This window comes from Chelmon rostratus, chromosome 16, assembly GCF_017976325.1.
Source record: "Chelmon rostratus isolate fCheRos1 chromosome 16, fCheRos1.pri, whole genome shotgun sequence".
Classification (NCBI taxonomy): domain Eukaryota; kingdom Metazoa; phylum Chordata; class Actinopteri; order Chaetodontiformes; family Chaetodontidae; genus Chelmon; species Chelmon rostratus.
In genome coordinates, this window is record NC_055673.1 from 13967712 (window position 1) to 14039800 (window position 72089).

At 44.2% G+C, this 72089-nt stretch overlaps 1 protein-coding gene across 1 annotated transcript; it reads right to left on the bottom strand.

Annotated features, from left to right (window-relative positions):
• Positions 1 to 578: 578 nt before the first annotated feature.
• On the bottom strand, positions 579 to 55312 carry runx1t1 (RUNX1 partner transcriptional co-repressor 1). The gene is made up of 11 exons (XM_041955084.1): positions 55144 to 55312; positions 21043 to 21180; positions 18945 to 19186; positions 16201 to 16290; positions 12009 to 12190; positions 8253 to 8515; positions 7407 to 7495; positions 6527 to 6722; positions 5436 to 5504; positions 2421 to 2611; positions 579 to 1260 (listed from the first exon to the last, which is right to left on the bottom strand). Exons 1-11 carry the CDS (start codon positions 55169 to 55171, stop codon positions 940 to 942), a joined length of 1809 nt encoding a protein of 602 aa, XP_041811018.1. The 5' UTR covers positions 55172 to 55312; the 3' UTR covers positions 579 to 939.
• Positions 55313 to 72089: the final 16777 nt, after the last annotated feature.

The following is a 72089-nucleotide window of genomic DNA, read 5'->3' on the forward strand; positions in this document are numbered from 1 at the left end:
TGGTGGGATGATGACTTCGCTTCCTGTTTGAGAGCTTTGTAGAATCGCAGTCAGTACATCCTCCACATGTGCAGTGGGCAAAGTTTGTATCTTGTCCAAGAATTCTTCCTTTTACATCCTTCAGGGAGACAGATTTGTATTTCCCGGCCCACTGACCTGGATATTATTACAAGTGAGAGGGAAATAACATTGGTCGAACAGCTGGCTCTGCTTGCAATCTGCTGCACATCTGCCCATTTCATGGCGGTCTGTGGGCCAGAGATTCAGTCCGTCCCTCTCCTCTCTCCAGGCAGCGAACTTGTTTATCTATCCGTCCGTCTGTGTGTCTTTTAGGGTATTTAAATCTAATATCTTTCTCTACAAAGAATATTGATGTCAGTTGTTCTGCGAGCTAGATATGTTCCCTTGGTATGCTGTTTGGTGAAATGAGGTTGACTAGTCTCATGTCCCAGGTACAGGAAGGAAATAAGCATTAATTCAAGGATGGAAAATAAAACCATTTAAAAAAAAAAGGGGAGGTCAAATATACTTGTCTCGAGTTCACGGCTATCTCTGCTCAGTCTCTTAATATTTACAGGAAAAAATAAGATAAGCTACAATGACAACAACGTTAACAACAACAGGCACGACGACAAACGGACAACGAGAATAGCAAGTGTAACGATAAAAGGATGTCAATATTTAAATTCATTCATTCAAAACAAAGAATATCTTTGCGTTTCCTTAAAGTCATGGCAAGTCAATATGACCTGATTATGGACCTCCTCCTCCTCCTTCTATGACTATGCTGCAAGATAGACACAAGCATTGCCATCTCTTTCTGTTAGCCACGTTAGCTTAGCATCTTTGCAAGGCAATGTAGACAGTCATGCTGTTGTGTGGTTGAGGGCCAGCTGTTTCACCCCGGAGGCTTTTGCCTCCGTCCTCTGTATCAGTCTCTTAGCGCGGTGTGCCATCCAGGGCGGAGGAGGACGGGGTGCTGGGGGTGGAGGAGCGAGGGGTAGCAGCAGGCGGGGTAGCAGCCGGACTCCCAGTTCCGCTGCTCGGGGTGCAGGCGGAGGAGCTGATGGGAGCAGGGGTCTCTGACCCTGGGACGCTACCCTGCTGCTGGCTGGCCTGCTGCTGCTGGGCCTGGAGGGTCTGACCGCAGACATGATGGTGCTTCTCCCAGTCCTTATGCTGGCAGAAGGAGCCGCAGTAGCGCGCCGTGTTGCAGCCGCTGCACGTCTCACTGGCTTTGCGGCCGCAGTTCCAGCAGCTCTGACAGACAGAGAGAGACAAAGTTAACTAAGACAAAAAATAATCAACCTGTTCTCATTTAGGTCTTCAAATACCGACAATGTTTTGTCACGCCCTGAAGGCGCCCATCAGTTACTGTATGAGACGCCTGCCGGAAAACATACGACACGAAAAAAAAACACAGCAGAAGGATTTACAATCAAAACAACTGGGCAGTTCAGTTGATAACAGTTTGATAATCGCTAAGAGTGTTGTTCACACCCTTTGTTTTATTTTATGCCTTCATTCACTGAAATACTGACAAAAACTGCCGCATGAAACAGAGAACATGACGTGAAGATCAGCAACAGTTATCAGTGCACCAGTCTGCACATTAACAGAGCTAGCCTCTGTTTTTACAACACTTAAGCTTAAAACTAACCACAGACAGATCAAAAACCCATCTATGATTACGCTCAGGGCCTCTTATATATCTCAGAAACCGCAGGGAGAGCATGTCAGGGCGGCTGCGTATCCACAGGAAACAGGAGAACAAGGTTACAAACTGCTTCTGAAAGTTCTCCTCTGGGGCGCCTCTCTCTCATAAACATCACTCCTGCAATTAATGACAGATGTGAGCCATATTTCCCTCTCACTTAACTGATTAAACGCCAAGGTCTCCAATGGTGATTAGCAAATGAAAGCTCCTTCCCTTATTTCCTCTCAGCTGAATTGATAACACCTTTCTAAGCATGCTAGCTGCTCTGTCGGAAAAATAAAGAGGAAGGAGGAACGCGAGGTAAATACATACTTGATTGACCTTGCTTTGCTTTATTTCACTCTCCCTCCCACTATCCCCTGACTATAAAATGACTTCTATTTGCGGGAACACTTTTAAAGCCCCGAATAATCAGCAACCTCTTTTGATATTTGAAAGATAATGTACAATGATTTGCTTTTACGCTGCACTGCACTGATAAAATACAATAGAAACGTCTTTTTAAGAGAGAGTCCTATCATCTGTGTCATTTGGGAGTCACTAGAACACCTGGCAACTAAAGTACAAAGTACGAAGTGACAACAAAGAAAGATGCAATACCATAACTATCAAACAAGAGCTGGGCGATGTCAGCTTCCGTGATGTGTTTGAAAGATTGAGGGTACACCCCTTGATGTTCTGAGTTGGCTGTGCACGCTCCTACCTCACTGGAGTCCTCCTGCTGGTTGATTATGGAGAGAGCATCCTCGGCCGCCTGCCGCTTGGCCTCGGCTACCGTGCGCTCCATCTTGGCCCGCTCGCTGCTGATCATCTCGTGAGCCTTGCGCTCGGCCTCTGACACGGCCTTCTGCAGCTCTGACATGGCCTGTCGCTTCACCTCATTCACCGCCTCTTCTGGAAAGAGTGTGGAGACAGAGGAAGTCAAGCCTCCCGTACCTGCAATATAATGCGTATTATATCACCCTGTCGTTGGAAGTTTATTTTCAGAGAGTATAAATAAAGAATTCACAGACGTTTTTGCTTTTGTTTAGAATATAACAGTCACAATGCCGGAATATAAATGCCTCTCACACGAAACAAATCTGATTTCCTTATGGGATCTCTTGTGCAGAATGGTGTACATGGGAGTAAGCATAAAGTCTTTGAAATGCATTCAAAACTAACGTGGCATTTAGAAACTGTGCGTCTGCCAGTCTAAACACAACAATAAAGTGGTATCTAAAGTTAGTGGAATGGTAAAAGCTGTTTCATCTGCTTAATCTGCAACACATCTGCAAGTCAGAAACCGTAACCATGCTGCAACTGATTTCACTCATTCATATGTGATGAGAAAAACCAGAGACGATGAGTGGCAGTAGTGGACTGTAACTAACTACATTTACTCAAGTACTGTACTTTAGTTCAAGTTTGAGATACTGCAACTTTATACTCCAACTCCACTACAACTTTTCATACCCTTCATGTCCAGTGAAAATCATGTATGTCCACACGTGCTGACTTTGAATGGGAATGTTTTTGATAGACTTTATGGGTTCAGAAGACTCTCCGACCAAAACCATCTTGGATGAACTGGAAAATGAATGATAGGAGCCATTTAACTGCAGAATGAGTACCTTTTCTTTCGATACTTTAAGTGCATTTTGCTCATAATACTTGTATACTTTTACTGAAGTAAGGTTTAAAATGCAGTACTTTTACTTGTAATGGAGTATTCTCATAGTGTGGTATTAGTACTTTTACTTCAGTAAAGGATACTTTGTCCACCACTTGATAGTCAGTATATGAACACATTACGCATTGATTGATTTCATTTAGTTATTAATTACTACATCCTTATGAGACCTTGGCACGTAATCAGTTACAGTAGATCCTCAAATGCATCAGTGTGCAGTGTCTTAGTTTAAAAAGTTGAAATGATCTCATTTGAAGATGAGAAACATTTTTTTTTTCCTTTTAATGTGAAAAATATCCTGGAGGCAACAGCACGAGCCAATTAATCCCAGGTAATCACTCAGAAAAGCTGCTTTAGCTGGAGTAACGTGTTATTTCATACTTTTTTTGTGGAATGAATAACCTTGCCGCACGGGTGTTAAGCGGTGGAATTCCAACTAAACGTCAAAGCAAAAGGAGGGCTTTTTGTTTGCTCCCATCAAGCCTGTAACTTGACTAATTGTGTATGCAAATCAGGCAATTTATATTTAAATTATGCATTTCCATTGTGATCCCAGAGGCCCATGTGGTGAGGGGAAGTGGGAAACCGGTAGGACACCGTGCAAGGTGCTTGAATATTTATCGCCAACTGTAAACATTTTGCCCATTTCAAACAGATGTATTCACCACTGCACTCCATTGTGTTAAAATCCTATTTTGCAAGTCTCCCTGGGTAATATTTATATCAGTCTGTCTTCAGCCAGAATATAATACAACTGAAGTGAAAAGGATGCTGGAAATACTGAGAAGAACGCAGAGAGAATGAAAAACAGTGGGCGCAATTTATCATACAGACAAACGATAGAAACTGCTTCATGTCTGACAAACATGCTTCACTTTACTTCATTCCCTTTGTACACATTACAGGTATCACAAATGTAAAATCTGTTTTCAGTGTCAGACAGAATGTGTGCTTTTATAAAGACAGAGACATTTTCTCTCCATCGCGATTGAGCTACATTTTTAATGGGGTGGTTTTGTCTTTAACCCACTGTGCTGCCTGAAGTCATGGAAATTGCCCTGGTGCCGTGTGATACATGCCTTGTGCATGGAATCGTGATTACACACCAAATGCCTTAGATGGAAGATCGATCAAAGCTGGTGAGGGGAGGAGAGTACTGGAGAGCAGGCTGAGTCCCGATGGTGATACTCAATTCAATTTAAATGCATATTACTTGTTCTGAGTATCTCACACATCATGCTTGGTCAAGCAAGGGGACAATTTCTTTTCTCCAAGGGGTTTAAAAAGCAGATATACTGTATCACTGACAGTGAATACAAAGTGGATTCCTCCAGCACTGAACCTTCAGCGGAAAATTCTTTCAGTTTTTCAAGACGAGCGATAATGGTGATTGCAGCTGCGCTCATGAGTTCCGAGAATGCTGTTTGTGTACTCTAAAAATTTAATGGCAACTAATGAAAGCTGTTAAAGCAACAAATTAGTTTCAATACTTGATCTTATGTGGCTCTACAAATTTCCCAGTTTTGTATCACTTTGGGTTAGTAGAATAGCTGCAATGTCTGTCGCTAAGGGGATTACAAAAGAGCCAAAAGCAAAAAGATACCAAGTCTTACTACAGTACTTTTAACAGCTGAGCCACTGGACCAGCTATAAAAGCTACTTATGTCCCTTATTTGACTGGCGCAGTAAAATCGTTTTATGACCTGACATCATAGTTGGAGTGTGCAGAGTGTTGTGGTAAAACTCTTATTTTTTAACTTCCCACTGTATCGAATATAAATGATTTTCTAAGAGCAGCCTGACACATTAATTCATGTCTAGCAGGGGAGGAAGTTGCAGACAGCAGACTACACTGGAATGAGAGGAGCGCCTCTCATCCACTCCCAGCCCAGAGTCATCTGGGTGAAAAAGACGGCCTTGATTTTTACAGAGCAAAAAGTCTTAAAAACTGCAGAGAGAGATAAAGACAAAGGGAAAGAAAGTGTGTGTGTGTGTGTGTGTGTGTGTGTGTGTGTGTGTGTGTGCGCGCAATCATGGAAGGCTCACCAGCTTTCTTCCAGATCTCTTCAGGAACGTATCCAGACACAGGCCGGTGCAGCAGCTCCCTGTGAATTTCTGGGGAGACATAAACACACAGCCATGGTGATGAGAGATCAGCCAGTGTTCTGCATTAAGTAGCACAAAAGACTATAGGACAAATCAGTTGTTGTGTTGTAGAGACCTGTGGACTGCTTGTTTTTTTTCCTGCAAAAAGGCACCAAAGAAATAAAGCGAAACATTTTTTTTTTTTACTGATGCAAAAAACTAGCGTGGTGTAAGAGCGCTCAGATAGATAGATAGATAGATAGATAGATAGATAGATAGATAGATAGATATACTTTATTTATCCCAAGCTGGGAAATTGCAGTGCAGCAGCAGCATTACACACAGTGAAATAAGTGAAAAATTGTGAAATAGGACTATAAAGAACAAACTATACATAATAAAAATATCAAAATAGCAATCAGTAAAACGATTATATACATAATAATAAAATAGCAAAATAGAAAACAGTAGTACTGAAAAATATTGCACAAAAAAGAATATCTACAGCAAATGGCAGTGCGTAGAAAATAAAGTGTACCGTGACTGTAAGCAGGAATATGTTCAACTAGCTAACACCAGCATATTTATAATCATGATAATACAGATGATGTGGCCTGGTGGCAGCATTTACAAACATAACAGCAGAGGGCCTGGAATTGAACCCTGGGGAACTCCACATTCAGTATGAAGCTTTCTGGACATAAAAGTGCTGAAGAATATGAAAAATAAATCCCATCACTTTCATGTAAGGTGCAAATCAAAGTAAGTACCAATGGATTTTAGATCAGCTTAAAATGATTAATTATAAGGATCATATGGATTTGGGCTTCTTTAATAGTGGCTTGTTTATTACATAAACATAAAGAGATACCAGTGGAGACATGATATCTTTCAATAAAAACATCACTAAGAGCCTTGAAATGGAAGCATTGACATAACTCATTAAACTTACAGGAACATGGCTTGAGGCAGCCTTGTAAACATACCTGTACTAACTGCTTTGCCACTACAGTTTGCCCTTTAATACCTCTTATACATTGTGATTTCCCCACCTGATGTTGCATTTTCCTGTGCCGCCGGGCTCTGCTGCCTCGACTGCCCACTGGCAGCGCCCTTCTTCAGCTCTTCGGCGTCGCTGTATCGCCGGATCCAGTAGTTGAGCTCCTCGCGGTCGGCCTCCTGGCACCGCCGCAGTACTGTCAGGGAGCGCCTTGTCTTCTCCACCATGTCCATGATACAGTTCAGCAGCTGGGGGTGACAGGGAGTGGGCAAGGCGCTGAGTTTACACATAGACATGGATGGATTGGTTTAAATTCAGGAAAGGTGCAGTGACGGAGGGTGAGGTTCTAAATTAAGGGCGTCATCTGTCATGTTGTTGTAGTCAGGGCGTCGTTAATATGAAACACAGGTGAGACACACTTTCACCTTTGAAATATTGATCAGGATTGTCACACCTTACATCTTGCTTAATCACTTCAGTCAATAACACATTTGCCCTCATGTTACTTGACTGGGTGACTAAACTTTCACTGCATACGAACAACAGTGAGGTGAAACACAAATGTGACACTAGATGTTCAGTCATGTAGTTTGAACACGCAGAAAGTTACAAACTACAGCTTTAAAAAGGATTAAAGGGTTACTGCAGGTGAGCACGCAAACAACAATTTATCAGTAATTACACTCTATGTTTGTTACATTGCATGCAAACGTGTGCATGCGTGCATACACATGCACATCTCTGTATATAAAAAAGCTTGACTATCAGTCTTCTTATGCATGCCAAGGTCATTCTTACTTTGTGTAACAAAGACTTACAGTACAATGTGATTCAAAACAATTTAATATGACTAAAATGAAGACTTAGCTAGACTTACTTACAGAGACAGAACTGTTAAGTATAGTAATAAAAAATGTTATTACTTTTCTTACATGGTCAAGGTGCTTCCACTCCTCAGCCCACTCTCTGTCTGTCAGCCTGTGGTCAATCACTTCCTCCTGCCGGGTCCCTGTATGCATACCTGGAAGACAGACAGACAGACAGACAGACAGACAGACGGATAGATAGAAAGATAAATAAATCGCACGTCAGTATGACACAGAGGATCAGTAACAGTACTCCATCATTCCCTTACTCTCCCTTTGATTTATCCTTTATTTGGTCCCTGGTTGAAACTCCCTCTCCATCCATTTCTTCTCCTCCTCCCTCACTCCCCCTTTTTTTTGCTGTCTCCATATCTCTCTCCCACCCCGAGGGCAGGACTCAAATGTATGAGCTTCCAGTCCAATAAACATCCATCACAAGGCGAGACATGGTAAATGTCTCTCCTATTTTTAGAACTGAGCCAAAGTCGTCATTACAGCTTCATCAAGGCTCGGTCTACGCAGAAAAATGTCTCTAATACGACGACGCTGCGTCTAAATGTGCTTATGTTGTGCACTCATGCAGCTCACAGTGCATAACTTCAGTCAGCTGTCAGTTTGCAGTGGCCTCCGCTTCGGTCTGTGCTCTCTGAGGCAGCAGGATGGCTTTGTGGTCTGAGAGATTGTTCTGTTAGTCTACTGGACCAACAAGCATTCATCAGGATCAAGTGGACACTGACTGATTATCATTATTATTAAAATTATGGATCTCACTGATCCAACTGAGAAGCCTGAGAAATGATGGAAAAGATGCAACTGTTTTAACTGTTGACCTTCGTATAGAAAATCAATTATTACTGGATAAAAACACATACGTCACTTATATACACCCTCCATCCTCCCACATGTCCTCACCAATAGGCCTGGCTCTCTCCCGGATCTCCCGGTGGTTGGAGGCGGGGTGTCTGTAGGTGTCGCGGTAGTGATGGGCGATGGCCATGTCATCCAGCCTGTAGTGCTGCGGAGGGAGCGGGCCCGGGTGGGGCAGGCCGTTGGGTTGGTAGGAGATCCCATTGGATGGGCTGAAGCGCTGGGCGGGGCTTATGGTGCAGGGCCGCTTGCTAGGGTGAACATCTGGATGCAGGGCACCATCTCGCTCGAAGCCATTCTCTTTGGTTCTTGGTGGAGAAAGAAAGAAAGAGAGGGAGAGACATATTTTCAGTTTGTTGTTTTGTTTGTTTTCTTCTAGCTGTTAAGACAACTGATAGAAGGGACAGCATAAGGAAAATGCAGAATTATTTCAACCTGCTGGCAACAGTTTGAACTTGTTCCAATGTGGCTGAAATGCTCGCTGTTGTTACCAGACTTGCACACATTCTTGTTGCAGTGAAAGCCTGGCAAATAACAAAAGACCCTTGAGGCAAAGTGGCTGAGCAGAAAAGGAAAGGGAAATAACAGAGGGAGAGAGGAGCGGACACAGGCACAAATCAGCATGGTGGTGATATCACACCTACTTTGTAAAACTGTCTGATTCCAAATTTAGTTTGTCACTGTTGTTCCATGCAAAAGCCGAAACATATCATCACAACAACTGTTCCCCCCCTTTGTGCTACAGTAAAGGCTTGACCTGCTAACAGACTAACAGGCTGCAGTAAAAGACTGTTTTTCCAGGAATCATCCAGGAATTCTTCCATTGAAAACACGTCCATTCATACGCACGCACGCAAGCACAAACACACAAACACATAAACGCGTGCGCTTGTGCAAATTACAGACACACACATACATACGTACTCGCTCAAGTAGCTTCCAGGGGATCAGGTGGATTTTCGTTAGCCTGCTTCCAAAGATTAATGTGGCCAGGTGTGTTTGTGTGTGCGCACCTTTGCACGTGTGTGTGTGTTCTCAGCTTTGTCAGTTCACAGTTAAATCTCGCCAGCCTCCCCCCTCTATCTGCAGTCCTCCACATTCCTCTCTCTCTCTCTTCCTCCCCATCTCTCTCTCTCTCCGATGAACAGATTGAACTTCTTAATGAGCTGTTTTTATGGGCTCCTAATGCTCATCCACAGCTCTCCATATGCTCTTTCCCTCTATCCGTCCGTCTCTCGCTGCCTCCCTCGACTCATCCATCCACCCCCCCACCACCTCCAAACCACACTGTTATCTCCCGAGCCTTCCTGCTGCAACAATGTTTATATCTACAGGCGCCACACACACATGCACACATGCACACATGTTCACAGTCACCTATACAATGCACTGATTTGTGCACACATAATTTGCTACCTACTCTAGATGCATGCCTGCCCAATTTGCGCGCCAATGTCAAGATTTCAGATTTCAGAAATTGGATTAAAAAAAAAACAAAACTGTGTCATAATGAGAAACACTCACACACAAATATTGGAAATTGTCAGATAAATAACAAACAAAGGCCCATGCCTTAATTTGAGACTGGCAGTTATGAGAGAAAGGGCTTTTATATCTAAATTCCCGTGTTTAATAGGCACATTTGATTCTATTATAGTAAATATACATTGTACATACATGCAGAATTCTTTCACCTGCCTGGAAGACTTTTATTGTGAAACACCTGCGGTAAGTGTTGACTTACATGAACAAAAGCAGAATGGATCAGAGTTAATCAGCCAGTGAGTATTTCTCTCAGCAAGAGTTGAGTATGGTTTAATGATGTGTGTGCCATTGATGGAATTCATGCTGTGAAAATATGCTGAATTATACTGAGTTTACCATGCAAGCCATTATAATACAGGCGCTGGTACATTTGCACTCCCAGCAATTATTTAAATATCTGCTTTGTTAGAGAATTTATGGTATCTACTGTACACCATATGCATATATGTTTTTTCTCATATGCATATATTCTTGCTTTGGTTCCTGCAGATGATGGTATTAATCAGCATGCGTTGGTAGTGCATTGTCGTCTGTAATTAAGGATTCCCATTCAAATTCCAATATTCCGACATGAGGCTCCAATAAGCGGGAATGCAGAGCAGAGGTAAGCAGAAACCAGAGGTGCTTAGCCAGCCATATTGGTGCTGGAGCCTCATCTGTATGTGTTATCAGCCCATCTCCCTAGGCAGGCACACACACACACACACACACACACACACACACACACACAGACCCAAACACGTACAGAGGTGCACATGTATGAACCATACTCGCGCTTTCACACTCCATAGAGAATCATGCACACACACGTTCACACAAACAGACCACATTTTTTCACTGAATACAGATGCCTTCTTACTTTTTCTCTCTCTCCATATATTCTCTCTCTCACACATTTACATGCACGCCTTTTCCCCTAAGCTCACTCCCCTATGCACCAGACGGCCTGCAAATATGCAGGTATTACAGAAAAAGTCTGCCTATCTGACTGTTGGGGGAAAAGAGAGGTGAGAATTATTAATATCGCGTTTGGCATTTTTGTCCCTCAGCAAATATAAAAAGTACATTTTCCTTTCCCCTGCCTGCATTAAAATTTCTAGACCCCCGGGAATTACTCTTTATTTCAAAAGGCCGTGCACACCTTGTACTCACAGCATAGGCGCAAACTCACAACAAAACACAAATGCTCACAAACTTCTGCCCAAGAAGTTAAAAATGCTTAATAATGTTTAATGAAGGAATGTTTGGGTGCGTCGCTGCATATCTAATTGTATTTATTAAACGCTTGTTAGTCTCAGTCATTACTCTGATTAGTAAAATCCCTTTCTAAGGCCACTTTGGGAGAAAACACATCAAATCTATATATAGATGGTGATGTTATTTTTGTAGTCATATTGCAGCTCTACCACATAAAATTGATTTTATTGGGCTGGGAGGGCTCCACAGTCTTAAACATGAACACACACTCGCCATTGGTCTGGACGGGTTTTGTGCTTATTTCCGTTTGGGCTGCTGTGGGGGAAGATTGCTGGAGAGAGGGCTCCAGGTTTTTACAGTGCTGTGTGTTCCCGGATGTCACGTCTCAATGCTTGTCCATTAGAGCAGGGAACATTGAGTCATTACCAAAGTCCGTGACAACAAATGGATGTAATGATTTGGCCGAGGGGGTTGAACTGATGCAGACACATGCACACACACAGGCACACACACACACAGGCACACATCCAATCAAGCATGGAAGTAAATGATAACTTAGGTATCACAAACATGCATCGAACACTTATTCACACACATTCACTGACACATTCACACTTTTCATTTAGCCACAGCTGTCTTCCTTAGTTTTTCTATCTTCAGGGTGTATGTGTGTGTGTGTAGCCAAGTCTACTTTTCCCATCTCTTCCTCTCCTCAGTTCTGGCCCATTAAGAGCAGGAGCCAGGAGCTGAGATGTCCAACGGAGCACGTCATGAGGCCCGGTGGCGCACTGACAGACACTTCCCATACATACATTAACACATCACGCTCTTGCCTTGCGTTGGCTCAGCTCGTGTCTGCCGAGCGATGTTTGCGTTCACGGGGATGTAGGCAGACTCAAAGGGATTTATGCATGAGATCAAATAATAGAGGAGTAAAAAAAAAAGCCTCAGCTGCTACAGTGTTTGGAGCTGCTGCATTTATAAACTTTAACGTGTATTTCTGATATGATTCTAACCCCAATTATTCTCATACCGGCAAAAATAATGACTCTGGCTCACCTGTCTGGCGTCCTTCTCTTGCCGTTCTCGTTGACGTCCAGCAGGAGTTCGGAGGAGTCCACCGGCGAGGTGGTGCTGGTGTCCAGGAGCAGCTGCTCATGCTGGGCCAGGTACTGAGCCGGGTTCTGCTTGGCCAGCCTGGCACAGTGCAGCAGCTCCCTCTGAAGAAGCGGCAGGTTGGCCTACAGAAGGAAACAGCACCGCATCACCTGAGGAGCCTGAACAACTGTGCAGTGTGTTTTAGACAACACTCACAAGAACAGAAATATCACATCTGCATTTTTTCCTTTGAGAAAATGTCTAAAAAGTCACACACTCCTCTTTCTTAGAGGCTCTCTGTTTTTTTTTTTTGACTTATTAAGGAAAATAACAATAATCTGTATACTACAATATCTTACACATATACTGTATCTTGTAGTGAAAACTTGATAATGATTTGTAATTGCATAAAACGGTAAAATGCAAATACTCTCATCTGTGTTGCTTTAAGGGTGATCAAAGTCAGCTTCAGCTCTTAAAAGAGAAAATGTGCATTTGGAATAAACAAATTCTACTCGTGGCCTTGTGCAAAATATAATATGCTGTTGATGATTCATATTCAACAGAGATAAATTCAACCACACTCTTTGATCTGATGACACGCTTGTTTTTCAAGAAATAATGCACATTTCACAGAAAACCCTCAATTTAAACATAAGAAGTCTTTCCATTCCAAAAACACCTATTTGAGGCAACAAAAGATCCATTCCTTCCATGTCATCTAACCCCTGTTTGCTCATTACCACTGAACCACCACCACTTCCTGTGACCCAGAGTGCATTAACACCCAAAGACTTTCTCTATGGCGTACACTTTTTAAAAAAAGAAAAAGCAGATATTTCCAATCTCTTTGACATAACAAGGGGGTCTGCTTTCTTGTGTGGAGTTACAGGGTCATGCAGGTATGCGCGCATTGACTTCAAAGACATCTGATGGGGTGCGTTTTGAAGCAAGAAGATGAAAGTGTTGCGTAAGGCAGGTTCAGAATGAGAGTGGGGGCTATTTTGGCGAGGTACATCACAAGAGCTTTTGGAGGGGCCATCTTTGTAAGTTTTAGGTCTGTTAATCTTTGTTTTGTCCTTAAGAACATAATCTCTATCTAAGTCCCTTCCTTTGTTTTTTTCTTCCCTGATTTTTTCCAGTTTTATTATCTATAAGCTTTTATTCAGTCACCCAGTCTCTCCTTCCCGTCCTACGTTAGCTGACGAATTTGCTTTCATTTCTCTGACCGCTCCATCTTGTCCCAGCTGCATACAGAAATAATACTTGCAAAACACAACCCTGATTTGTTTCGTGGTCTTTATGTTTCATAATCATACGAAAATCCCTCTCCAGTAATTGGCTGTAGTAAAAGAAATGCCAAGCGCTGGCCTTCGCTTTACCTGCTCGAGTTAATGGTCCGTTAATAGTTTATGATCGTAATTACCCTCTGAAAAAAGAGCATAAAATAGATTGCTTTGACCTCGGTGAACTCATCTTTCATTAATTAGAGGTCATCCTGGCTGCCTGCGATGTGGGATGCATTAACAAAAAGACTGAGTCAAGAAATGCAGACCGCTGAAGAGACTGCATCATTTTTCATATGATAATATATGGAGCTTTGCTTCTGTGCAGTTATGGTAACCAACATCTGCACTTGCATTAAAGGAAAATTTCAAGCAGTGTTCAACAGCCACAGCTCAAATCCTCCCAGGATGATTTATTGTGAAAATATTGGATCTGTCATTTTGTCAAACGGTGCCAAAAAACAATTCAGAATATGCCATGTTCAGGATGTGCTGCACTTTCTGTTTCTGTGTAATTTGCAGTTGGAGGAGAATCTAGGTGACTTAGTTCCTGCACGTCTATATTGTCCTATTTCAATTATTTCCTGTCACGACTCCCTCTCTTTCTTTCTCTTCAGCTAAATGTGTTTATTCCTCCGTCTCACAGCACTCCTCTCATTTCAGCACGACACAGGAAAAACAAAACACTTGACAGCTCAGATGAGAGCAAACTTTAAAAAAAGCGCAACTTTAACTTGAAACCAGAGAAACGTTGTTACTTTGTAAGTCCGTTGTCTCGTGTGGCGGGCGTCCCGCCAACACATCACGTCACTGGCGCTGTGTGGTTTATGATTGCCTCCTTCCAGTAAAGACTCCCAACCAATTTGTGGTTCGGTATTAAGAGAAGGGGAAAGGAGTTGAGTGGGATGGGGTGCGGGTGGGGGTTGGAAGGGTCGGCAGAGTCTAACATTAGCGTAATGAAAAACTCTGAGCCCTGACGCGCATTGTTGCAGCTGTGCTTCGACGCACCTATAAAAGCTCCCCTACACCTCCAACTGCTCTCTGCTACCATATGGTAGCTGGCATTAAGGGCCCCGCAGTGGGAAGACACTAAAATTAGACTGGGGAGAGAGAGAGGCAGAGAAGGAGCGACGGAGGGGGGGAAAAAAGAGTTGCATCTTTGATTCCGCAGCCATCCCAGTGATACACTAACCATCTGGCGAGGAGAGGAGAGGGGAAGGAGGGATTGGAGGATGGATAGATGGGGAACAGTAAACAGAGACAGGAAAGGGATAAAGATATGGAGGGAGAACAAATGAGGAGGTGAGTCAAAGAAGAAAAAGATGAAGGAAACTGAAGAATAAGGGAGTGGTGTAAGGAAGGAGACAGGGAGGACACAAAGTCCCTGTTTGTGTCGTTAAGAGCCAGTAACGGCGATTCTAGTGGGACCAATTTCTGCTGCCCACATCCACACAGGACCTCTGTGGATAATACAGGCTTGTGAATGTCAGTGCACACATCTGCAAATGCACACACACACACACACACACACACACACATGCACAGACTGAAGTGAGCCGTGCTCAGGGAGAAGCAACTGTCTTGTTTTCATAAATAACATTTACCTCATGCCTGTCACTCAGACACAGACAGATAGAGCAGGGGAGGGAGGGATAGATAAGGGACAGGGAATAGATAAAGAGGAAGAGGTAGACAGAGAAATCAAGATGGATTGAGGTGGGGGGAGGACTGAAAAAAATGAGTAAAAAGAAAGTGAGAAAACAAAACACAGCGTTTTCAGATGTGTGTAATAGAAACAAATGAGCTCTGTAGTAAATGTTATGTCCGTCCCTGCTCTCCATCTCTCAGCACTACACTGATATCGATCTCAGCGTCACCTGAACCCGATAACATGAGCTGAACTGCTGCTGCACAGTACATCCCTCCATAAACACCCCAGTCCGCTTTGCCTACCAAAACAAATCATACCACCAGTCTCACCTCCAGACTGCTTCAGCTGCTCAAACCCCGCAGACTTTCAGACAGCGCCTATCTGACACAACCAGCCCTAATGCACATAAATGGCCGCTATTTCAGCTGTAGATACAAACAGAAAAAACGCTGTCCCTCTTCATTTTTATCCCCCAGACTGAAATAAAGAGATGTGAGCGAAACAAGGCGACCGGTGACAAATGGGCTGAAGCAAGGGCACAGCCGGATACTCAAATGAGTGCTCCTTTCTCTGGTAATATACCATGCTAATGGCTGAAAATGGGAAATGCTCATTGAAAATGTGGCTTTGTGGGATGAAGAATCGATGACCAACAAACAAGCCTGAGAGAAAGAGACGTAGGCTGAATGGAGCACATGAAAGAGGTCGTTGTCCTTGGCCCAGAACCACACTCACTGTGCTCTGTTCCAGCACATGTTAAGCAAAAAACAACAACATTTTCTTTCCGCTTCAAATATTGCAGGTGAAAATAACAACCGGAAGAAAGTTGCTCGCTTTGGGTTATACACAGTGATCCTAAAGGAGTGAGCCTTGGTATTGAAATTACTCATCCGCCGTTTAATTTGGAGGAGAGAGATCGAGCGAAGAGACAGAAAGAAAGAGACGAAGTGAGAAACAGAATGAGAGCGACTGTTTCTTGTGAAGCTGCCGAGAGTGAGAAGAGAGAGAGAGAGAGAGAGAGCGAGAGACAGGTTCGGGGTAGATATGAGAGAGAGATTAAGATGCAAAGAGGAGAGAGGCTCCGAAAATAGGGAGAAAAATCACGAACATAAGTATGCACATCTGGATCTGGGCTGGCTAAATGTTTTCCAGACTCGGTCGATCAGGCGGAGCGGCAGGCAAGCCCTCTGCAGTAAATGCATGTTGGAATATCTACCTTCAGAAAGGGAATGACGAAAGGTCGCAGAGGGAAGTTGGTGGCTTCTTGGAGCTTGGAGTGAAATTCTTCGATGGTTAGCGTGGAATTCTGTGGAGAGAGGGAGAAAACACATGAGCCCATGTGGAAGGCATTAAGCGATAATATTACTTATTGGAAGCTAAACGATATCCTGGCCTGGAGTGAATGTTTCGGGTTTTGTAATGGGGAGCATATGGGGCCAGCCACAGAGAAAAGAGCCGCAGAAAACAAAGACACACATCTCCTGCAATTAACAAAACAAATACACATGCAGGAGTCACATCATCAACAATAATGCTGCAAATATGCTTTTGTTTTTTTTAAAGGGCTTCAATATGAGTTTTGATCATTATTGGCTCATTTAAAGCGCACAACACAGGCACAACATTTAGGTGCAGCTGAACTGCTCTTGCATTTCAGTGCATTTTCACATTAGCTCAGTTCTGCTTGTTTGTTATTATGAGTAGAAGCTGAAAAAAACATGCACATATTGCATATGTATTATATTTCACTTATATTGTATCTATATATTTTAAGGCACCTGTGCCATAAATCAAGATGTGCTCATTTTTGGACTGCTTTCCGTTATTTATGTCCGGTAAGATAATACATTTGTTGTTTAGACGCTCGCACACGTTTTCTGTTGTATAGGCGCACATGCATGGCACCCACATCCTTATCAACACGGTACACGAGTCTATCACACTTGTGCCATAATGCTCCACACCAGTGCTGCCTCTCTCTCACCATCGCTGCCAGCTGAATAACGGTCTGTCTCTTTTCACAGAGCAGATAAGACCAAGGTGACCAAAATACATTAGAGTTGCATGGACCATTCAAATGTGCCATAGACAGGAGAGGGGGTGTATATTTAGACTGAGGGGGTATCTGTGTGTCGAAAGTGGGTTATGCATCTCAGTTTGTCAGCCCTCCACACCCAAACAAACTCCACCTTCTCATCTCTTCTCCTGTGGTTGCTTGTAACTCACATTAATGGCTGACAAGGCAGCGGTGACACTATTTTTAATATTCAACATGAACTATTCCCACGGTGCGGAGCAGAGAGAGAGAGGTGAGCGTGCACATGAGAGAGGAGTCTGCTCCATAACAAGCAAAAATACAAACAAGGAAAGAAAAAAAAAATCAAGCAAGACGAAGAACATAAAAAAAAAAGCAGCAGATATTATTTTTCCTCCCCACACTGTCGGCGTTATTTCCCAGACCTGAATTTTGTTACATTCAGCCTTACATCTGTTCGCCCAGATTGCGTAGGGGCTGTTCTTGACAGCTAGTGAAACCTCCTGAGTCTCCCTCTCTCCCTCTCCCCGGCACACAACTAGCTAATTAACGGTGTCACTCTTTTCAATAAGGCAGGGGGAGGGACAGAGAGACAACGAGGAGAGAGGAAGAGAGAGAGAGAGAGAGTAATGGAGGAGAGGGGGGCGGCGTGCAAGCCAAAACGACACAGGAGAGACATGTGCATATGCAGACGGTGAGAAAAATAAACATAGTGAAGCCAAAAGGAGGCTATGCTCTGTGTGGCTAATTAAAAAAATTCCTCCCTCCATCTCCTCCGCCTCCTCCTTTCTGCACAACGTTCAATCACTATTTCTGTATTCCCCTGCTCGCTATGCTCAGATTTTCTCAGATCATGTAGACGTGTGTTATATCTTTAGATTTGCACATGTATTTTATATAGCCCTCATACAACCATGTCAGATAAGCTGCAGAAACACAACACATCTGTCTCATTAAATCTCCGCTGGATAAATGTATTTCGATGTTTGCAGGCTTGATTTGTTTTTCGCTGTGTTACCAAGGCAGAAACCTCTGGTGATTAAAGCACTTGGATAGCTTCACTTTTGTTAGATTTGCGCATATGTTTATATGCAGTATTATTCGTAAATTCAGGCAAATTCTAATTTAGGTTTTGAATATAGCACCCTGTTTTTATTCAGTTCATGCACTAGATCTTAATTTGGATTAGGGGTGTGATAATCAGTAGTGCTTCCTCTTAAAGCTGCAATCATCATTTCTTTTGCAATTATATGCATTTCTTAGCTAAATAAATAAGGTTTTAATATTGCGACTTGCAGACGCTGTCAGACACCTGCACAGCCTTAGTAGGTTTGATGTTAATCTAAATCACCCGGCACCTCTGGTTTTCCATGTTGTTGCATGTTGTGTTTGAATTTAAATAAATGTAACGCAGTCGTTATCTGCAAGTGGATCAGGTGCACAAAGACGGTCGTCTCCTGGTTTGATGTTGTTCTATTTCCCAGAGGACAACATGCTGCCATTGTTTTGCAGGGCATTGTGTTACACTGAATACTCTGAATGTGCTGCAAAGCACTGATGGATTTCAACCCTGAAGGCACGGATCTGCAAATCTCTCTAAGTATTTATTTTACACTTATTGCTGGAGGAGCAGATGGGTGAGGCATCTGACATGAGGAAATAAAAAAAATATCCCTCAGGTTTTTATAATCAGCAATAAGTATTTCAAAGAGTTTGAAGTATTCATCTCTGTGACTGACAACTACCTGACACTATTTAAACTTTTTGATTCAGTGAACCCCTTCCATCTGGTACTTCAGGCAGGCTGAACAAATGCTAAGAATTACTCTAATAGAGTCACTTATTCCTGCTAACTCAAGGCCTGGTGTCAGCTTTCACTCTGCGAGCCCTTTGAACTCAAGCTCACATCCATGGTAGCCACTCACCACTAGTCCTAGCACTAATGTGCGGACCCGCTCGCCGATTTCAGGTGAGATGTCGTTGCCAAACTGCTGCAGAGTCGTGAGGAAGCGCTTGAGCTTGCTGAGCTGCCGCGCGCCGCAGGCCGGCGGCAGCTGCTGGTTGGCCAGCGAAGAGGAGGAGGAGGAGCTAGGGCCGTTGCTGTAGCCGTTCGGAGGAGATGGAGCGCCGTTGAGCGCCGTAGGAGAGTGGCTGCTGCCGTTGGTTACTGCGTGAGACAAGCACATAAGAACACAATGTTAAGAGAAATGAGAGTTGGGGTAAAAGTTACACTGCATTCGCTCTCGGTATGTACGAAGCACCAAAAATGGCCTAAAATCCCCGACTGTGCCTTTAACAAACACCAACAAAGAACATACGTCAGCTTCATCGGGACCTAACCACTGATTTGAAGTGATTTACATTCCCCTGAAAACATTCACAATCCTCAACATTTGTTTCCAATCATAGAGGCTCGTTTGATCCTTTGTGGCATCCTCTCATAAAAAACATATTTCTGAGACATGTTGCCTCCCTGCACCTCCTTCTCCCTCTGCCTCCTTCCGTGCAGTCTAAACAAGCAGGGACAGCGTGACCCCCCGCCGTGCTGGAGCATGGGAGCAGTGTCTGTGTGTGTGTGTGTGTGTGTCTATGTGGGGGAGTCGGTGTACAAAGAGATACAAGGCGGCATAAAGCTTTCTCTCTAATGAGATTAGGTTTTGACTAGTGATCCACTCACTCCCCCTCTGGCCGTCGTCCAAAGCCGCCACTGTAAAGTGAGGAGAGACGAGATACTCAAACTGCATCTGGTAACAATTACGTCGGGTGGAAATCAAAGCATACTGCTTTGTTGAAACCTTCGGCATGCGTAATGAGAGAGCTGGGCCTTTCCTCCCTCATCGCACGGAAGCCCCGATGTTAATTGTGGAGTGTGAGCGCTTGCAACGGGCACAGAGAGACATCCAGATACAAAGAGAGAGGCAGAAAGTAAATACTAGAGATGAAGAAAAGGAGAGAAATTGAAAGAGAACAAAATATTGCCTCTGTTGCAGAGGACCGGCACTACTAATGCAGACTTGAGTGCTCTGAGCACTTTGAACCGCAGGGCCTTCCATTCTTTGATTCTAGTGCTCTTCATGCAAGTGGTTAAGTATGCACTTCTAAGTGAATACCAGGGTGTAATTTCCTTGTCACAGGCTATGTTCACGTCATGGCAAAGCTCCAACAGTTTGTAAGCGTGGGCTTTAATGAACTTGTTGGGTGAGTTGTTTGGAGTGACTGCTATTTGGAAAGGCTCAATGCAACTTGTTAAGAGGATCTTGTGATCCTTTTCTTTTCAATTTTTTCTTTTTTCACCAACACATTTTGTCTTCCCATGCGTGGCCGCATTTCTATCTGCTAGGCTATTACACTTCTGTGGTCTGACGGACAGAATGTACAGATTTACTGTACAGTTCAGCATCACATTACACCTGTTGATCCACCCACCACTGAACTACACGCAGGGGGGCACCATTCCAACTTTTCCCACTACTCGATGTATCTGCTTCGGCTGAGAACCAATCCGGTGCCATGTCTGAACATTAAGCCGCGGACTCTGTGACACTGAAAACTGCTGTTATATCACAGCTGATGTTAGATCTGCTTTATAACGTCAGCATAAGCACAGTATTGGTGCATCCCTAATTACATGGATGTGTAGTTCAATATCAGTCCATATCGTTCTTTAATTATACACCACACATTAATCGTGTCGACATTATTTCAATCACTTGGTGCTATAGAGCACTAATGGGAATGTCTGTCCTCCTTCCTGCTCAATAGGAGACTATTGCCGTGCGGTCATTAATAGGGGAAGTAATTGTCTTTACATTCTTTCATTCACTTTGTAGCAGAGAGCAGTGATTGCAGAGAGGAGACGGGTTGTAATTGGAACAGCTTCTCTAGATATGTTACTGACAAGGGGAAGATTGCTAAGCCTTTCTTCACCTCGCTCATTACTGCTGCCATGATCCACAATCACACACAAGTGATGTTAGGCCTTCGAAGAGTTAAGCTGCAGACGTAAACCTGGCTTTTACTCACATGTGGTGGGGGTGTAGGAGCTGTTGCGGGGTGCTCCTTGCGTGCTGGGTGGGGGCGGCATGGTAGGGGGGGTCAACCTGGACTGTGTCTTGACGTCCGCAGGTGAGTCGGGCATGGTGGAGTGCTTCCCAGTGCGATCTGAAGGAAAAGAAAGGTGACAAGGAAATAAAAAAAGACTGTAATAACGGCGCAACGCAGGAAATAAACAACAGCTCAGGGCAACGCATTCCACATCTGTGTGCCTCGAAAGGAACCACAGCATCTTTTTGCACATAATTTGATAACAAAGCGCCTGTGAGGTGCACCAGACAGATAGCTCTGGAAATAGACGGCTCGCCGCGTCATATGTCTGCGTGTCTTGCCGCAACGACACTGATGCATATGCTCAGACTGTCAAATGAGGAATGAGAGGGACTCACAGACACACAGACAGACACCCGAGAGAGGAGCGTAAATCTGCAGCGAGCACGGGTCTCATTCCACCACCATCTGTGCTTCCTGCATGCCCGCTGTACAGAACGGCGACACAGCAACCCCCCCCACCCACCCGCCCACCCTCTGCTAACGACTGCAGTGCTCATTACACACACACACACACACGCACACACACACACAAGGCCCAAATGCTTGTATCTCTGGATGCTACATTCACATCTGTTCAGGACTCGGAAACCAACCATTCAGTGAACTAACTTTAAGGTGGCAACAACACACACAAGCTAACTATGAACCTCCATCTTTGCCATCATACTACTATTCTTTAAGAATAAAACACTAATCAAAATCAAACATTCTCTCTGACGACCTGCCTACTATCACCTAATTCAGTTGCTTTGTGCTCCCCAGATAAACTGACCATATCAAATGCCTGAGAACAACAACAAGACATTATCAGAGTCCTGCACCGGCACGAGGGCTGAGTCCGCGCTGTGCAGGAAGAGATACACGATTTCCTTCAGCAGCAGCAGTAAGAAGCCTATCGCAGAGTTAACAGACTGTTATCAACCGTCTTTGTGGCACATTGTGAAAGGGAGATTATAAGAAGAAGGAAGAGAGAGGAGCGAGAGAGAGGAGGGAAGGGAGGAGCTGCAAGAGAAACAAAAGTAGTGTGACACTGGGAACATTGCTGTAATCACGTAATCATCATCAACACACACACATGCATGATAAAGGCACACACTGTGTAATCAGGGTGGCAAGGGTGCATGTTCAAGAAGAAGGGTGTTCCCTGTCACATTTTTCTGAAGATCCCAGAGTGTGTTTGTGCATGAATATGCTTATGTAGTCTTATATTTTGCATGTGACCATGTTCATTTGCACATATTCCCATCAGTGTTTGTGGGTTCAAGTGTATAGACTGCCTATACTAGTGTTCCTCCGTTTGGATGCACAACGTTAAGTTTAGGTGAAATGAAAGAGAAATGGTGATGTGAGAGAGACAGGACAGCCTAAGCCTGTTAGCCAGGCCCGAGCCTCAGTAGCACTCTGGCTCTGTGCTGCCGAGGTGCACTGAGACTAAGCATTTTAGTCACGCTAGCTCGGCTTTAGCAGGCAGGCAAGTGAGAGATGGAGATGTCACTGAAAGTCTAAATAGAGAGGGCTCCACAGCTCCATTTCTGGCCTGAACTTCAGGGTTCTTTTATTCCAAATGTTGACCCTTTGAGAAAAAAGGGAGCGTGACGTAGATGAACGAAAGAAACACAAGAAATAAACATCATAAACGAGCTTCAGCGTGTTCAGGGACATTAATGATTAGCCTCTTTAAGCTTTAAAGGCTTACTGAGAAGAACTGTGACACACAGGAAAGTAAAGATGAATTTAAAAAACACAAGCAAGAGTAAAATGATCTGAACTTCGTGACACTCCCATGGTGACATATGCAGGCAGCTATCAGGATATTCCCTTGTTGTTAAATGGTTAGAAAATGTGAATTTTATGAGTCTTCAGGAGCTTCCAAAGATCCTCGAGGCAGTTCCCAAACCATTTAGTGGGACATTATCAAACGGCTGACCATCTCCTAGGAGGGGTCAGCTGATAAAGTCACTGGGAAGGTTGGATTTACCAGGCTCCCAGCACACTGGCACAAAGTCTGGGGCGAACAGGGAGATCCAGACCAGGACTGCGAAGCAGACCACAACAGATCATTAAGCCTTAAATCTTTTGGGTTACTGGGAGAGGTCCAGTTAGGGCTGAATCACTCAGATTTTAAGGTTTGGGTTGGGTTTGACTCCAAATCAATTACACTGTCAAAATGAAAGCATTAATGCAAGTTAATCGCGGACTTAATATACGATAACACAAGTTTTAGCTCGGCAAACGCGGGGAAAAAAGCGATCAATTGCAGAGAGCGCGTGAATGGGTGCAGAGCAGAGATTAGTGGAAAAAAGCCGAGTGATTAGGAAAGCAGAGAATAGAGGAACGGAGGTGAAAGAAGAGTCAATGTGAAGAGAAGACAGAGAGAACAGAGCGACTGTCCAAACCTTTAACTGCTATTCAGTGAGCTGCATTTCTAGTGTCTCACACACACACACACACACACACACACACACACACACACACACACACACACACACACACACACACACACACACACTTTCTCTCCATCCTCCTGACCTGGCCAGAACAAGAAAGGTTTACTGCTCTAATTTCACCACAGTAAAAAAAATAAGGCTGGACCTGACTGTTTATTTTATAAACTCAGGATATAGCAGAACAGCTCGTGGAAACATATAGTCTTACCTCTGGCTGCCAACTATCATATCCTGTATGCCTGCCTAAAATATGATCTATGAAAATACAGGGTCATTAAAGAAGACGGCCGGGCGACAGGACCCAAGGTAATTCATCATTTTCCAGTCAAACACAAAGACCCTACATGTATGTGCCTAACAAGCCCAAGTTAAATAGAGAGAAGTTACCCTATCACACATGGCTCTACTTATCCTGTTTCACTGGATCTCTGAGCTCATGCTTTCATGTGTATTGGCTTTTCTAATTGGGTGGTCACTTTCGGCCCAGTTCACTTGATCTATTGTTAGATAGTAGGACATCAAATTAGGATCCAAATCACCTTAAAATTACTTTAATCTTTGTGACTAGACAGGGGGAAGGGATCATGTAAGTGACACGATCACCTCCAGCAGTCCCCAGAGTGCAAAGCATATAATATAATCCTTTTTTTTAAAAATCAATTTACATTAAAGTGGGGTGTTTTAAAGGAGGATTGGGGCATTATTCCTTGCAGTATTGCTAATTTAAAAGGAACAGAAAAAGGATTTTCCTAAAATTTAACATTTGTTCACTGTGAAAACCTCGAAAAGTCAATCTGAAGCACAACGTGTACTACATGAAGGGGGGAAAAAAGCGCAAAAGCCTGGACTTGAGATCCACCTGAACTCCAGCGCGGCACCGCGAGCCCTGCGGCAGCATGAAAAGATGGGTTTGGTTACGGGCTTGTAATTGGAGATTAACACCTGGGTCAGTGTTGTGATTGGACGGCAGTCGCCGGGTGGAGATGAGAGAAACATAAACCCTGAAAGCGTTTGAAACTCCGCAGTCCCTCGGGGGAAGAAGATGAAGGATAAAGAATGAATTAGTGTGAAATCCATGTACACAGCAAATACATGCACATGCATTCAGGCAATAACATACATCTCTCTCTCTCCCTCGCTCTCTCTCTATCTCAAACACACACACACGCACACACACTTTTGTGATTTATAAGCAGCATCTTCTCTTCTTCTGATTTGATTGAGAGCACTGCAAAGCATATAAGCAGAAAAAAATCAATGGCTTCATACTAACCAACAAGGGCTGCACCCAGCCATTCACTCAGCAGTTACTATGCCACTTGAATCGATAGCAACACTCCCCTCACAAGGTAATTTACCCAGTCTTTGGGAAAAATAAAAATGCATCTTATAACTGAAGCACATTATTGAAAACAGCTCCTGGTATAAATGTGTGCTATCCATTATCATGGGCAAATACAGCATGCATGTTTTAGAATAAAAAAAATAAATGTGCAGATGACAGACAAGCCCTCATTTTATTACAGACATAGAGAGAGGCAGAACAATAGCAAGTGCTCGCTACCTCATGTATAATTCAATTCAAAAAGCACCACCTCAAGTAGCAACCTTAAACAACCTTGAAAACAAAGTGGGGCGTCTCCTCCAGTCTAATACGTCTGTTAAAAGTTAATGGCTGAACTTAATGCACATCTATTGTCCATTTATTAGGCCTGTTACTGTCCTGCCAGTTGCACATTGGAGGGAAAGCAGCAGATCTGCGGCCGGCGCACTGGATGGTATTCCAAGACTGGACAGGTATCGATGTGCGGAGCTTTAATGGAAAGGGGCGATGAGTGCTTTGACTTTGCCTAACTCGCTTTACGACTTCTCCGAAGTGCTGTTGTCCAGGAATTAATGGATTGAAGAGGGCGAGGACGGTTGTTGAAGAGGCAGCAATTAGCTATAAAGGAACAGAAGAGCCCTGTCAAATGCGTGTTGATTCGCTCGTGCACTCCATGCAGGCGGAGGTGCCAAAGCTATTGACGATCATGCCTACGGATGACAGTGATTAATGTCTCGAAACAGCCGCTCGGTGTGTACTTTTATCTATAGCATCATAAAGAAGCTCTTAGCGCAAATATTTGTAGTGTGAGTGGCCTGAATGAGACTCAAACCCATGAGAATATCGGGGCTGCAGTGATGCCTCATTGAATATATTCAGTACGTTGTTACCCAGCTATCATATTGTGTGTGTCAAAGGTAATTACACTGATATTTGACTGAATTATAAGCTCCCAGGAGGGATGAGGTTGTATTTGCTTTGTGCAGTTAAAGCAGGGTTTCTAGCAGAAGTGATGTGTAGTGAGCAAGTTTTCAGTACAAACCACTGGTTCGCAACATTTTTGGCTTGTGACCCTTAATAGCCAAAGAATGCCCGCTTGCATGGTCACAGATTGCTTGTGTTTGGACTGTGAGCATTTCAATCACAGAGTGATGTTCCCATGTTTCAGTTTAACAGCCTTTAGATTAGAGGAAAGCAAAGATTTGAGAAAAGGAAAAATTATTTGCAACTCCTCAGATTAATCTTTTGAATGATTGTAAGTATGTGCAAGCCACTGTATTTTAGGCCTTACTGTGCTCTTTGTTATCATTTGAGTCTTAAATATGAGAGTTTTCATATGCTAACCGCCCTCACATCCCTCCAAACATGCTCTCACAGGCTCCCCCGTTAAGATAACAAAGCAAAAGTTGATTTGCTCTTGCTTGTTACTTCTTAAATCTCTTTACAATATCCCTCTGACGCACAAGCCAATCCTAGAAATGAGGCAGAACCCTGGACAACCACCTGCCACTCACAGGGATGTCTTCACACTTACATCACCCGTTCGCATCGTCCGTGATTACGTGATCCTCAATGTTTGCAAAATCTCTCTTTCTTTCTTCGCCTTTCTCTCCCTCTCGCTTATTCTCTCTTTCAGCCGAGCTCAAAGAAAGGAGATTTTATCCCCCCGCTGACTTGTGATACACGCCTTTTCTAAGGTTACATGCAAGTTACATCACTCGCCTAAAACAAGGTTGTTGCAATGAACGATATCTAGAAGGAACTCGGTCCCAGAGAAACAGTTCAATATGGTACAGAGAGGACTTTGCTAACCCACAACTCAAGGCAAAACTACAGGGTTTTATCAAAACCCTATACATTTCATCATGACACACAAAGCATCGGGGTCATTTTGCATTCAAATCACCTTGCGAAACGAGGACAACGCGGCCTAACCTTGATATTTTAGATTATTCATGGAGGCTACACTGACTTCAAAGTCTGTCATCAAGAGATGGAGTCAAACAATCTCAATTACACACTTCATAAGCTAGAACCGCCGCTGCGCGTGTGCATGTGTGTGTCATCACGAGCGTATGTGTGCGCCGTGATCGTACAGTTGGAGACCCAGAAAATGATGTGATAACAGTGGCAGTAATATGCCACTCGAGAGTACTTCACACAGGCAAATCCCATTCTTCAAAACGACAATGGATTTCAATCACGCTGGGTGAATTTTTCGAGAGTTGGCGGCTGTGACATAAACAATTTACGGCGCGGTGGCGCCTGTGCGAGCGCAAGATTGTATTAGTCAGACATAAGATATCATCATTATGGAGTTAAATGGAAAAATGCATATAGAGTGACCTGCTTATGCCCTGCACACACGCAGGCAAACACATAATCGAGACATGCATAATAGCCTCAGCGCGCACATCGATGTGTAGGCGTTGAAGTGAAAACCATGACGCACTGAGGCTGCAGGAAGCCTGTGAATGGAGCACTAATGTCCACAACATGCCAATGTCTGTGCAAAATGGTGCCTATGGGTGTGTTATACCAACACACACACACACACACACACTAAACCTCACCTAAACCCAAGTCTTCACCCTAAAATGTAATGATTTATGTTGTATTTTATCCCCATAAGGAAGGCGAGTCCCCACAATGTGACTGTGTAAACAGGTTTATGTCCCCACAACAGGAGTAATACTCATACACACACACACACACACACACACACACACACACACACACACACACACACACACACACACACACAAACACACAGAACACCATAATGTGTGAAGAGAGGGAGCGGGACAGATAGGTAATGGAATAGATGAAGCGATACAGAGATGGTGTGATAGTGGCTTGTGGTGATTGCCGTGTGTGCTGGGTACAGATGTGGAGAGAGGGAGCAGGGGACAAACACAAGAGAGAGATAAAAACGGAGAGAGCGAGAGGACGGATGTGTTAAAGAACACAGCTGAGGGACGGGGACGGGGAGGGGGGCGATTGAGATTCAGACAGAGTACACAGAGAAACAAGAGAAATCTATCGGTATGCAAGTGTAGTAACCCCTCTTCTCTTTCCATCATCCCTCACTCCTCGAGACCACGCACACACACACACACACATACAGAGTCATTGGCAGCCAGATGGAGCAGTATGCAGAGCATGTCCCATCAAACTCCACCCGCTTGTCAAGAAGATATATGGATGCAACGCCCTACCACAAGCCCACAAACACACAAATACATACACACACAAGTGCATACACAGCTGCAGGGATGCATGCACAAAGTGCAAACAAAACAACACAACTCTCTCTTTCATGCACACACACACACACACACGCAGATCTCATTCCCATCATCTTATTTATTTCCCCGCCCATCAGATGCAGGATGCAGAGGAGAGCAGCACCACCATCAGTGTGTCCCTTTGGACCTCTCTCTCTCTTTTTTCTCTTTTCTCCTTCTCATTCTCGGTCTCCCTCACTTTTTTCCTACCATCTCTCTCTCTCTCTCTCTCTCTCTGTCATTTTCTCCATGTCAGTCCCCGACCTTGTCTTCCTCCTCTTGCCCCCCGCCCCCCCTGCTGTGAACACACATTCCTCCTGAAGGTTCCTGTTGACTGGCGGCTGCTTCTTCGCCTCATATAGTTTCCCCTCGCCAGTAGTGGCCCTGTTATTCAAGAAGTCAGCATATTAGCTTTTACTCATCATGTAGTCAGTGCTACTATAATCCCTTCACACATTACACCACGGGATCAGTACTTTGCTGGTAGATTTAGTCTGTATCACACCTCAATCACTGGTGCTCTCTTTCCTTTTAAACTCACTTAGCTCTCTTCTTTGTGATGTTCAAAATACACGTTCTCTTGCAAAAAAGGCGTGTTTGCCATTTTTTAAAGTTATCAGGGAGCCCTTAATAATTGTAATTATTTTTGTTAGAAGTTGCTGTCATTATTCTGATATCGATAAAGTCATTCATCACACAGAACATGACTAGAAAAAAATACATTTCTCTGATCTTTTACCACCTACTGTTGTCCTGACTGGCCAGCTGGTGCAGCAGTTTAATCATTTAATGGAATCCACTCACCTGCATATCATTATATTTTTCTTCTCAAACCACCAGTCACATTGTAGAAATATGCTACATCTGGCAGTCTGGTCATCTGAAAAATGGCTCGCTAGCAAGGTCGGCGTTTAGGCCAACTAATACTGGAGGAATGTTGGGGTTAAAGGTTAAGGAATTTTTGTACCATGAGAAAACAGGACCATAGCGGGCGCATCATGATTGCTATGTTTTGGATTAAACAAAACTGTATAACTACTAATAATATAAGAATACAACTCACAAGATGCAGAAATATATTCAGAGAAACCGCAGTTTTAAGTGTGATTTTAATGTTTTCAGTTTCATGTGTACGTTGTCAGCTAGTTGTAACACAGTCTTGCCCTGATATCATACATAGCAGACCATACGTACAGTATAAAGTGAGTGAAAGAGTGACAGATTGATGGTAAAATACAGCACTAAGGCACTGCAAACAGATCTGCTCCTGATCAGCTTTCACAGTCCTTTGCATCTCCTACCATATCTGTGTTTTTCTGTTTTACACTTTGTCAAGCCAGCGAAGACATAAGGAGATTTCTCAGTCGCACACAAAGGTCTGAGCGCCATCTGTTCCATCACACAAACATTAACATGCACACGCATGCACACGAGCACAAAAATACATAAACTAAACACACAAATCCTGCAAAACACCCCGGACTACACACACTCGCACACACCCGCGCTGGACAATAAAACATATGTGGCGTATAACATTAGAAGCCCTGTAGTCTTTTTCAAAAAATAGATTTATAGTTATCTCTGTTTTACCCATCTGTTGAAATAAAGCCTCTCTTGCAGAGCGAGAGAGGAAGCAAGTGTTAAGAAACAATAACAATGATTCACAGGGACCGTTCCGCATCCTCTCAAATCGAACCGATTCCTGCCACATCTCGTTGCCAGGCCAAATTGAACTACAGGGTCTTGTAAAATAAAGACAGCTGATGGGAATGGGTGGTGGGAAAAAACATACAGAAAGAGGGTGGAGGAGGGAAAGAAGTGGGTCAGGCAGAGGTAAAGGTAAAGAAAACATGAGGATATGTACGGTGTGACAGAGAGCCAGACAGCAAGAGGGAGAGTGTACCATTATTGTAGGAATCACAGAACAAGAAGCGTATTCCCAGAAGACATTTTTCCACAGCAGGGCCAAGCCGGGCTCAACATATTTAGAAAGCTCTATCAAAAGCATTGTTTATGTGTAGAAAGCTGGCCTGTCATTGCCATTAACAACATGATGTCAAAATAATGATATGAATGTTGCTTTTTGGGAAAAATAGAGCAATCCAAATCAGATGTAAGCCTTGGTGAGCCTTGTTTGGCCATCTGATGGAAGCCAGCCTACTGAAAATTGCTTTCTGTATACAGTTTGGTTCATTTCTGATGCCATACTGACACAGAGCCAAGTGAACCCAAATGGATCTGGGTGTTTTCCCAGGCTCGACTCCACGCCAGCAGAGAAGGCCTCGCACAAAACACTCACCACACATCCTAATGCTGACGACACATGGCTTTATTTCCCTAAGCTTCACGCGCAGGCAGTGGGTTACCTTTCTTGCCACTGTGGTGTAGTAAATATCTGTTGCATGACTACAGATTTACATTGCTGCAGCATATATAAGATAATACTCATACAGCACACAACTATAAAGCACTTTGAGCTGCAAGTTTTGTACGAGGGGTGCAATACAAATAAAGGTCTTATTATTATTATTATTATAACAACAGCAGCTTCACTTTGTGAATCTCATTGTAGGCCATGTGCTTTTGCATTTGTGGGTCTATAAATACAAAGCACAAAGCCACACACACACACACACACACACAAACCCTCCATGAACTGCTGGACCCTTGTTGAGCAAGCACAATTTAAAATCACTGATGCATCCACTCCATCTCTAAACACAAACACGCCAATACCTGACACACACACGCCCAAGTGGCAATTTGCATCCCTTTCTCCGGTATATCTCCTCTCATCTGCACATGTGTGTGTGTCCAAGCTTAAAGGAATCATATAACTGTCTTCGGGGGAAAATTGAGCAAAATCAATTTTCAACAGACAGCGAAGCCCCTCGTGTTTTACATGACAGTTACCGTTTGTGGAGAGAGGCCGAGGCACAGAGCGAGGCTGGATGGAGGCTGATGGGTAGGGAAACAGACAGGGATGAAAGGGTGAAACAGATGTGGAGATGTAGAAAGAGGGAAGAGGTAGGAGAAGGGAGGTGAGGATGCTGAAGACTGAAAAGGAGAGATAGCATTAAGCGCCTATGAAAGACAGATGGGGAAATCAAACGCGAGAGGCAGAGGACGAGCACAGAAAAAAGAGGGCAGAGGCTAACAGTAAGTGAGGCAGTGTTCCTGGTGGGGGGAGGGGGAGGGGGCCAGTCCGTCTGCCTGGTGATTTCAAAATATCACATGACGGCTGCCATGTGTTGGAAATTACTGCCGGTTAACTATCTTCCCCAAAACCGCTCCGAAAAAATATGTCTGCAATTTCTGAAATGTGTTCCAGGGCTCTGCTAAGTAGAACCAGATTTGCAAAACAGAAAAAAAAAAAAACCTTTACCCCTCACCGCCCCTTCTCCGAAAACCGCTACTCTCTTTTCTTTTTACGCTCTCCCCGTCCCGTGTCTCCTTTCCCCTGCAGGAGAAGATGTTTTAAAACGGGGTCTTAGTCACATCTGGTGAGCAGGGAGCCGGAGAGTGGTTGCTGGTGTGACCTCGCACGAGGGCGCGAGTGTGTGTACCTGTGTGTTTGAGTGTGATATGGTGACCATGGTTTACTAATGGCTCTGAGTGGCTGGGAGGAGAGTATGGCTGGAGGCGAAGGCGGCAGAGGGGTGGCCTCTGCACACACACACACACACACACACACACACACACACACACACACACACACTCACACTCACACAAACACGCAGCACTACCACGACCAGTACAGGTCAGCAGTGCGTCTTTGTCTCCTTTCATCTAACCATTATGCAGTTTTTCCTCGGCTCTTTCTTCCCCATCGTTTCACCTTTCGCTGTCTCACCTCCGTGTCAGCCGACAGCCATCTGAGTCCACGGACAAACAAGAAGAGAGGAGCTCAAAATGGACGAGAATACCAGTCCACAACAAAGCTTTGACATACACTGACCTGTGAAACATCAGTGACAGGGACGAGTCGAGCCTGGATTCAAAAGTTCTTTAGATTTTTAATTCTTAAAACAAAATCCAAAAATGTATGTGCATTGATTTAGAAAATAAACAAACTTCAGACGGACATCAGATAAAAACAAGAATAATACAAAAAAAAAAAGGGTTTTAGAAAAAACATTTTCTGGCCATTTATTCTGTCTTTCTGTTGCTTTGAGGCCATCGTAATCACTAGTTTATACAAGGCGTCTATTCGTTCTTCTCTTAGTTTTTCTCTGAGCTGAAGCACTTTTTGAGTCATCCTCACTGCAACAGGACCCCCATTACTGTAAAGTGCATTGAAATGTATCCTCCTTTAGCATTAAACAGAGCAAGTATTGGAACATAAAATCCACAGTTCAAACCTTAAATCCAGCTAAAAACAGACCTGCTCCTGTTTTTTTTTTGTGGAATTTGGTAAAATATGGAGTATTTGGTGTTTACAATTTAATGACAAATGTTGCTTCTTAAAATCAGTGACAATGCATTCATTTATCTGAAATGCATCAGTAGTATCTGTTTCTGCCTGCTGTTCGCCCTAACTAACCAGAATCCTCGGTACAGAACAGTCAAACTTTGTTCAGGCTTCATGAAAGCTAAGTCCTCACTGTGGGACACATGTTGCACTCTTTGTTCTGCAGGAGGCGCCTCGGATCACTGTCCTCCCCACATCCACCTCCCGCTGTCCATCAAACAACAGCAGCTTTTTAACCGCCACAGCTCTGAACTCCGTGCGCATACCCGCCACCAATGCTACTAATAGCATCATCACGACAATCCCATTGTTTTGTTTTTCTGCGGCGCACACACACACACACACACACACACACACACACACACACACAGGCTCAGACACAGCCTAACCGCTCTCCAGTGCTACAGATGGATGCCACCACTCTCTCTGGAGCGTTGCCAGCGCCAGCTAGTGAACAGCTTGCCTGGCACAGTGCTCTGTGTGTGTGTGTGTGTGTGTGTGTGTGTGTGTGTGTGCGCCTGCAGAAACAGTAGCGAAATAGCCTAGCGCAGATGGGTGGCCAAAATACCCCTCCCCACCACCACCACCACCACCACCTCCCCTGCATACACACAAACACAGAAGAAAACACACACATGCACATACACACACACACACATATGCTCCAGAATGGAGACGCACATTCGGACACACACACACACACACAGTGTCTCGGTTCTGCTTAAGTGTTCCCGACCTGGCACATGCTGCCGCTTGCACAGCTGCTTCCTCAGAGGCACACACACTTATAGACTCACTCACACACACACAGTGTACACACAGCGGAGGACTGCAGTTACACACACACATACATCTGTGCTTCGTTTACACTTCCTGTTTAAGGCATGAGAAGTATAAAGTCCACACTCCCTTCCCACACACACACACACACACACACACTGCCACCACCACTCCCACGCCACCAAAGCCCACACACAGACAGACATATGCATTCCCGCCACACGCACATCCACACACAAACACACACTAATGCAGTGCTTTATCCTCAGTAGCTATTCAACCTTGTATGTATCTGCTTGTTTTCTCAACACACAGAGAGAAAACATCAAGGCACTCAGTTGGAAAGCCTCCAGTGCTGGAAGCCTGCCAGCAGAGGCCTATAGATCAGCATGATCATAGGAGTGTGTTAAAACACATCACTGTTTAATAATCTGACAATGAAATTAAGACACGAAAGCTCTCGCTGTAACAATAGAATCAGCATAATGTAATTACAATGCAGCTGTGTTCGCATGAAACCGTTTTAATGCTCGAGGTGTGATGTGAATCCTCGCGACAGGCAATCTGACGTTGCTTTGGGTTTTGTCATTATGTGCAGCTGTATGGTACACGATTCACGAAGGGCTGCTTCCGAGCAATGAATCCTTGAAAGCAGTAGGGGTTTGATATCGATTTAGGCTGAGAGGGCGCTCTCTTAGGACGTAACAGACAGAGAAACTTTAACAACTGAATGAGTCAGTTGGTAGACAGCCTGCCAGTCAGTCAATGAGCTTAGGCGGCTGGCAGCAGGTACCCTCGCCCCGGTACATAGGGGAGAGCGTGGTGGCTGGCAGTGCCAACTGTGCACTGGGTGGCTGTGCCAACTCTGCCAGCCTTGCAGTGTCTGTTTGCCAGTGCCATCTGGGAAGAGCAGCACTGCGCACATACAGTACCTCTCCTCAGCTCAGAGGGCACCGACACACGCGCAGACTCACATGCATGGATGCACACAAGAAAGCAAGGGCAGAGATGCACTCCACATACATGCAGCATGCGCACATGTGCACGGCCTGCACACACACAGAAAGGCGCGCGCTCACACGCACAGCCGGCCGCTGACAGCTCACCATCTGTGCGCTGCCTCTGACTTTTCCCTCTGCTTCGTTCCCTGCCCTTGTTTTCGCTTTCACAAACTCTCGGTCCCTCTCCTCCTTTCCTCGCGTTCTCTCGTCGTGCCTCATCTTATCGGCATAGTTTCCAACCGCAGATTCCCGCGTTACGTCACGACCACCTGTGTATTGACACTTTACAAGCTTTTTTTATACCGTTGCGTTTGAGATTAAGATGCATCATTGCTTGACAGGCCTTTTTCTGATTACCTGGAATTGAACAAGACACACAGAGTCCACAGAGGCTCTCGTGTAAATGCCCCGTCCTCTGTTTGCTCTGTCTCTCCCTGTCAGACGCACAGATGAGATAAGATGTGTCCTTAAGTGATTTACTCCCACTGTAATACACATGTGCATGCAGTTAATATAGACTCACACATATAAAACCACTGTCCTTTTACACTGAATACATCACACAAGACTTACGAAAACCAGAAAAGAAGATGAAAAACATCGGAACAAAAGGAGTGAATGTAACGTATTGAGACGAGGAGAGAAAAAAAACATCCCTCCATCTCAGTCATATTACAGTGCTCCTCTTCAGAGAGGAGTGAGTGAGAATGAGAACAAAAGAGCGAAAAGCCAATACAGGGAGAGAAATAGAGTGACAACAGCAGTTTAAATGAGAGGAGAGGAGAGGAGATAGGAAAATAAAAAGGAGGAGGAGAAGAGAAGTGGGAAGGTAATACGAGTTCAGAACCGTGGAATTCACATCAAAGAAAAGCTAAAACAGGTCACTGTCTTTACCAGAGTTTTGCCTTGGGTGAAGCTCTCGCTCATATGTTTCTCATTTAATCCCTCTGAACCACTGTTTGAAAGTGAAGGCCAAGGAGAGACACAAGCACTACGCACGTAGCCCATGTCCTTTTCCTCCTCAGCTGGAGCGTGTTCACGCGTGATTTCGCTCGTTTGCTGAACGCAGCACTGACAAAACTGCTACTTTCCAAGACGCCGTTCCATTTATCTTAATATTTGTATCCCTGCATCACAGTTTAACAGCTTGAGTTTTGAAATACCACCAAGCTATTATGTTTCTCCTCTGCAACACAACAGCTGTAATATTTTCAATCACAAATCTCCCCTCTCTTCCTATTCCTCGCTCCATTTATTTCCTTCCCTCTCACTGGCCACCACTACCTGCAATAACTGATTGTTTCTCCCACCATCTATCCTTTCCTCCCCCCTCCCACTCCCTCTGGCAACTGCATCCTTCTCTCTCTTTCCCACTCCATTTTCACCACTCATCCTCCTCTATCTCCGTACGCCTCTCCATTCTTCTCTCCATCCAACCCCCCGAAAAAACACCACATGCTCTGGCAGCGGCAGAAGAAGCAGCCTCATTACAAACAAGGAAAATCCATTTGGAGCAGCCGTCTGCTGCTTCTCTGCCCCCCTCTGAACTCTCCTGAGAAGAAATGCCCCACATCTCTCCTCTTTCCAGTTCTCTTCTTCCCTTCTCTCCCTCTTGGATTCCCCCTCTTTCTAATTATTTCTTTTTCTCTGTCTTATCTGTTTCTTTAGCCACTTACTTCCTTGCATTTGCAAGACGTTCAGACTTGCTCTCTGTACTGGTGCAAAATGATCAAGTTATGATTTGATATTGGAAATTTATGCAGCATGGTGTCATATTATAATGTAAAATAATCATGATACATAATACTGCAGATTTTCCTGCTGTTACATTTGACAAAACTCTTCACGCATATTGAACAAAAAGTTTAAAATCTGAGTTTTTTAGGCTGTAGCTACATTGCAGAATTTAACACAGCATTCACAATAACATAATATGATCTCATCTTAATAAACTATTTACATTGAAAGTCACTAAACATTAAATTGCATGATGTAATTTTTTCGGCCACTTGGGGGCAGCAAAAACTTTGAAACTGTGAACACGACAGTGATATCTTGTCACTTTGTAAAGGGAATATGGCACACTTTCTAGCAACATTAGCATTTGTTAAGAGTTGTGTTTGTGTCCACCTGATGAATGTAAGCCCCCTCTCCTCTTTGCTCTGTTTTGTTCGCCACCATCTGGCTACTTAGCAGCTAAATGGCCCTGCTAGCTAGCCTGTCTGTCGTGTTGCTCTGGGCTAATAGTATTCAGCGTATGAAGCCATTTTCACTGAAAGCAGCTGCCCTCTCCAGCTGGACACAACACTGATGAGAGTGAACCAAAACAGTTAGGCTGCGGCCCATAAAACCACAACAATGTGCTGAAAGATGCTAAAAAGATCTGTAGTGCTCACCCCGTTCACACTGCATGTCCTTTCATTCAGTGTTAAAATAAGAATGATGACTGTAGCAGCTTCAGTATTAGATTATTGCCCACTACTCTGCACTAGCTTCACTCATATGATACAGATAACAGATGTTGCTACCAGGCTGCAACAAGGCAGCCACGCCGAACAAGAATCTGGAAAAAGAAAAGAAAAATCACCTTGTGTGTGGATAATGTATCCAGCGCAGGAAGCATTGATCATTTTTGTTTAGTGACCACAAACTTATAGCATAGGTCCATTCAGTTAAACTAATGGATCGGATCGATTCTCAGCAATGGCTCTTGCAGTTGGAAAATGGATCATTGCGCCACTTCCTGTCATTTTCTCGATTCTCCTCGTCATTCCTTCCCTCCACGTCCCTCTCCTCGGCTCCCTTTTTCTGTTCCTTCTCCCGCTCCCTCTTTTAAAACCCCTGCGTTTCTTTTCATCCCTCATTCCTCCCTCCAGTGCTCTCCTCTCCCTCTCTTGCTCTCTCCTTCTGCTCTGCCATCATCACAACATCTGATTAACATATGTCTGGGCTTTCACTCCCTGTCAGCTTGCAGGCATCTGCACACATGCACACCCACACAAGCACACGCATTCGCACAAAGTCATGCACCGTGTCTCATGTTCAGGAAGGTAGAAGACAAGAAAAAAAAAAAAAAAAAAAAAAAAAAACGGCACCAAAATTCCCCTGAACCTCCTTTTAACTGCATTTACCTCCATCTGTGTGTGCGCTTGCCCACAACAGTGAGGATGAGAGACAAAGCATCTGAACGTTATTGCCAACAAGCCTCATGCTCCCTGGTGAGCTGCTTAAAATGCCAGTAATGGAGGAGAGAGAAAGCGATAAAGTAATACAATAAGACACAGAGAGAGACGAGATAGAGACAGATGAGAGTGAAAATGTGTGTGCGTGCGTGTGTGTGCGCTCATAAACAACAGCAAAAGCTCCACCAGTTCCCTTGAGACTCGTGGCCCCCGAAAATTGCTCACATTCACATACACGCAGTCTCTCTTTAAGCTCATATTTCCTTTCATAAGCAGACACTGATACGACGGATTTAGTTTATTCAATAAACAGCAGTCGGGAGCTTAACTTCATCTCCCACCTTCCAGTTATTGTAATCAGAGATCTGCTATTGATTATTTTCAACACTGGTGCCAGGAAGGCCAGCCATGCTACCCAGGACCAGGCCATGCCAGTCAAAGTGCGTGATCAGTCGGGGCAGAGGAAGCTTTTACCTGATAAGGATTTATTGGCTCACAACGCCGATGAAATAATTTTTTTCCCCCCGTGTGTGTGGAAGCTCGGTGTTGCAGGATGCTGAAGCCACTTTTCAAGTAATTTGTTCTCACTCCTCTGTCCCAGATTGCCTGGAATCAGTCCCACTTTCACCATCTCATCCGCAACAAAAACATGTAATAACAGCTACAGACGTAGGCAACCAAACAAATACTTTAGTGAGAGGCTTGCCAAAACACGTAATCCAGCTGACGGCAACAAAAGCTTAGCAAAACTATGCGTCCAAACAGTGATGATTGTTTGCATTGGTCTATCTTTTGTAATGCCTATAATTTCACCTGTTTGTTATAATGGCATTCCCTGCCGTTTCAACACTTTTGTTAAAAAGGGACAAATACATTCGAGGCACTCGAATTACCACAGGCACATTGCAAATACCGCATTTTCAATTGCATGGGATATGAGCCGTGCTGTGTTAAATTACTCTCTGTGTGTGCGAGTGTGTCTGAATGAGCATCGAGGGCTTATTTTATTCAAGTCTTAAACAAGTCAACTTGTCAAGAAGCTGCGAGACTGTGACTTTAAGCAAGCTCGCTGCATCCAAAACATAATCTCCCCCTTCCCTTCGTCTCCTCGCCTACCTCCTAACACCTCCCTCCCCCCTGCCCTTCACCTCCTATTCAGGCTATTAAAGAGTCATTCTCAATATATGGGTTAATATATGTGCTTAAATTCAAAACAGGCAAATAAAAGGCTTTCTTCATACAGGCGCATTAACAAACTGAATAGTCACACAATGCTGATGAGGAGAAAACGTTTTGCTAAGGGGATTTCAATGGAGCGGCGAGGCTGTTTTGTGTGGGACGGAGCCATCCTGTGTGTGTCAGCCAGTGTGTGTGTGTGTGTGTGTGTGTGTGGTTTCAATAAGAAAGGATGGGAGTGACTTTTTTGTGGAAGACTTGATAAACTCAATAGAGCTTTGGAGGGCCCACTCAATGATGAGTCAATGAGGGGGACTTGAATAGTGGGGGTGATGGAGTGAGACACACACACACGAAATGCCCTCTTTCACACACACACACACACACACACACACACTGAAATCCCATGAGACAGCCTCTGGCCACTCGGCATGTGTAGGTTTAACGGCACAGAGCGATGTGTGCGAGAGAAAAGAGGAAGCTTGCTCCATGCAAAAAGAGAGGAGATGCAAAAGGATGTAAATACAGGGATGTGTTTGAACTGACACAGCAGTGCACCACATCACCACACACCCAGACATGTCTGCCTCCTTCCCTCTATTCCCTTTCCTGTCTTCTTTGCCCACTAACCCCTGCCTGTGTGCTGTCTAAAATTGATGTGTGGGTATCTGTGTGTGCACAGCCTACAGAATACACAGACCCCCACACAGTTTACACCCCAGTGGAGACCATTAGTGATTCTCCACCAGACACTCAGGGAAAGACATAGTCTGAGAGAGGCACAGGAAAAGAGGCAAAAGTGTCGAGGAGAGGGGGAGGGAGGGATGGGGAGACAGAATCAAGAGAAGAAGGATGAGAGGAAGAGAACGTCAGTGACAGACTGGCAGAGTGATACACACACACACAGATGGGAAGATAAATGAACAGATATTCTGGCAGAGCTACACAATACTGAGAGAAAAGGAAAGGGAACATCAGGGCAAACGTCAGTACTCTTCCTCTCTGTGACTCCCTCTCTCCTCTTTCGCAGTCAAAGGATCGACCAAAGATGGCCTCAGCTTTAGTGCAATCTGATGTAACTCGCCAGAAACAGACTCTCAATACTGCATATCAAACATAGTCATACCCCCGTCATCAAACTGAAGAGGGACGCTTTGTGAAATCTGTCCAAAATGTGTCAGACTTTATGCTGGATGGTTAGTGTATCTAACAAACTCCAGTCCATGTAAGTCATTAATTAAGGGTATATTAACAACCATGTAGCCCTCCAGTAAATGAAGGGAGGAGAAGAGAAGAGGAGGAAAGCAGGACTTAAAGGAGACACCTATAGAAGGAAGGTCAAACAACAAGGTGGAGGGTAGAAAGATGGATGGGGAAGGAGGAGGAGGAGGTTGAAAGAGACATGAAGGAGGAGACGAGGAGAGAAGGAGACCAGTTTGTGTTGGAGTGCAATGGGCCACAACAGGCGCTCCACTGGGCTGCACTCAACTGCACTCTGCCTTCTGGTCACATATTGGCTGTGAGAGTATATACTGTATTATATGTGTGTGTGTGTGTGTGTGTGTGTGTGTGTGTGTGTGCGCGCATGATGGCTGCATGTGAACAACAACTCCGGAGGAAGGAAGGTCACATATGGGCTCGGCCTTTGTGTGTGTGTGTGTGTGTGTGTGTGTGCGTGTGTGTTGATGGAAGTGCGAAAAAAAAAAAGGTTGCAGAAGGAGAGCAAGTGAAAGCCAGTGTAGTCGAAACGGTGCAATCAGCGGAGTAAAAAAGCGAGCGAGAGACTCCCTGTGTGTGCGGCAGGTCCCCAGCCATCTGGACACTCTCCTCCCTCCCTCCATCCCTCCCTCCCCCGTGCCCCCCCCACCCCCCTTTCCTCTCCTCTCCTCTGCCGACTGGTGTGCTATTCATGGCGGACCCATTTCACCTTTCAGTGTGTTACGCCCGCTCGCCACAATACATGCTAATGAGGTAGAACAAATGACTTTTTTGCTGTGGGTGCATGCATGTGTGCGGGCTTGCGTATACGTGTGTGTGTGTGTGTGTGTGTGTGTGTGTGTGTGTGTGTGTGAGTGGGTGGATGGATGGGTTGCTGAATTCTTCCAATCTCAGCTGCTCGCTACCAAACCACTCGTTTAACTGCCGCAAGAGTTGTTAATGGTTATGCAGAAGCCATTTTTGTTTTCTCACCTGAAGGCACAAAATAGCTGCAGATTACTGACACACGATCTGATGGCTTTTTGCACAGATGCCTGATTTCTAGGGTCCAAGCCAATAACCTTCTTCACACAGGAGCTGTAATTTGAATGCACTCCTCGCTGTGCCTTGAGGAGCTATAGCAAATAAACCACATGATCACAATAGGGAACTGGGCCACTTCCTTTCAGCTTGGACAACCTCGACCAGTCCTATAAATCCTCACTCACGGCCACCTTCCATTTATCCACCTCTGAGTTACTTGGCCCAGTTCCGATCTGATCTGCTCGGCGATGATGAAGTGGAGAGGTGGCTGTCGGTGGAGACAGAGGAGAGGGGAGAGCGCACGTTTGCAGCTCTCTGTAACACAGATGACACGAGATGAATGAGGCGCTTGATTTGTCGCAACAGTGCGCGAGACAGCGCTCCTGACACCGGCGAGAGAAGTGGCGACAGGGAGAGAAAATAAAGAGCAAGCGGACAAGAAAGGGGAGCGCTGAAGTGTTGAGCGATTGAGGTGCAAGATAGGAGCTGGAGAGAAGAGAGGAGAACAGATAGAGGTAGTTGAGAACAAAAAAAGAAGAATGTGCAGCGATGCAGACAGAACGACGTACAGTTTGTCAAAATAAACTCCCCTTCAAGTCGTTCTTGAATAGGAGTTGCTATCCTCTTCTCTCTGCATCACTGGGTGGCGCTAACGATACATCTGTACACCTGCCAACTCTCTCTCCTTCCCCTATTCCCCCCTCTCTCTCTCTCTTCCCATAGTGAATCACTGTGACAGCCCGACTTGGCAGTCATAATTAACCGAGTGCACTAGCTAGTGTGGCTCTCAACAACGTGCAACGCACCACAAGACGTCTCAGAGGGAGAGCCAGAGTGGACTGAGCTCATAGTTGTAGTTCTCAGGACACGGTGCTGACGTTTAAAGCTGACATGTATGAACTAAATTGTGTGTTTTCATCATATTGTCAGCCCTATGACAAGAATAATGAGGGGTAAGAGTGCTTTACTGTATCTCAGGTTGTTATTAAGGTGGTGGAAAGAAAAGGACTTTTAGAGGCTATTCATTTGAGTGTCATTGTCTTCACTGAGCGTTGCTGCTTGGCTGCTGATGAAGTCAGTGTTGGGCTATGAGGTACCAAATGACCCTAAAAACATACTGCTGTCCATATTTGTTAGTGTGCAATGAAAAGGGTCATTTTAAAGGCTTTTTATAGCTGTCCAAATGCCGAAGCTGAACAGAAATATTTTGAGTGGCATTATCCAGTCAATATTGTTGGAAATGTGTGTATTTGCTTGATTTATGTGGAAATGTACCTGCTTCTGAGTCTGTCAGTGTTCCCTATCTGGCTCTTTCCTACCACACCCTGACCCTGAGGAAAACCATTCATTTTTGGGTTGATTTTCTACATGTAAGACACAAATTTGTCCTGCAGCAGCTGTGGAACAAATTGTGTTATTAAGTTATTTTAACAACCGAGGCATCCAATTAAACTTCCCGATTCTCCTTATCAAAGCCACAGTCCTCCATAAAAACGAAGGAAACAACTTGCAAGCATCTAAATGTCTCCACAAAAATGGCCCTAAAATCAGTTTCGCAGCAGTTATGATGCACTAATGGAAACGGTGCCACAGTTCCTTTAACTAGTACAGCAACAGGAACCAGGCCATTCCTGGCTCCCCTCCCGGCCCCGGGGGCCCAGGGCCCAGCCCAAGTCACCACACAATGGGCCGGCAGAATGAGAGGAACCGCCGGCCATCCAGAGATAGCCCCGCTGGTCAGGAACCAGAAAGGGAACCAGAAGGAATCCGGGAGGGGGGAGAGGATGGGAGCCCAGAGGATGGGAACCCAGGGAGCAAGGGAGAGGAGAAGGGTGGGGATGGTTGGCTGGTCGGGGTCAGGATGTGTGCGAGGGGGACAGTGTTTGTGTGTGTGTCTCTGTGACAGACAGCATAGCGCTGTTCAGACAAATGCCTTGTTCCCATGCACAAACTTGCACACATGCACACACAGTAGCACGCACACGCATTATACTGCCAGGATGTTTTTGCTTGTTTTCAGGTAATTAAAGTTAGAACATCAATTGTGGGATAGAGGATAGCTGATGGAGGAGGGAAGTGGGGTAGGAAGGTGGTGGTGGGACCGATGGCCCTGGGCCTGACCTCACTGTCCTGGCCCCTGTCCTGGCTAAGCCGGCTGTCCTATCAGGCTTCTTCAGATGCTGCCTGGGGCATCAAACGGTGAGTCAAACCAGAGCAGCGCTGGTCTCTGAACTGCTAACGGACACAGACATCCGGACGTAGAAGAAGTGGAGACAGCGAGAAAGAGGCCTGAATGTGGCCCCGGTCCTCCCGACCAGACCTGCTCCCTGCTCTATTTTGGGGGTCTCTTCGGCGAAACGCACACACATGCACACGGTGCCCACTGTTTCCATGACAACAAGTGGAGCGCTCTCCCAACTGTCAAAGGACATATGCACACGCATATGTGCACACATATGCACATACAAATACACACACGGCGCAAAGATAGGTGAGTGCTGAAGTGCTATTTTTTAGCACTTTTTAGGCGGCTGTCATCGCTGAAATGACAGAGTGAGAAAAAGGAGCTGCAAGAAAAAGAGAGAATGGCAGACAGCAGAAAGGAAAGAGGAAAAAAGGCCAAGAAAGCAGGAAGGTGCTTTGCTGAATAAGACTCCAGAAATTTTTGCACAGAAGAAGGATTTTCGACTCTGTTACACAGCCTCTGTGCTAGGACGGGGCTACTTTATTTTAATGATGACCACCAATAACCGATAACTCTTTGAACATACACACTGTGTGTGACTATTGCATTAAGATCAAAGTAAGGAATCTCTCACTAACTAATGTCTTGCCCCGAACCTGACTGGCTGTGCCTCTGGCTGGTAAAATAAAACACCGTGTCCTTGTCGCTTCCTCTGGCACAAGTACACCATTGCTGCTGCTCTCAGGCACAACACAGAGAACGTACGACCTTTTTCCTGAATCAAAAACACAGTATGAAAATTGATGGTTGTCGCAGCAATGGAGGGGTGTGACAGTGCACATGCGCGAACGTGTCTACGCATTTGTGGTTCGACATCCATCAGTGTTCAAACGTGCCACATAGCGATCTCAGATACTGTCACTTCTGTTGCTGTCGTTCCCAAAGAACTGGAGTGAGACTCAGTTCATGAATTTCATTTTCTTACGCCGTCACACTGACATTCCAGATTCTGACTTAATTTGCGGGGTGTGAATGAAAACACTGGCACGTTTCAAATGAGGAGAAGCAATACATTTAAAATTGCTCCAGTCGCGGTGTGCACGCAGGCCAGAAAAAGGAAAAACAAGACTGTAGACCTCTGTATCTGTCTTCATGAAATAAGGCAGCCTCACACTGGAAATCATCTAAAAGGCACAAAGTTCTCTAAGCTGCAGGCTGCATTTTACAAGCTTTCTTCCACATACCATGAACACAGCATTTTCCTCTACCTCTTAATCCCCAGTCGCACTGTAATTTTACATTACAGTAGAGCGGCTATATATAGTGTATACTGCGGCTCGCGTGTAGCTGTGTAAAACTTGTTGCGTGAACTCCTTGACATGCACGAGTTAAATATAGGTTGACTGATTTCATATGTTATTTTTCCCCAAATGTTGAAAAGCTTCCAGCGTAGAGGCGGTTCAGCATTAGTGGCCGCCTGAAAGAGAGACAGAGAATCTCGAAAACACATTAGAGGTCTGAAAGCTGAGGCTCTGAAATTTGGAAACTCATAAATGTTGTTTAACATCTCTCTCTCTCTCTCTTTCTGTTGTCTGTCGCTACCTCCGTCTCCCTCTATGGCTTCTGGCGTCAGTCTCCAGCGGTTTAGAGTCACTGACAAATGTGTCCCACTTGCTTTTCTCTCTGTTTTCAGGGTCTCGTTCTCCAACTGGCCCAGGCAAGCAGGCTTACATCAGAGCCGCAAGCACACAGACCTCACATGCCCTGCCTAATAACCTGATTTTCATTCCAAAACATCCCAGTTTGGAGTGTTATCACTGGTCTGACTGGTACCTAAAGTCTGACGATCTGTGTTTAGTCTGTAAGAATTCTGTCTGATTAATACCACACTATCTAACTAAACTAATTTCTTGACGATTGTTTCAAAGGCTTTGCTCGATGTTTGCAGATGTTTCTCGATTTCAGTCGAACAGCGATTTTGGCAACATCTGCACCCTTTGCATGATGGCTATCTTATTTTGAAACAAACCTTCGTCTCCTTCACATCTCCCCATTTCACCTCGTTCTGTCCCCAATCACCTTTCTCCCTCCCCAGTCTCTACTTTCTGCTCCCTACCCTTTTGTAATCACGATCTAATCCCTTGCAATCAATTCCCTGTGAAGACACCACCCGCCTCCAACATACACATACGCTCACACACACACACGCGCACACACACACACACACAATAAAAGCTGCAAATACTAGACTCAGTCCTCTGCTCAACACACTATTAGCTGCAAAGAGATGGTTTTTGGTAACGTTGTGGTTGCATCAGAACTTGCAAGCACTGACAGACAATGCTTATTGCACTCAAGCCACTTAAATCACTCACACATTGAAGCATCTCAGATTGACAAATAGAGGAGTTCAATGAAAACAGATATTAGGTAAATGCGTGGTGGAGAGTTTAATTATTAACACCGACTGAGCACATTTAGCTACAAGTGTAATCCCTTTTATATGGTAATGGTAAACAAACATGGGACCAGGATAAACACACACGTGCTTCAACCAGTGTGTGTGTGTGTGTGTGTGTGTGTGTGTCCTCCACCCTTGATCAGCTGGTGACTTAGTCTTGTTATTGTCCAAGCAGGCAAAAGCCTGGGGCAGTGCACGACTAATGCATTAGCGTCTTTGGCAGTTAGGGGCATCTGTCGTGTGTGTGTGTGGGTACATGTGTTTGTGTGATTGTGTCTTGTAGCCTTGGGCAAAGTGGCACAACCAAAGAACTGTTATATCCAGATGCAGAGCCTGTGCACAGTATTTTCCTACTTAACCACAATGAAAACCTTATTCTAACATTAACCAGAGCTTTTCTTTTTTTTTTTTTTTAGTTGCCCAGCTTTTAGTTTAGTTGTCTGACCTGCATTTTGTTGCATGGAGCTTAACCAGAGCTTTACTGGCTTAACTGGTAGAAATGGTGCATGCTGCGGTCTCGAAATGGATTTTTATGCTGCATTTTACTGTTAATGTTCATTTCACAAACTTCTGTGAGACTGTGTTGTGTTACAGTAACAACGCCGATTTAACTGATCGTAATTGGCAGTAACAATGAGCTCAGCATGCTTTTGTTAAGCGGCTAAATGACAAAAAGCAGGACATGGGTGTGTGTGGTGGAATGAGCGTGTGTGTAGGTTCCTGCATACAAGAAACAGAAGCGAAAATTAGCATTTGGGATCTTTTGTGTGTGTGTGTATTTCATGCTATCAAATCCTCAAAACACTGTTCACCCTATCAAATACACACCGAGAACATTGCAGACCACCTTACATGACACACACAAAGCTCGGCATGCCTTCATTTTAGATTGACAACCCTGCCATATGGCGCTGAGCTGCGTCTTTGCCTGCATATTCAACTTCTTGCTGTCTGTGAGCATGTGAGAGAGCGATTTGATGAGTGCACACCTGTGTGTCTGTTTGCAGATGTGCGTGCGTGTGTGCGTGTGTGTGTGCACGTTGTGTGCAGTTTGGCTCTTTCTTTCATCTCTCTGAGATGGTTAAATTCGCAAACATAAAGTTGCAGCTGCGCCACAATACGCGATCCCTGCGCAGCTGTGAATTATTATGTGGACAATTTAATATTGCCAAAGAGGAAATAGCAAATTAAGATCTTAGTTTTGCTGTACTGCTAAAATGTTCATTCCCAAATAAACATGTCGTCTTCCTATAAGCGAACTGATGCGATGCATTTCTGATTCTATCACCCTGAGTGGAGGCTGTATGCTCTTCACTCCTAAATGGGTAGTAGAGGTGCAGACAGAGACCCAAGGGTCCTACTGAAATGCTTAAGGGGAAGGGGCTTTCCTCTCACTAAAGCATCCTCAAACTAACAACTAGGCAGTAATTTGTCCTTTCACAGGGGAGGCATAAAAAGCAGAACCCCAAATTCTTTGCAGTTATGGAAAAAGTGAAGAGAGAACAAAAAAAAAAAGCCAAAATACTTTATCTCCCCCTCTAACTGAAAGTTATTACATTTTCTGAATGGTATGACTTTCTAATGGTTAGCATATGTGAATATGTGTGCTCAGAGAGGGAGCAGTAGTTGGGGCTAAGTTAATAGCACAAGCAGAGGGGGAACTGGGAACCCTTGGCTTATAAAGGATACTTGTTTCCCTGCTGCACCAAAAACCAGATGTTGATAAAGAGACATAGGGGGAGGAGAGAAGACAGATGGGCAAGAAATTACCGTCACTTGGGCCAAACATCTTGAAACATCTGCAAAAAAATTTCGAACCTTACAAGGGGAGATGGATTTATACTCTCTCCTGGATTTTTATTGCTCCGTGAGAGCCCTTCTCCCTCCTGTGCTCTGCGCCTTCCCCCAGTGTTACCAGGACTAAAGAGTTTCGCCGCAATCTGGAGCTGTTTAAATCCTGGAAAAAGCTCAGATTCTTCCACAAATGGCTTTATCGGGTAGAGAAGACAAACACGTCCGCACACTGCAGGAGCCATAAAACTTCAGAGCGCGCCGCGGTATCAAGTCCTCACAAGTGCACCATCGCGCCAACTAACTCGATATGAAACACTACTAATGGCAAGGTACGCTGCAGTGCAGGCACCGGCGTGTGTAGACGTCCTGCACACAAGGGGCCAAAAAAACACAATTCATGTTATAATTCTAAAAGTAGAGTTTGGTTACCATGGAGACACATCATCTATGCTACTATGAAACGCGCAGCTGAGGATGACATGTCCATATGGTGAGAGTACGACAGAGGGGTGGAACAGATGCTTTGATGAAAGGGCTGTCAATTGCAAATCCATAAGAGCAGCTGGGGTCATGAATGTATATGAGATGACGCTACAGACAGAGGCAGACAGACATATAGCCGTGCTTGACAGACAGACAGACAGATAGACAGATCTTTCATACTTATATGTCTGTCTCCCAATTCAAAGGTTTTCTGTCAGTAACACTCACACACACACGTCTGAGGAGAAGCAGCTCTTGAGATCTCTGTTTATTCATCGATATACAGCTACAGCCTCACATCTCACCCCCCCTCCCCATTTTTTTTTTACTTAACCACCATTTTCAGCTAAAGAACATGACTTTTTTATCCCCTCTGAGAAAAAAAAAACAACGAGCATCATTATTCCGAACATAATCTTCTTTTTTGGAGGTGGAAATGCCATCAAATATCACTTTTTGTTGCGATAAAATGGGCCGTAATTTTGTTCACGCCGTGGACTGTATCGACTGTGAGCACAAAAACACTTAGCGGGGTGGCTTGCAACAATTCGGGCTAGTGATGGCTGGATGGGGGTGTGGGGCTGAGATGTGGAGAGGGAGCTACTGGGGACAAGATGCACTAGAAGTTAAACAAAATGAGGCTTTTACTTGGCCCCATTTTGGGAAAATGGACCAGCTCCCTCTATTTCTTTATGTAACCCCCACTGTCTCCTCTGCCACTCTCCCTCTCTCTCTTTAAACCACTTTCTAAAATGGCCCTTCCTCGAAATAATTGACACTCTGCGTTTATCATTTGAGGCACCTGCTGTCGGTTTGACAACAAGACAATCGGACGGAGCGAGCGGCCGTCGTCCCATTGTCCCATCTCCCTGTTTGTCTGTGACACTAACTGACAACAGCTGGAAGCCCCCGCTTCCTATACAATACCCATCATGCAAGTCAAATTCAGCCACAAAAGAAAAGGGCCTCATTATTTGGCTGCAGTGGTGTGATTTTAACCAGCAAAGAGAGGAAACAATGATTTAGTTGTGTCCGCTGACGCTAGATAAAAGGCACAGAGTGACTGGAAGTCCTAAAACGACAGCGGAGGCGTCTGCTCTGCAGTTGTCGACTCTATTTTATTACGAACATTAAAGAAGCACATCTTAAATGCAGATGTGTGTTGGCTGTTTGCACCTACTCATACACTCGCGTGACATATGTGAACAAAACGCATGCTCCCATATCCTCACACACACATCTTCCACCTTCTCTTCTTCTCTCTCTGGCTGTAATTGACTGAACACGTCAATACTCGGTGGGGGGGTGGGAGGACAGAGGGTCCACTGTCTGCATCTATTGATCCACGCTTCTCTCTTCCCCTCTCCCTCTCTCTCTCTCTCCCTGTCTGCTGATCTTAATTACACTTCTTTTTACCAGGCTAGCCGGGGCTCCACTCCAGCGGCTGCCCTTTTCATAAAGTATAACGTCCAAATCCATATATCAAAATTAATGAGAGAGAACCAAGCTGTAAATCAAACAACGGGGGTATCCGAGCTGATAAGAAGGGAAGGCGATCATAAATTATGTCCTTTAAAAAGTTAAAAAAAAAAAAAAAAAAAAAAAAACAGCATCAAGAGGGCAGAGAGCGAATTATTTTCACATGCTCACACAGGTTAACGGCGTAGAATTTTTATGGAGGAAGCAACCACGGTTTAGGTGATTAAAACCACCAAAGCATGACGGGGCTGAGGTGAGGTTTCTCCCCACCCTCACTCTCCCTCTCTCTCCCTTAGTTCCTCCTTCTTTGTCTCTTTCTTTGTCAATTTGTCTGATTTTCTGCCTGCCTGTTTGTTTGTTTTAATAGCTATCTGTGTCTGCCCACCCCTCTCTCTCTCTCACACACACACACACACAAGGACAAAAACGACTTTTATGGTCAGGTTTTATGGACTGGTAGCAAAGCAAGCCGGTCCATTCTTCAACAATCGTCCTCTCGTGAACCGGGGAGAGAAAAGGCTCCTAATCGCACAGTTTCACAGCTCATACTCGCCATCAATCAAACCTGTCTGGGTGTCCTCGCCGCTTGTGTGAGAGCCTGCGTGTGTGTGTGTTTGTGCAACACCCCAAACCTCTCCTGAATCACAAAACAAAAGCTATTAGAGATGGCATTTCCACATGTGCCCACACACGTACACGTTTCCTTTTCGCACAAACCCCCACAAAAGACATGAAAAAACACACATGAACATACACAACCCCACACACTTCCTCGACCGCGCCGCTCCCTTCCATTGTCTAATTTTTAAAATGCTAACTGGGTGACAGGTGAATATCGAGGAGGTGAGCGATAACAGCTAACATCTTTACTGGGCCACATTATCACCACTCCGCATCACTAAGAAGTGCCTATTCAGTGGCGTTACCTTTTGGCAGGAGTGCGGGGGGAGACGCACTTCTGTGTGTGTCCTTTTGTATTCATTAGACATACTGTATAGACACCTGCGTGTGCACTTCTACTCACACACACAGTCACAGAATCACATCCAGTGGCTTATCTTTTGGAATAAGAAAAGGGGCTTGTCAGGATGGCACATTGTATGTATGTGTGTTTGTGTGTGTTAGTGTGTGTGCGCGCATGTGTGTGTGTGTGTGTGTGTGTGAGGGGAAGGCAATGTGCATTAGGGCGATTACAATATCAGCCGACTCCAGATGGAGGCAGGAAAATAAACAGTGGGAGAGAGAGAGTCACCGAGAGAGAGAGAGAGCGAAGGGAAAGACATCATGAGAAGGAGCCTAAGAGAGAGATTCTGTGTGTGTGCGTGAGTGTGTGTGTGGCAGTCTGTCTGTGTGCGATTCAGTTTGAGAAAGTGAAGTTAATTAGCAACTCAATCCCAGTCTATATACAGAAGACTGAGAGAGCAGTGTGTGTTTCTGTTCGTGCGTGTGACACAGAGAGAGTGAGTGTGTGTGTGTGTGTGTGTGTGTTTATGTTGTCCTGCACATTTCTGTCAGCGTGTTTTAGTCCAGGAGCTATGATGCAGATACAGTGAGCTGTCTACCAAAACAGAAAAACTACATTTCCCAGCTGTCTGTCTTCACCGACTTCCTGACCGACAGTTGAGGCAAAAGAAGAAGAAGAAGAAGAAGTAGCCTGATTTTCAGGAACAGATCTAATATAAATATGACTTCCCTTTTTGTTTCCTAAATGGCTGGAAGTGTAAAAACACATGAAGAATTAACTGCATCCGTGAAACCTGATGAAGTGTCAGACTCTGCCCTATTGGCCTCTTCTCTACTCGCCCATGAGTCTCGCGTTATCCGGAGTAAAAACACGAACAAGGCCAATAAAATCAGTTTGTAGCGCTCACTGTTGACTTTGACATTATATAAGCCCCCGTAAAGGCCAACTCACAACTACAATAAAACAAAGACCTCTTGCTTTTGTGAGTGCCGGGGAGCAAGAAGGCACACACACACGCACACGCCACATATACAACCTTGCACACAAACACACACGCATTCATGCACCTCCTTTTATACCACTGCTGCTCTTTCATGGGTGATGAAATTCAATAAGCAGTGAGGAGAACTGCCCTCTCGCTGATAACCATCAATGGGCCTATCGATCTACAAGGGCATGTGTGTGTAGGTGCATGCACACACACACACACACACACACACACACACTGATCCCATCTATAATTCACTCTGGGACTTGGTAAGAGACAGCTCTGAATAATCAGAACAGATCTATACATCTTGAAGTAGTGCACAGAACAGTGGTTTTAGTATCCACTTCTACTGTTGACATTTGCCCCCGACTGGCTTCAAATGCTACCAGTGCCTATTTCAAAACACTCAAATCTCAATCCTTATACACACTTTGGCAATTAACAGGCAATGGGGTCAGTGTGTTTTAAAACCAAATAAAACCAAGATGAATATTGTACATTTTTTCTTGCGTAGCATGAAACCCTCCAGGCTGACCCCAACTCTGAGACACTGCAGCTCGCTTGAACAACCAAAAACTCTCGAGAACATGCAGCACATACAGGTCACCAGTCCATAAACACAGAAGCCTGTTCTGTTGAATCTAAATGACAAAACCAACAACCAGCAGTTTTTCTGGGCATCACAGCATGTTACTGCTGCATCGCCCAATAGCCAGCCTTCGCCTTTTGGTGGGAGAATATTTGCATCGACGTGTTGCTGTGAGGAAAGGAGAGCCTTACAGCTGATACGAAAATACCCAAGAGGGCTCCTCGTAGCTGGCATATTAACTCTGTTGAGTCATCATCATCACTTATTCACCGTACAGCAAACCTGGACGGCATCCAGACGTCTGTGTGTCACACTTAAAAGAAGTGCTTTGTAATTACATCACAGCGCTGGAGCCTCAAGATGACTCTGTGTTAAGGGGGAAATCAGTGGGCTTTTTTTTTTTTTTTTACTGTGAAATAAGAGTAATTCATTGTTTGAGGCTGTGATCTAAAAGCTGTGTTTGGATGCAATATAAACCGGCTAGAAAGCTATTATCTGTGGTTAGCATCAAACAGAAAAGGAAAGAGGAAATAATCAAGCTAAAGTGAGTGTGTGTGTGTGTGTGTGTGTCATCTGTGCACCACATTGTGTCACCGTGCAGATGACACACACAGTCTTTTTCAGCATCACTTTCTCAACCTGCCAAACAGGGGTGTGTGTTTGTGTGCATGTGTGTGTGTGTGAGGGCAAAATAAAATGGTTGCCATCGCTTCTGCGAGGCCACGTCCGTGTCTGTGAGCAGCGGTCTGATGCATTTGACCCTATAGCCTGAGAGCTGGGAGGGAGGGAGGGAGGGCGAACAGGTGTGAGGCAGGCTGGTGGCTGGGCAGATGGCCCCTGGAAATGCTAGCTGATGCTGCAGAGCCTGGACCACAGAGAGTTAGCAGCTAACGTTAATACAGACCTGTTTATACAGCGTGCACGCGTGGGTCCACGTGCAACCACATGCACGCACAAACACGGCAATAACCTGCAAACAGCACTTATCATTTACTCTCCCCTCATCACCAGCTTTGTTTACCTTTCATTTACTCCTTCTCTCTCTCTCTCTCTCTCTCTCTTTATCTCTGCAAACACTCACACTCCAGGTAATGGTCTTTTCAGTCAAGTCACTCCTTTAATAGGAGTCCCTTTGGTTAAAGAATGAAAAAAAAAAAAAAAACAACAACAACAAATGACACAATAAATGACAGCCACGGTAACCAGTCCAAGCAGTAAGACCACTCAGTACATCATAATAATAAAAGATGATAACCAGCACTGGCAGTAAAAGATCTGATAATGCTGAATCTCCATTTGGATCACTTAAATAGACTAAATGCATCATGACAGCCCAATAAATACCACTGTGTCTTGGATTCAAGATTTCCTCATTTTAGAATATCTTGTTTTCTTCCAGCTGTTAATGGCTTAAATCAATGAATCATAAACAATTCACCTTTATTTAAAAAAAGACTACATCTGTAGTGGGTCACGCTTTTGAGAGTAGTTAACAATCAGCCTTTGGATGTCTACAAAGCTTTGCATGGGACTATTTGGCATGCGTAAAAAATGTCCAAAGCCCTGTGGGCTGCCAGGAGATATTTTCCTCCCTCTCTAATCCGAGCCGTGAGAACAGTCGGGCATCGACAGCAGGTTGTGCCCCAGCAGCCTCCCTCCCTAACCCGCATGTCTGCTCTTTTCCCGGTCGGGGGAAAAGATTCCCACTGCAGTAAAATATAGCCCAAACCCTTTAATTTCAACCCAACGCCACTGCGTTAAAAACAAAATCCCTTTCTGTTTTCTTTCTTTCTTTTTTTTTTTTTCTTTCGCGTTTTTTCGGTTATGTCACGACTACAAAGTCGCAGCGGGTGCAGGAGATGGAAACTTCACATGGGTTTGAGAAGATGCGTTTGACAGTTGTGACAGAGCTCCGGAGGATGTTTTCAAATGCAAACTCTGAAATGCAAAGTCTCTCTGAAAGAGGACGAGAGGAGAAGGAGGGGAGGAGGCTGAGCACTGAGGGATGGCAAAGTCGCTGCATCACAAAAAAAAATTAGAAATAAATAAAAATCAACACCACCAAAACAACCACAGGCGCAATTTCTCGGAACCGAAGCATTTATGACAAAATATTAATTCTTATCTTTTAGAAACACAGTGAACACCAAGTTTAGGACTATCCTGTTTATTCGGTGAGAACTTCACCTGTCCTGTTTTTTTATTTTAAAGCCCGCACGCTCTCAGTGCCACAGTAGTGTCCATCCCGCGCAGAGGAGCGGCGATACGCGCCTCGCCATATAACTGGCCAAACTAAATCTGAGTGTCCTTGCTTTCCGGGGACAATCAGCTGACATGAAGGCAAAGAGGAAAGAGGTCCTGGCAGATCGAGAGGGAGTCACCAAACTTGACCCGTGAACTTAAGCCAGCCTGTTGCCTGAAAACGAGTCTCCATCCTGCAGGTTCAGGCTCATGAGGCGAGCTCTGCTTTTCATGGAGACAGCGGCAAGTTAGTGCCACTGTTTAAACAAACTGAACTCATTTATGGAAAAGCTAATCATCCCTCTGATAACACAAAAACGCATCAGCTAGTGGTTCTTTGCTGTAAAGTGCAGCGCTTCAGACACAATGAGGGGTTTGGCAGGTTATTTAAACGCTCCTCGTTCGGAGAGAGCGGCAGTCAGTCGTGTAATGTTCGGGCACATATCCGATCGTCAACTTCAATCCCTTTAACGGCGGCGAATTCATTAAAAGAAAAATCAATTTTCACTGCTCAGCCATATCTCCCATCAGAATGAAATGTGTTTGTAGGCACAACTATTACGCACAGCTCAGACGCGCAATGTTCGCTCGTGCTGGCAGATTTTGTTACCTCGTGCAATAAAAATAAAGCGAAACTAAAATATTTCAAGCAACAGTGTGATAGTTGGCTACATGCACGGTGTGTTTTTACACACATCGCTCTACACCTATTAATCTGGAGCACCGCAGTTTCCGCTTTCTTTAGATTAAAGCGCATTAAACAAAGCACAGTTGATAAACGTTAACTGCATAGCGGGTCAGCAGCCTTTTCAGGGTTTCTTTTTCTTAATTTGGCGCACACATGTCTGTGTAAGGTCACAAAACACTCAAAGCCAAGGTGGGAAACATAATCCCTACAGCAAGAGAGAGGCCACTTACACTGAAAAGAGGCAGAAATTCCCACCATGCGGTACGTTGATGTGAGAGGGCTAAATAATTTCCAGTCCTTTTGACTCCGCGCAAGGTCCCCTCGATGATCCGCTTGTGTCGGGAGGACGAAGGCTACAGAGTCCGGCCAGCTCTCAGGGGCTCTGGCGGCGTACTCCCAGCAGCTCGGAAATGTGGTTCAAACTCCGACAAAAGAAGAAAGGGCAGCTCACGGCTCGCAAGAAGTGTCCAGTCACTGTGGATGGTCGGGATGGAAGAGCCGGGAGTGCTGTAGGGGCGCAGAGGCGGAGAAGGAGGAGAGATGAGGCAGAGATGGAGAGGGAGGATGCGGTAGTGCGCAGGGCACCTGTCTGGCTTTCTTTCGCACTTTCCTCCAAAATCCTCTCAACGTCGAGTCGATGTCGGCTGTAGAAATCTGGGGCTTGGATGTGAGAGAAATTCACGCACACACCCTGGCTGGCGGGGCTCCTTGTTTTCTGCTTCTCCGTTGGCGTGGGGAAGAGGAGTAGCGGCACTCTGCCTCCAGTCGGCGGTGCGCAGCAGAGCCAGGTGGCGGTGGGCGGGACCGGAGCGCCGCTGAGGAGGAGGAGGAGGAGGAGGAGGAGGCGGCGACTGGGCAGCAGCCAGCATCTGTGTGTCCTAAAACAGGTTGGAAAACGCAGGGTCAGGTCAAGTCGAAGTGTTTTACTGTACAAGTGGCTGCCGAAGCTTTTTCACGTCAAGGGCTCCCAGGGAGATTAGCCACCCCCAAGAGTTTTTTTTTTCTTCCCTGGGGCGTGAGGGAAAGCGTGTCATCACATCAGCCAGCATTAAAGGATGGAGTCATTTTTTTTCAAGCCGTGCGCACGCTTAAGACATCACTGGTCAAAGTAGTGGTTTGTCTTGTCCATACTGGTCTGTGTTCAGCCAAAGCTGAAAAGATGCTTCAGCAAGTCCGAGTTACTCAGTTTTAACATATGAACATCCCCCGGAGAGATGAAAACATCAGATCTGTGTGGAGCGATGAGGAGACTGCGACCATCCTCAAATTAACCAAACATATATACGTTATTTCCACTGTTTTCTACATCTTCTCCATGGTTTGAGGTTTGACCGATTCTTTTTCAGTTTACCTCAACGTGCTTTACTCCTAATATTCACATTTGAATAGAAACGCACATTAATTTGCACTTTCTTTTGCTGAATTTCTAAAATGTATGTTAAATTGGGAAAATGGGAATTTGGCTACTGTCTAAGAGGCAACAACAAGAAGAATAAAAAGAATAAAGACTTTCGTTTCTTAATGCGGCTCATTCCTGAGTGAAATTGCTTCACGAATGGTCTTCTTTGTGGCCAGTATGGACAGCAGTAACAAATTACAGCAATCAATAACTCTTTTAACCCACGTTTGGGCATTGCTTTAAAAGTCTTGACAAAATGTGAACTCATCCTTTCAGCCCTGTCTCCCAGGAATCCCTTTATAGACAACTCATTTGAGGAAAACGTGGCACTGACCCATCTGCAAACATAATGAGGAAATATTGTTAATGAAGGCACAGTAGTTTAACATATCAGCAAAATGTTCACTGTCATCACCTTTCTTCTGTTTTCACAACGCACCACCATGGCTGCAGCATCATTCTGCTTCTTTATGGTTATGTTTAGGCAGCAGCAGCACTTAATGTTAGGAAAAATTACGGTCTGTTTTAACACAGAAAACGTAAGCAGTGACTTGAGAAGATTTTTTATCAACCTGAAATTATGACTTTTCCTTCACCTTCAGTGAGTTTGCTGCCTAAGCAGCCCTCTGGCTGGGCAAACTCTGTATTCAGTCCTGCACTTTGACTTCCGCCACGCCGACCACGTCTCTTTGACTCCAGCATAAATGTAGTGTTGTAAATGCAGGCAACGCTGTCTCTGATCATTATCCAGACAGCGATTATGTTGTCACCACAGCGTAATTATGAATGCAAATTAGTTGTATATAAATTCTGGGAGACGTGGTTGATCCTTTAAATCTCTGTTTGCTTTATGTGTGGAGTTATTAGTTGTTGAAACCGTTGATCAAAATACTTATGACTATCCATTCAGCAACAGAATGAATCAGTTTATTTATTTATTTTTTGCCTTGGACCCCCTGGAGTGTCCTCATGGATCCCCAGGGGTGTCTGCTTTGAGAAACAGGGACATTGAAAGAATGTCCTGGGGGAGATTTGAAAAATGCAAAATCCTCTAGACATCCATAATTATTATTATTATTATTATTATTATTATTATTATTATTACTACTCTACCACTACTACTACCATTAAGTAAAAGTACTAATTCCATACTTTGAAAATACTTCACTACAAGTAAATGCCCTGCATTCAAAACCTTACATAAAAGTAAGGAAGCATTATCAGCAAAATGTTCTTAAAGTGTCAAATTATGCGGTGAACTGCTTCCTGTCAGTGTTTTACTGTATCTGATGTTTAAGGCTGAGCTAATTTTGAACACTTTCTACACTGTTGGCTAGTTAAATCTACAGCAATGCATCATATTCTATGAGATCATCGTGTGTTCGTAGTGTTGATGTCCTGTGAGAACCACACATCTCTAAAAAGTCAGTTTTTCATGAGCTCAGAGAAACAGCCCTGTTTTCAGCTTTGAGACATGCACCTCACGGCCTTTTGTGCCTGCGACAGCCCAAAACGTTTCCATTGGGAGAAACATGCTGCAGCCTCGGAAATATGGCAATTCCAAAATAATACACAAAAATCCAAAAGAAATACAATAACGCAAACATACTGCGAATGGAAAAAAAAAAGGAACAGAGATGCTGCAAATACAGACACAATAAGACACAAAGCCCGACAACAAATGCAACAGAAAAAGGCGGCATATCCAGTCAGCACAGGGCAAGTGCTCCAGACCTTTAGGGGGCGCTAATTGGAACAGCTTGGTTTTCAAACCAAGAGAGCGAGAGACCAGATGAGAGATCGTTTGTTTTAGAAAGAAGAAAAAGACTAAGGCCATACCTGAAGAAGATCACGTACCTTTTTGTGTCATGTCACCTCTTTAGGCCACGTTTCTTTCTGGAGCTGCAGTACGTTTCTCCTAATGGAAATGTTTTAGGCCGTTGGCGACACAGGAGTCGCGTTAATGCTTACTTACTACTTACTTTTTTATTAGGTTACTACTAATTGTAATTGGCTAAGTTAGTTTATCAGCTGACATTAGCTAACGCCAGTTAAGGCTATTTAGCCAATTTACATAGCAGACTGGAGGGTTTTATTTTGAGTCCAACAAAAGTCATTCTTATAATATATTAAGGGTTACAGCCTTTTAACACTGTACACACACACTGTATGTGTATACAGATGGGTGACAAAAGAAAAATAAAGTGGGTTCTTTTCCTGAGCTGAAAAAGGCACAGACAGGCTGGCCTGCAGTAACCTAAGGCAAACACTTTCCCCGGACCATCTGGAAGTCATCTCGCCTGCAGAGCCAGTGAAAGCTCAGAGCAGAAGCTACGTTTACAACTCGGCGATAACAACTGGTCCACTTGAACTGCATGGTTGAACAAGTCATGCACCATAGCCCGTTCATAACATCTCATAAATTAGATATTTTATTCTACTCTGTTCTGCAGCGCTAATGCTCTTGCAGGCCTTTTGGCTAAAGCAAATTAACATTGTGGTGGTGTCAGATACAATGACTGAATCTCACTGAGTTGCAAGGCATGACGTTCAGTTCACTGTTTTCTGATGTCAGATTCCGATTTAACAACTATCCACTGCAGGTTACATCGTCTCTAATTTCCAGAAAACAAAAAAAGAATACACCTAAAAAACAACAAGTAAGTCTGTGACCTTTTACCAACAAAATGAATCAGTTTATACTGTAATAATCTATCGCATCCAGCTTATGGAGCACCATCACAACAAAAGTAACATCTGCTTTTGTCTGTCATGTACCGTATGTAAAACATCCAGTATGTTGTTAGCGTACCATCGGCGTGAGCTCATTGTTCCCTCAATGCAATCTCTGTGGAGAAAAGATGATGCCATTAATGGCAATTGTTTGCAACAGTGCCATTGTGCATTTCTCTCTTTCACTTCATCTCTCTCTCTCTCTCTCTCTCATCTCTCCCTTGTCTCCCTATCTGGAGTGCTTTAGCGGTGGGTTGCATTGTGTTCTCAAAGGGAATATGGATAGATACAGTCTCTGGCACTCTCTGCACAGTGCAAGGACTCTGTGCTCTACTTCCATTTTCCAGTCTGGGTCCTTTTGTCAATCTCTGACAAAGGCAGTGGGCTCCACAGGATGTGTGAATAGATATAGTTGGGGGAGAAGGTGAGGGATGGAAAGGGAGGGAGGGAGTTGTCAACGATAAGACGAGAGGAAAGGAAAACGGACACAATTAATAATGAAACGAAGGATGGAGGGAAGTTTGTGGTTAGTACATGTCTGAGAAGAAAAGTGGCCCCTGAATCAGACATGAGAAAGGTCAGAATAGGCGCAGAGGTGACGCGCCCGCTCAAACTGAGCAACCCAACGTGGTCAGAACAAACAGCCGGCCCACGAGGATGCCGTCACTCCTCGCCTATTTGTGTCCTTTGGTTTTTTCCCGGAGAGCAAGTTCTCTCATGACAATCACAGCGAAACATCTTGACGGCCGGAGGCACAAGGATAGGCGTTGAGGAAACCTGCAAGGGAAAGAGAATAGGGCAATGATTCGTGTGTGTGTGTGTGTGTGTGTCCTGTGATAACGGCGCGTGAGAGCAGGAAACACACAGTGCCTGTTTTTGCTGCAGGGGTTCCTGGAAGTCAGCCGCCCAGTGTGATCGGCGACATACACACACACACACACACACACACACACACACACACACACACACACACACACACACAGGATACCTCGCCTCTGAAAGGGAAAAACATGCTGCGTCTGATACATGTGGACACAGACAAGCAGACTTCCTGCATTTTCCCACCTACTGGGCGGCCACCTGTAACAGTCTCTCTCTCTCTCTCTCACACACACACACACACACACACACGTATTCATGGGGACAAAGCCAGAATGAAACAAATATAAGCTGAGAGTTGACAGTAAACAAGTGCCATTCGAACCCCCATAATTATCTGGCATTGGATCAACATAGCCTGAAGCCAAGCAGCCTACCATCAACATCAAAAGCAACAGGATACAAAGAGACACAACTAAAGTGAAGGAGCTCACTCAGCGCTGCATTCCTGATGTACGAAGAGCATTCAGATAAAGACATCACTCCAGAAAGGTTTGCATGACAGCGATGGTGCTTCTGTGCTCCTCAGTTCAACCCATTTTAGATCCCCCCTCTCCCACACTAACCACTGCATCCCCCCGATCACCTGACCTGCACGCCTGTTCCCACCTCCCCATTAGCACTGCAGCGTACACCTGCCCTTTCCCATTCATTCTTCACCAGATCTGCATATGTGTTTTCAGCTTAGCGTTGCAGCCTTAGCGTTTCATCTCTGCCTGCTTTTTGGTCTTTGCTTCGATCTCTGACTGGATATGTTTGCCTTACCGCCCTTGCATGTCTGGTAAAGATTTTTGCTTGTATCTGACGATGAGTTAAGTCTGAGTCATGCTTTAAGGTCCAAAAACTTTGTCTCTGTATGTATATATATTTGAGAATCACTGCAGGAGCAGAGGGGGCAAATGTAATGTATATAAAATCGTACAAATTGGATCAATTTGACCAACTGCAACAGTAAAATGCTACTTGCACCTGAATGCATCAGTGAAAATAATCTACTAATATATCTTGTTTGGTGACTGTGTTGCAGATAAACTTACAGCAAATGTAAATATATTAATACACAACACCAATTAGTGTGCATTGTGTAAATTGTTTTAGGAATAGAGGGCATTCAGTTCTGAATGACAAAACTTCCTCTGCAGATTGAACAGTGGTGAGCAGCTCATTAGAGTTAGATTGAACACTTGATGAATCTGCTATTGAAAAATAAATAAATAGATAAATAAATGAAAGAGTACCAGTCTCTGAAGGGAAAAACATGACTTTTATTGAATGCCCTTGCAAGGTTAATTGGTTAGAATGTGCACAGTGAAAGAGTCAGAGATTTAGTGGTAACTGCCTCAAACTTAATATAATTATATATATATTATAAAACACACACATAATACTGAGCTGAAGCAAATTCAGTCACTTTTCCTGCCACAAAATTAAACAGGCCACACACATTGTTCTGCAACGCATGGGGAAAGTCTGCAAAGCAGTAAGTTGAATTCAACAATTCAAACAAAACTCTTAACCCTCTTCTGATAGAGACAGAAAGGGACTGTGGGAGGGAGGAATAGAGACTGCATGATGGGATAGCAGCTGCAGTGCAGCATCTTATGCAGGTACAGTGTCTGGAGAGGGATCTTACTCACACACTGGGGTATTATGGAATTCAACCCACCGTCTGGCTCGAAGCAAAGGAGAAGAACTAAGTGGGCGAAAAATGACAACCCTGCCTTCTTCCACGTGAATGTAAATGAGTCTCCAACTTCTGAGGACAACTGGCTAAACATCCTGACAGCATGCAAATATGTGAGACAAAGACTTTCAAGCCACACGTTGATAAGGATGTCTTATTATGTCATCGTATATTACGGGACAAAATCCATGTCTAATGAGCTCACAGACAGGTTGTCATCTCATATATCGCATTTATATAGTAGGATAGATGCTTCCTTTGTGAAAGTAGAGAATGTATATATACGTCTGTCATTGCTTCTTTGCTGGGGCCTGGAGGGTATCCCACAATCCTTTGAGGCGCTGCAGTTTTCCACATGCATTTGATGTGAACACGTGAAAAACACATCTCCCTGCATGCTTGCCATCACGCCGCCTTTCTCTCTGTCTCTCTCTCTCCCCATCCCTCTCCTCTCCTCACCTCCCCTTCCCGTCATTCCTGCTTTCCCTCAGGTCACCAAAAGAAAAAAAGCTGACAGACTAGATGCGAGAAATGTTGCTTTCCTCGTCAGTCGGTCTGGAAGAAAGTCTGGCTTTTTTTTTTTTTTTTTAAGGAGCGAGTCGAGCCTCTGAAACTCGAGTCCTGATTTCACACCGGGGATGATGTGAAGTGAATTAATTTGCCAAGACGAGACCATGTTTTAACAACTGGAAGTGTACTCAGTCAATGAGACCTTCACAACTCATCTCGGGAGGGTTTTCCAACTGCGCTGGCGAATTAAGAAGCCAGGTATACTTCATGCATCCTTGGGGTTTCATACACACTACGACTCAAACAAAAAAGGCGTGTAAAATGAACTCCTCATACACATAAATTGCAAACGAGCTCCCACCACACCCATATTTTTCATCCTATAATAAGTAACTCATTTATGAAAATGCAATATAGGCATTTCCCTTTGCCCTTTGTAATTCCTACCCTCGTAGCTTCCTTTCGACGGTTATGCTAATCCCTTTGTTATAATGTCACTCGGCTGATGAATCATCCTCTGAGCCTCTTGATGTTGGCGAAACAAATGTACAGTGGAATTCAATTGATGAAAGTATACTCGTCAGCTCTGAAAGTAATTAACCACCCTAACATTTCTCCTTTGTCCTGGGAAACAAAAGCGTGTTCTTGGCTCACTGTTTCACTGACTCGAGAGCACACTTTCACTGTTTATTCCCGTCACACAAGGACACATTTAATGCCTTTACATGTATGAATATAAAGGAAAGCATTGCATTCATTAACATTTCACAAGATCATCACAGCACTGCTGACAAAATTATGTTGTCTTTCATGATGACTCATTTCCCCTATTTTTGTTTGGCGATACTATAATAGACACTATAGATAGTAGTAGACTCACACACTGCCTCAAGTCTAAAAGTATATACAAATTCAATTATAGCCTGAAACAGTAGTGAGTTCAAATTAAAATGACAGTGATTCACCTTGTTGAGAAAGTATTGTCTTCTCTGGCAGCCAGTAGATTTAAAAGTCAGTCCTGATTGGACTGGTTGCTGAATCTTCACACTTCCTCAAACAAAGACTTTATGTAAAGGTACCAAGGAAATACTCACACCTCAGGTTTTGAATTTATAATGATGCGACAGCATGTTAGAATGAGATTTTAGATTTTTTTTGTTTGATTGGCTCAAGAACAGGAGATGTGCCGTACAGGCAGGAGAAGGAAGAACATGTAATAGGAAAGATAAAGTGTAAAAGGGAGAAATGAGAGGAGGTGGCGGATTCAGGGAGAGGTGAAGTCAGTGGGATTGTGTTGCACATGAGGAATAGATAGTTATAGCACAGCTAGTGTCTAACCACGCCTGCACACTCCTCTGGTTGTGAAACAGGTCATCTGCCGTGTATATGTAATAGCTGCCAAAGTTTGCTGTGATTGGCGGCGATGCTCCTGGCCCCATCCATCATCATCACCCACCTTGCTCTACCTTGCTTGCGGACCCGACTTCCCAACTTCCCCGAAATCATCGGCCAGATGGCCCTCGCCAACGCTCGCCCGCTTTACACACCTGATATGAAGCTATCCGTCATCTGATAACGACCGAGCTTTGGCGGTCCCCCAGCTGGGGCCTCTGCTGCAGCACTGGGCACTGGCGGGTATCGGGGATGGGTGGCGGCGGGGTGGTGCGCAGCCTGACTGCCCCTCTGATGGATTAGTGCCAGGTAGTGTGGCTGGGGAGGGGCTGAGGGGTGTCCCCTAATAGGATTCACAGTCATCCAGTGGACCATGGAACAGGTGGAAGCAGAGAGAGGGACAACGGGGTGAAAGAGAGGTGTGTGTAGCAGGAAGCAGTACAGAGAGATGGAGCAGCAACGTTAAGAGGAGAAAATGGACCCTTTACCATGTGGTTGTTATTGTAACCATGACAACGACGATCCTGTAACTTTAGTCAAGTAGCTAAAACTATGATGTTTCCCTAAGTAAACAGGTCCTTTTTCTGCCATTTTTTTGTTGTTTAATTTAGATGATGTTGTTTTGGATCTTTAATATTCTCTCAACTATATGCTATAAATACTTAATTCTACACTAAATTGTAACCTGTATACTCTATAGAGTTGTGTCACCTTCATGATCCAAGTGGCAAGTTGCATCATGTAGTCACATAGGAGCGAGAGGATCACAGAGACACACTGATGCCTGTAGTATTCCAATAATATTCCTAAAATATGTATATATAATAGGACACATGTCATATCCTATAATCATTCCTATGATCACTCTGTAACGTCTGTGACCAAACCCTGTCTGTACCAAAAAGATAGATAGATCTCTCCTGACCTCTCATCTGTCTGTCACGCTCCTCCTCTCCTCCCCTCTCTCCTGTCCTGCTCATGAAAAGGATGCAGCCAGCATACACCATCCAGAATCAACCAAATCTCACACTGGATCATAAACACATAGTATTTTCAATGTGTTTTATACATAGACTTAACACACCAACCATTAATGAACTATTCCACCCCATGGGGGCTAAACAGTCATCAGTGCTTATTATTCCATATGGGCTGACAGTCACACAACACAGCAACACTATTGGATGCCAGCTACAGGCCAGCATTCAATGCAGCAACAGATGCACATCAATCAGCATTCTATTGCTGTTTATTACTCACTGCAGTGTAATCAGTGTCTGATAACATCTAGCTTCACAGCCTCACATCCTCCGTTGTGCTCTCTTTGCTCTTTCGAGTTCTTTCTCACGCTGGTGATTTACATAGCTGCAGTGTACTCGTATGTTAAAGAATGCCACTGAGCTAGACTAGCCAGCTCGCTAAAGAGCCCTCCTCTTCATCTTGTAGATGAGGTAGGGTCGCTCTCACATCCTGACTGCTACGGCAACAGGAGACAGCTCTTTTAGCCTCGCCTGCGCCTCACCATCCTTTTTCTTTCAGTTAGCTTAGCTACCATCAGACTCATCATGACTCTCTCTCAATGTCTCTTTCAGGCCAAGTAGTGTGAAGCAGATCTGCTGTGTGAATCACCCACAGACGACCCAAAAACATACTTGTGTTTCATATTATTTTTGAGGGCTTTAATGCACAAAGGGAATGACAAATCAATCAGGCTTAATTTTGTAAAAAAAACAACAACAATAATTGAGTTCTGAGGCTATTCACAACACACCTGGGGCTGTAGCCTCGGACACCCAGACTCCAGTGGTTTCTGCTATAGAATTAGGTAAAAATGAACAAATCACCTACTGATGATGTGTTTCGTTCTGTTGGACAAAAGGTGGCCCTGCATGTGTCTGCATGAAGGAAACAAATAGTTGAATGTGAATGCACAATGGAAGGACAGATTTATTTAAACCTGATTTTTAATGATGGCAACCACGCTAAAGCTGACACTGTAAAAAATATTTTACCTACAGTCCTAAAAAAATTACCATTAGCTCACTAAAATAATTGCCATCTCCACATAATATGGAATGTGTTCAGCTGTAAATAATGACTTTTTAAGCAGTTAGATACAATACGAAATGTGTTAACAATATCTCGGTGTTAGGGTGATTGACAAGAGAAAAATGCCTTAATGGCTTATGTTGAGCCTAATGTAGCAGTGTTTCCGACTTTACACATGCCAGTGCACAGCGAGAGAGGCTGGCAGCACAAATACAATATACACAAATGCACACACACACTCTCTCGCACACACACTCACAGAGCGGCGGTTCTCATTAGTGAAGTCAGTGTGCTCTAGGCAGGCAGGGCCCCTGCAGCAGTCCTCAGGAGTCAGAGGAGCCATTTGTCAGTGGAAAACAATTAGCGGGGAACGATCCGTTCCATTGGTTTTAATGAGTACAGCCGGGTCACTCCACTCACAGCGGCAACACGCAAAGGTCATCAAAGGCTGAGAGCGACGCACAACCAACCACACTCCTACGTAACGGCAGAAACACACACCGCCCACGCACACAACTCTCTTCATTTTCACCTCTTTTTGACGCTTCCATCGTGCCACGTGCACACACTCAAAAACACACGTGTGCCCACACACTGATGCAATCACACACTGACAAATGGACACACCCTGACACCTCACTCCACACCCATCTATTTCCCATCCTTTTCAAGCAATCCATCTCCCTCCACTCCATCGCAGGCATTGAAAAAGTCATCATGGTAAGTGAAGTCTTGTATTATATTAGGAGGGTATTGTGCATGTATGTGACCTTGGACAGTCCCTGTGGCATGATGATATATGCAATGCATACACCATGTTAGTGGGGATGGCTAGCTGCGATGTGGTAACTATAGTAACACATGGAGGAGCCATATACCTTTCTTTTCCATTTCAAAGGAGAATAACAACATATGGCACAAGCATGTCGGTAATGGGGACGCATGAATGCCGATTATCCAACTGATGATAATGCAGGATTCTCTACATGTAGACCTGTTTTTCCAGAAAGATTTTGTCCTTGCTACCTGGGCAATCACTACAGGTGCTGTGGGGCAAGTAGAACAAGTAGACACATTTTTGAATGTTGGAAAATTTTATTCCAGAGTAATTTGATTGAACTTTTTAATAGATGAAAAAATAAAAAGCTGAACGCAAGATGATTAGCTGCTTTTGAAGTATTTAATCTGTTTATCTTCGGGTCAAGAACGATTGACCAAAATATGCGGTGCTGACTCCATTTTTGGGTTAATTACACTTGACCTGAGGCACATTAACCAAAACAGACAGATGACTGCCTCATTTCACTTTCACCCAACCCAGTGAGAGTAAAATCCACATGGAAATCCACATTCCAATTTGCGCAAGTGAGGATTTTAATTTCATATGTAAGATTCAAATGCTGTGACATTCAGTTCATAACGCAGCGGCAGTTTAACATAAGATGCTGATTTTTGAACGTTTCGCTGTGAAATACAGTCCAATGTGGAGGCAGGTTTAGTTTCATGCAGCCGTATATTGCTTTTACTTGAGGTGCATTATTTATCCTTTAGTTTCAATTTACTTTTCACATGTTAAATGGAGACTCTAATGGTTCTGATGCACTGACCTTCAACTCTGAACAAACAAAACATCTTTCGATCTGCTTATTTTCTGCTCCTCCTGATTTCTCGCTCAATACAAAACACTCAAACCTCCATTTAAGTTTTTTCCAGCTGCCCTCTTCCTTTAGCACACAAAATGTGTGTGTGTGTGTGTGTGTGTGAGTATGAACACCTACTGTATGCAACGCACTCTACATTAAAATAGCTTCGAAAGTGTTGACCCTTTTTTTTCATTTAATAGATGATCTTAAATGTCTCCATCTCCTCTGCCCCTACTACATAAACGAACCACACTTTGCTCTGTAATGGCACTTTAGACACACTGGGGAAATGCAAAGTGTTGAAGAGTTATATACCACATAACAGGACTCTTACTGTCGGTGTGTAATAGCTTTGGTTTGAAGAGGGAGACAGACAGACAGACAGACAGGCAGAGAGAGCAGTAGAGTAAAAGAAATGAACACCATGCACCAGGGTTCATACAGCGCTCAGACAGGAAAGGGTTGTCGCAACAATATCGCCACTTCACTGACTTTAATGGGCACATTAGGCGAGCAGTGGCCATTTAGCAAAGAGCCCACCTAGTGGAACTGAAGCCCCCGAGCCCTTCCCCCCATCCCACGCTGAAACCACTGGAAAGACCTCATAATGGTTCGCGAACACTGTGACAAGTAAAATGGGGCGGTGGTGGGAGTTGGGGTGTTTAAAATGGGGAAGCCGAACACAGAATCCATGTATTTTTTACTATTATACTGTAAAGCTCAGTTTTGGTTAATGAATTTGAACGTGATAACTAACACATGATTTTTATGGTTAAGCAATTTCACACACAAAGTAAGATTAATTAATGCTGTTTAAATCAGCGATTCCCTGGGGGGACGTGTGCCACAGTTGCCACTGGGTGCGTGGAAAGATTGTCAACCAGCTCCACTATGTTAGTGATTTATTTTTTAAAAAAAAATTCACATATTTGTGTTCAGGAGGAAAGTAAACACACAAACTGTGAAGATGTATTGCCTTAAAATTGAGTTTAAATGCTCTTGTATGATTTATTTATCCATTTCATTCTATTCTTTCATATACTTGTAATTATTTATTATTGTAAGTTTCTCTGTATTTATCTTTACTTATTACTAAAATGCATCTTCACCAAACCTACTGAACTATGTCCTGGGGGTAAATTACACTCAATTATTACCTGTAAGCAAATTTAAGACGGATGAGGGGGGATGCGGGGGGATGCCATCCCCCTTGTTGGCAAAATGACCAAAATGCATCCCCCTTGTTAACCTGCCATCCCCCCTCTCATCCCCTAATAGCAGAGAGAGTGCAGAGACAGAGCGGTCGTTTAGTTGAATATGTTTGTCTAGTCGGCCTGACTTATTGATCCTTTATCTGACTCAAGTTTGTTTAAGTCAGAATGTGAAACATCAGTAGCCTAGCAGTGATGTGCATTGATGAGTCCGTGGTGCTGTCTGTGGTGCTGAAGCGGCTGACCGAACTGCCCCCTGTTCTCCTTTTCTCTCTTTCTTAGCTAAAACTGATGCAGTCTAATACAACAGTTGTGAAGCAAATCCTACCGTCATGAAGGCTGCAATGTTCAGTTTTTGCCAAAACAGTTTTGAGATGTGCCGATTCAACTTTATGGTAATTTTGGAGGATACAGTGCTGCTGCCATTTCTGAAGTCCTTCATTCACTTAAATGTACTGTATTTTGGGTGTAGCAGAACTAAAATTACAACAGTCAGCAATTCACTGTGAAAAAACATCTGCTCACATCACCAATTCACATATTCATGCTCTAAATATTTGTTTATGTTGACTGTTTGAGTGTGTCATTAGTTTGATGGCATTAGATCGTTATTGGATGGATTCCTGTAGCACTCACATCGGAAAGCAAAGCTCGGCAGACGCACTTTGAGCCTCTAGTCTCTCTCCTGCCGGTTTCTACTGAACCATAATGAAGGAAATGCCAGAAACCATCTTGAAGGAGAAATTACTGATATTACAGTTTGATACAGAGAGTCATTACTGCTGGTAATAAGAATAAGCTTAGAATTGGTCCTCAGACAAATCCAGCGATGCAGATTTACAGCTACAGTGTTCTCAGTAGGTGTTTATTTTCTTTGGATATCACTAATGTAGTGACATGCCATGTGTTGTTTTTCTTGAAACACCCAACTGTACGATCAAACACTGTACCGTGGTAATTAAAGCATCTTTATGTCTCACCCTGACTACATGGCACACATTCCTCCATCTTCTGTTGCGTTCAGGCTCAGATGAATCAGATAAATATTTATTTTGCTACAAGTGTCAGGGTCACGAATCACAAGTGTTCACTGAGTGTGGACACAATTTCGAGCATTTCCTTAATGAACCCGCGTTGCTTGCATTGTGGCGAGGCATTCAGTGGCGCTGTCTCTTTCTCTCTCTCTCGCTCTTTCTTTCCATTCTTGCTCACGCACACATTTGCTTCCAAAGTGCATCAGCGAATGAAAGGACGTGTCACGGCAATCGGAACAATGTAATTAGAAGTGCGAGAGAGGTGGAAAGTGCTTTATGGTGATAATGTGGCACGGTAATTAAGGGGAAATATCATGACCCTAGTGCCCACGGCATTTAAAAAAAGAGTCATTTAAGCCTGAGATTACACAGTGATTGTCAAATCAATGGAGGAGAAGGAGGAGGAAGGAATGTGGAAAATGAACCTGTCTTGATGGGGTGCATCGCTGATGAAAGAGACAGCTTTCACATGCATACACGTTTGCATGCGTGTGTCCGTGACAGTAAATGGACTGCAGGTATGTGTGTGGGTAGATACATGGATTTATGCTCTCACTTGTATTTTTCCTACAATTTATTAATCAATCCAGCAATCATGCGCCATCAGCTATTCCTGCATGAGAAGAATAAATGTTGGATGTTGTTAAATATCCTGAGGCCTGCCACGTTAAAAAATGTCTTTCAGCATATCGCTTTATAGAGAAACGCAGTGTAAAGTATGTGTGTTGTGTTGCACGCTCACTAATATTTTGACGCTGTCAAGCTGCAGTTGCGGAACAACCACAACCTGAGGAGTTAGACAAAGGGTAGAGGGGGAAAGAGTTAGACAAAGGGAACGAGGGAAAATAGACGTAGAGAGATCTTGGTAATGACAAGCACTTCACAGTCAGATCCGACCTCCCTCCACCCACGCACCCCGATGAGATAATTCCTTCTCCAAATTGCAATCAAAGCTCAGAAAAACACTTGAGGAGCAGGAGCCCTTTCAGCCATTAACTCGCCAGGTCCTGGGGTGCTGCTTTTTAAATATTACATTTCTTTGAATGTGTTTTCTGCATATTGTTTTTTTTTTCTACTTAATTATTATTCCTATTTCTCTTTGTCTCCAACTCACCATTAGCACTGTTTGGAAATTATTGATATTCAAGCTGAGTAACTGCATTGACAAAAGAATATTAAAAAGTTTATGCACTTAATCGCTCGCTTTCCTCACCGGTTCCTTTGTGTATACCTGCACAACATCACTAGACTGTAGTAGACAAAAGATCACATTTACGAGAGAGGTGACTGGTGACTGTGTCACACTGAAGAGGACACTGTGATGTAAACATGATGCATGTTTGTTAGACTGTAGGAAATACAAGTAAGACCAAATACAACCAGCACGGACTGTCACTGTCATTTAGGACACACCTTAAAGGAGTCACCCCTGTATGCAATACTGAGCAATCATATCCAGTTAAAGAAAAAAGCTATTTTTTGTTGCTGAGCCATCATCTATACAGTTTTACACATCTTGGCTTCAATTTAGGAGTAGCAAGACTCTGCATCGTATAACCAGTATCCTTAAACCAGTGTGGTCACCCATTTCTCCCGAACACGTGGGTGTGCTGATGAGAAACATCATGAAATGGAACAAGCACAATCTGTCCAGAGGATTGAGACTGGATTGGGGGTGTTTGTGTGAAAACGGCGTGCGTGGGTGGAGGAGATGGCTGATGTAATGTTTTCATGCATGGTTAGGTAAAATGTGAACAACAGGTCAGTGGCCTTAATCCCCCTGGAAATAAACAGAATCCCCTCGGGGTGATGTGGCGGCCCATTTGGACGTTATTGTGACCCGCCTGTAGATCCCCATGCAGGACTTGAAAGATCCTGAATGGCAGAAGAAAGAAGGCTCGGTCCCCTGCTATAGATTGGGAGTCAAGTGGCTCTATTTGTCATAATTATGTGGTTGTAAAGGGAAAGTCTAGAAAAGGTCTAATCAATCTGATTTAATTAAGTGCAGTCAGTCATTTGAAATGAGCAGAATAGAATTAATAAGCACATTGTAAATTTGCATTTAAACCCATGTAATTATGCCAATTCAGTGGCCTCACAAGCACACTCATTTTTTTTTCAAAAGAGCAGAAAAGAGACAGAAACAATTTCTCCTTTTCCTTTATTTGATTCTGAATCGATATTCAGTGAAGAAAATACAAACGCCATGTGCAGTTTATTGCATAAAAACATGTCTGCTGTTACAGACGGGATGGATAGCCATTAAAATATCATATGTTCCTATTGAATAACGATGCTTTGACCCTTAAGTACTCTCTATGCATTTAAACTGACATGTCTGTCAATATGCTGTGGAGTAAATAATGTCCCCAAAGGCGCTTTTGAATCATTAAGTTTGACAAACATCATTATTTCATGAGCAGTTTCATCGTTTCCAAGTGAACTGCTCACGTCAAGCTGAATAAGTGCCTCACATATTCAACGCATTTTAGATATGTTTTCCAAGTTATCTTTTTTTCATCGTGAGACGCAGCTGAATCGAGCCTCAGCTGCAACACGTTGACCTTTTCTGTGTAAATCTGAGTGTACAGCGCTGGAAGAAAAAAAAAGAAGAAGATTTGTGCCACTGCGCCAGAACAACA

What these genes read in the sequence shown, in the direction of transcription:
- runx1t1 (XM_041955084.1), bottom strand. Translation starts at nt 55,171, where the DNA reads ATGGTGGGAATTTCTGCCTCTTTTCAGT. An exon ending in AAGAGAAGGACGCCAGACAG is followed by an intron (nt 8,516 to 12,008) that starts GTGAGCCAGAGT and finishes TTCTCCACCAAG; the next exon opens with AACCAAAGAGAATGGCTTCG. An exon ending in GGAGAGAGCCAGGCCTATTG is followed by an intron (nt 7,496 to 8,252) that starts GTGAGGACATGT and finishes TCTGTCTTCCAG; the next exon opens with GTATGCATACAGGGACCCGG.